At 42.6% G+C, this 72,089-nt stretch overlaps 1 long non-coding RNA gene and 1 pseudogene across 1 annotated transcript; both read left to right on the top strand.

Moving 5' to 3' along the window:
* The first annotated feature begins 30,019 nt into the window (after positions 1 to 30,019).
* On the top strand, positions 30,020 to 31,185 carry LOC117082186 (annotated as a pseudogene).
* A 1,486-nt stretch (positions 31,186 to 32,671) lies between these two features.
* LOC117082597 lies at positions 32,672 to 55,864 on the top strand. The gene is made up of 3 exons (XR_004436702.1): positions 32,672 to 32,874; positions 55,105 to 55,197; positions 55,688 to 55,864. It is a non-coding gene; the product is annotated as an uncharacterized LOC117082597 (long non-coding RNA).
* The last annotated feature ends 16,225 nt before the right edge of the window (positions 55,865 to 72,089 follow it).

Below are 72,089 nucleotides of genomic sequence, written 5' to 3'. Positions count from 1 at the left end.
GAAAGAAGCAGGAGGACACTTGAATTATACATCCAACTCAGCCACCACCTGGCCTTAGGCAGATTACGCAAATTTCCTTGTCAGATATTTCCTGAAATAGAAAAGGGAAGTAGTGGATGGGATAATAGCAATACTTCTGAGAATCTGTGCCCCACTGTGGGTATAAGGTGTCCCTGTTGCTCAGGGACATGGTAAAATACTCTGAAGTGCTGCAGTGCTGTGAAAGGAATGGGGCTCTGTTTCTTATCTCTTTACTCCTTAACTTGCACTCGTGTACTCCCCCTGCTTGCCACTTTCACTGGGTTCCAGGACCACTAGGCTACTTAAAGGACTTAGAAAGAAACTTTATCTGAGGCTGGTCCAAGTGCCGGGGTGTTTACAACCAATTGATCACAACCAGTTCTTTTATTTTCTTTTCTTTTCTCTTTTCTCTTTCTTTTCTTTTCTTTTTTTCTTTTCTTTCTTTTCTTTTCTTTTCTTTCTTTCTTTTTGGTTTCAGACAGGATCTTGCTCTGTTGCCCAGGATGGAGTCCAGTGGCACGATCACAGGTCACTGCGGCCTCAACCTCCTGACCTCAAGCTAGCCTCCTGCGTTAGCCTCCCTAGTAGCTGAGACTACAGGCACTCGCCACCATGCTTGGCTAGTTTTTAAATTTTTGGTAGAGATGAAGTCTCACTGTGTAACCCAAGCTGGTCTTGAACTCCTGAGATTAAGGGATCCTCCCACCGTGGCCTCACCAAGTGCTGGGCTTATAGGCGTGAGCCACCGTGCCCTGCCCGTTACAGGTTTCTTTGTTCCTTCTTTATGCCTGCTATATCACTTGACTAGCCAAAAAACAAAACAAAACAAAAACAAACAACAAAGAAATGAAATTTATTTGAAAAATAATGTATGTGACAGAATAATATTGTGTCCTTATTTAGGAAAAAATATCTTTATTTTATTCCTAAAAGCTTTTCTTTTTTTTTTTCTTTCCATTTTTTTGAGACAGAATCTCATTCTGTTGCCCAGGCTGGAGTACAGTGGCACGATCTCCGCTCACTGCAACCTCTGCCTCACAGGTTCAAGTGATTCTAGTGCCTCAGCTTCCCAAGTAGCTGGGACTACAGGCGTATGCCATCGCACCCAGCTAATTTTTGTGTTTTTTTGTATCGACGAGGTTTCACCATGTTGGCCAGGCTGGTCTCGAACTCCTGACCTCAGATGATTCCCCCCACCCCGTCTCCCAAAGTGCTGGGATTATAGGAGTGAGTCACTGTGCCCAGCTGGAAGCTCTTATTGGCTAATATGCCACCATTATGACAAGTATGCCAGGGTGCTGTGCTTACAAAAGCATTATTATACATAATGTATTGCTGAAGACCCTGTTTTGAATACTCATAGATAACTGTCATTTAAACTGCCGTAGTTAGTAGATAGCTTGAGGAAAAAAGGAAGGAAGACAAACAAATGAAAACAAAGATTCACCCGTGCTTTGGTTTTTTAGAGACTTAAGCTCTGAGCTTTCATCTCTGAGAATAAGCCATTTTGGAGGTTCCCTCTAGCCTTCTTCTCTTCCCTTCCCCAATCTTTTTTTTTTTTCTTCTATTCTATTTCTTCCCTTCATCTTTTTCTCCTCCTGTTATCTTTCTTTTTCCTCTCTTGGGGTAATTGGAGAGGGAGGATGTGGTCAGAATTGATGAGGTGAGAACGATTCCAGTTCCCTTTTTCCTCCACCTCAAACCCTTAGCAGATGTGAAGCTTAATCACATCATCTCAGCCCAGACCACGAATGGAAACTCCAGAAACCTCAGTCTAGGGACATTATGGCCACAACCACACTCTCAGTGGCAGAATCATTCTAGAAAGCATTCTGACCATAAATGTTGGTCACATCGGTTAGAAATTCATCTACAGAGCAGCGAAGAAGGCACCACGAGAATTTGCCGGTGTTCGTTGATCACAACGGCATGGGAATAAACCATCCTGATTCAGTAGGGGAGCAGAGTCCTCAAAGCCGAGAGTCTTAGCGTGCTGTTATTCACTACTGTTTCCGTCCACTCCTTGCCTTTCTAGTTTGAGTGCCGTTGTTTGTGTGGTGACACCAAAAAGGGAAACTGTGTACTCGGGAAGGGACTGGTCTTAGAAATAATGATATTTCTCAGCTCAGTGTAACTTGCATGGTGACTTGGATCCTATAATCTTGAAGAAGATGATCGCTGTGTAATTTTCTAATTGACCAAAAGACAGGAAGATGGTGAGGACAGAAGGCCGTGAGATGTGCCTGTGTAATACACCAGCTGATCATTGAGATTTGGGTTCATTTTCACCACTTTTGTTCATACTAATTTCCAGGCTCGGGGGGCTGATGCTCATTTCCAATAGAGAGCATTGCTTCTGATGTGATCATGTCTAGAACCAAGAAACTCGTCTCATCAGCATCGTCACAGGAGATCAGTGATCTGACAATGTATTTTGGTATCGGTTGATCTGGGCATTGAACATATGTTGGTTTGGATCAGAGAGCTGTAGTGTCATTCATTCTTGGAGAGACCTCGGGGACAGATGGAGAAACAATGTCACCAAAGGATACTCTTTATGATGACTTGCTTTTCATTCCTGAAAGCAAGCTTGAGCTTGACGGTAAGGCTCCTAATTTTATAAAACAAGGAATTTGCAATAGATGAGGTAGTTTCCAACCATGGTTGAGGAATTCAGTTTAACGCAACTAACATTAAAATACTGCAATAGGAAAGAATACAAAAATGCCAAAGTTCCTCAAATGTAAGAACAGTATATAGGCTCTTTCTTAAGATTTTTCACTCCATCACATATATACCCATATGTGTGTATTAAATCAATATTGACTTTCTTATGGTGGAAAAAGGTTGTGGGTTACCATGACAGGTGATTACTTTATTCTCTCTAGATCATTAGAGCCATGATGAAGACAATTTCAGTTAGAGGACCAAGTTTGTCCTTGGTTTATTTAGTACAACATGTTCCTTTCTACAGAAGAAGAGAAACAGCACTTAAAAATAACGTTCTTTTCTTTTACTGAAAGAAATATAAGCTCATCTTAGAAACCGTAGAGAATATAGATAAGCGCAAAGAAAAATAAATTAAAAAGTTCTCTCACAACCTGGAGATAACTATGTATAAGCAGGTTTTGATGTGCATCCTCTCACTTTTTTAGGATGTGTGTGTGTGTGTTTGTGTGTGTTAGATGGGATTATAGTACATATAATTTCGTAAACTGTGCTTTTCAAATAACCATGTATTATGAGCATATTAAGTATATGTTTCTAAAATGCCACTTAAAATGGTGGAATTGGCGGGGCCCTGTGGCTCACGCCTGTAATCTCAGCACTTTGGGAGGCCAAGGCAGGTGAATCACCTGAGGTCAGGAGTTCGAGACCAGCCTGGCCAACATGGTGAAACCCCATCTCTACCAAAAATACAAAAATTAGCCGAGTGTAGTGACAGGTGCCTGTAATCCCAGCTACTCTGGAGGCTGAGGCAGGAGAATAGCTTGAACCTGGGAGGCGGAGGTTGCAGTGAGCCGAGATTGCGTCATTGCACTCCAGCCTGGGGGACAAGAATGAGACTCCGTCTCAAATAAATAAATAAAATAAAAATAAAATGGTGGAATTGCACTCAGTTTAAGTACTTTGTAAACACGATCGACACGTGGAGACGTGAAGTGTGGATTTAGAGGACATCGCCAGCTGTCGTGGCACCCGGTTCTTGTGAATGGAAAATGTCTAGATGGGTCCAAAGACAGAGAGAAGCAGCAACACGAGTGCTCTTAGGGAGAGGGAGGTGTTTTGGGAAAACCAAAATCCGAGATACCTTAACAGGAGTAAAAGAGATAATACTTCCTATTCTCTCAGACTTTGATGTGGAAGACCCCATAGATACCAAGAAGTGCCAAAAAATGTATTTCCTACCTTATTTATCACCCAGGCTGGAATGCGATCACAGCTCCCTGCAGCCTCACAGGGAGCAATTGCTCAAGCAATCCTCCCACCTCAGCCTCCTGAGTAGCTGGGACTGCAGGCATGCACCACCATGCCTGGCTAATATTTTCTATTAGTTGTTTTTTTTTTTTTTTGTAGAGATGGGGTCTCACTATGTTGCCCAGGCTGGTATCAAACTTCTGGGCTCAAGCAATCTTCCTGCCTTGGCCTCCCAAAATGTTGGGATTACAGGCATAAGCCCCTGTGCCCAGTCAAGAAATTAATTTTTCAAAGCTCTCTCTCTATCTCTTTTTTTTTTTTTTTTTTTTTTTTGAGACAGAGTCTCACTCTATTACCCAGGCTGGAGTACAGTGGTGCGATCTCAGTTCACTGCAACCTGTATCTCCCGGGTTCAAGCGAGTCTCCTGCCTGAGCCTCCTGAGTAGCTGGGATCACAGGTGTGCATCACTGTGCCCAGCTATTGTTTTTGTATTTTTAGTAGAGACAGGGTTTCATTCACCATGTTGGCCAGGCTCGTCTCGAACTCCCTACCTCAAATGATCCACCCTCTTCGGCCTCCCAAAGTTCTGGGATTACAGGTGTGAGCCACTGCACCCATTCCAAAGCTCTTCTCAAGAAAGGATCTCATTTGGACTTAATGAGAGCCCTGTACGGAGAAGTAGGGTAGTCATTGTTATCTGTATTTTACAGACAACTGTACTGAGACTGGGTGAGATGAGGTATTGTTCTTCCACCATCATCAAGATGCAGATAAAGTCATTGAATAGAGAGTCCATGGCTTCTGGTTCCTGGTGTGGCTTTCACTGTGTAGCACCAGTCATCAAACCCATTTTCACCATCATCTGTGAAAGCCATTTGGCTCTGCATTGAGATTTTTGGCTCTTCAAGGAAAACAGTAAGACTTAGCTGAATGAGACCTTGACCTCTTATTTCTAGGAGCTTCTAATCTGAGATAAAGAATTGTTGTGATTATCTAGAGAATGACAATGAAGAATTCTTAGACAGCTTTTCAAATGGAGCTGAGGGAGAATAACACACGAGGGAAATGTCTTTATAAAACCGTGGTGTTTGTCTGCTTTGTGGTTGATGTTTCCTTATAACAACAACGTCGAATGCCTCATGCAATCAATGCTCCCCCGATGGAAGGGATTAAGGCTGGACCTATCTAAAGAGTGCCGCTTTCCAAAGAAGAGAGGGCATTTCCACTGGGGTAGTTTCATAGTCCCATGAATAGAATCGTCTTCTTATTTAAGGACCTCCCTAACATATCTGTAGAAATGGACAGAATGTTGAAACCCCACCAGAAGAGTAACCTCTGCTTTTTTCATGCTTTCAGTGTGCTGACTTGCTTTTTTTTGGGGTTCTCAAATGACGCAATCTGATAGTGCAGCAGCTTCCTGTTTGAGGGTTAATTATTTCTTTTTATGTCTATATTTAAGATGCTTAAATTTGTGATTCATTCTTTATAATTAGATCTAATGCTTAGAATATATCCACATACATCACATTAACATTTTTCCTTTAAGGGTGATTATTTTCCCCTCTGAGCCGTTGCCAGTGGATGTAGATCATGAAAACAGGTTGATAAATGTGGCCGTCTCAGCGCAATCTGAAATTTGCAGGTGTGGCCATGAGTCAAGACAGCGCCAGCTGTGTCCACCTGGGAAATTGCCATTCCCCCCAGGTTGGTTCACATCTGTGTCCCTGGACGATGCACACCTTTTGAGTTGAACTAGGGCTCTGTTGTAGTCCGATGGCTCTGTTTTGGGTAATGTTCCAGCTCCCAAAAGTCCCACCTTTTTGGCTTCTTTGCCTCAAGAGGGAAACCAAGAAATGACTTTCAGGGTGGGAAGGAGGGTAGAAAATACAGTCCCTCCCATGGGAGGGAAGGGCGGGGAAGCGTTTGAAGTTCATTTGAGGTGGCGAAAAACCATCTTACCCCTTTCTCCTTCCTTGGCTCTGTTCAAGTAAGCAGAAACTTTACCAAGTTCTCAGAACTGAGCCCATTTCTATTTCGTCAGTGCCTGTTGTTCCGTAATGAGCGCATCCTTGCGACGGAGAAAGTGGCACTTTCTATTCCCCAGCAGCGAGACCGTGATGAGGGAAGGAAGAGAATGAGAAGAAAAGGAGAGAAGCAGGAACCAGGAGGAGAAAAAACGAGGAAGTGACCAGGAGTGGGAAGGAAGGAGGTGAAGAGGCTGAGAGAGGGACGGAGCCGCGGGCCTCGGAGGGAACACCTTGCCTTCTTGGCCTTGCCAGCAGCTTCATGGCTGTCCCTTTCGTGCCTGGGACTTCCTCTTCTCCAGACACTGAGTTGCTGTCTCACTGGTAACAATAAGTTAATTGAACAGCCTGTGGACAGATGAGCACACAGTGGCTCTCAGCTCTGGACTGTTTGTTCCATTTGTACGTGAGAAAGTCTGAAATAGCTCCTATCTCTTAAGAGCACGTGTGCTTGCACACAGATATGCATGGACACACACACGTGCATGCACACACTCATGCATGCAGATACACACGTGCGTGCACACATGCATGCAGACACACATAAGTGCACACACACGTGCACACATGCACCACCACCTTTCTTTCTTTCTTTTTTTTTTTTTTTTTAGATAGAGTCTTGCTCTGTCACCCAGGCTGGAGTACAGTGGTACGATCTTGGCTCACTGCAATCTCTGCCTCCCGGATTCAAGTGATTCTCCTGCCTCAGCCTCCTAAGTAGTTGGGATTATAGGTGTGCACCACCACACCTGGCTAATATTTTGTGTTTTTAGTAGAGATGGGCTTTCCCATGTTGTCCAGGCTGGTCTCGAACTCCTGACCTCCGGTGATCCACCTGCCTCTGCCTCCTGAAGTGCTCGGATTACAGGCGAGAGCCACTGTACCCGGCCTTTGCACCACCTTACACCAGGCCCCTTCTCTGTCCTCTGTGTGATCCCAGGCTTTCACAATTCAGCCTTTCCAATGCTTTCAGAAGTCATGGTGTATTTCTAAGTGAGGAGTATTTCCATTTGAGCTGTTAGGATACTTCATTAGGGATAAAGACTCAGAATTTGTGCCACTGAAGATCTGGTTATAAAGGAGGAATGGATGTACTCTACTGCAATGCCGAAATGAATTAATTACGTCCTGAGGCTCAAATCTCTCTCTTTTCATCTGTTTTTGTATATTTCACCCTCTGTACAGAGCTGAAGTGTAAACCTGTCTCTCCTTGGACGCATGTTGCATCCTTACCACTTTTCATTTGCATCACATAGCACTTCCCAGGCAAGTGCCACTGTTTTGCAGGTGGACAGAGGATGAGGACTTTCAGCTATGAGTGGCAGAGACCACGACGCTCGGTCTTCGTCTCTTTCTTTGTCCTGATGCCCTGTCACAAAGCAGCCTATCCCAGGCTGGGCCTGTGTGCATTACCTGTTTGGCTGATTTGACTGAATAGACGGGTCAACTGCTCTGTGGTTTAATAAAGATAAGACAAAGCAACTGTCCCAGAGAAAACATGACCATCAAATAGATTAAAATGGAACAAACTCTTCTGTGTCCTATAGCCTCCTTTTCCCTCCCCTTATCCTAACATAGAAGACCGGGGCTGGATGGCCCAGTACGCCCCACCCTCCACACACCTGTGGAGCTTGCTTCACCTGGGCAAGGGTTGGGGACTCCACCATTGCCTCACCCAGGCAAACAATGAGTGCAAGATGTGCCAGGAATTTCTGGCCCCCTTGCCCCTGTGTGGTCACCTTAGGAAGGCTGAATTGATGATCAGGGAGGCCCAGAGGTTATGTGCGAAGAGTTCAGGGCAAGGGCATCTCACCTTAGCAGTTAGTAGGAGGCCATTCATGTACACGATGTAGTTGCTAAGGGACTTGTAACCACTTCCGTATTCCTCCTTCAGTCAAAGGTCACCTCCCTCTTACCCAGAAAAGTCTCAAGGCAGTGAAAATAGAGTTGAATTAATGCCTCGGTAAACTCCGATGCACAGGAGACTCATCTCAGAAGCTTGTTAAAGGGTGCAGGTTGGGTGTGGTGGCTGATGCCTGTAATCTCAGCGCTTTGGAAAGCCAAAGCAGGAGGATTGCTTGGGTCCAGGGGTTTGAGACCAGCCTGGGCAACATAGGAAGACTCCATCTCTATAAAGGGGAAAAGAAAAAAAAAAAAAGAAAAATGAACCGGGCATGGTGGGGTGCACCTGTAGTCCCAGCTACTTGGAAGGCTGAAGTGGGAGGATTGCTTGAGCCTAGGAGGTTGAGGTTGCAGTGAGCTATGATTGTACCACTGCACTCCAGCCTGGATAGCAGATCAAGACCGCCTCTCAAAAAAAAAAAAAAAAAAAAAAAAAAAAAAAAAAAAAAAAGAGTGTTAGGATCCGCCTTACCCTGATGTGGTCCGAGCCAGCAGGTCTTGGGTTTGGCTGAAGAATCTGCATTTTGAGTAAGGGCTTTTGGACATTCTGATGCATGTGGACACAAGACCTCATTTTGGGAACCACTGGAAAGAAGTTTTTTGCTCTTGGAGCCAGCATTTCCCAAATGCTTCCCTCAGACAATCAGCAAACCCCAACACAATGAGCCCCAAGGAAGCACTGTACATCGTATTAGGTCCTGATGAGAGAGAGACAGAGAAATGTAAACTCTGCTCTTTGCCCCCTGAGAAGTAGCCCCTTTGAAGTGTCTGTGCAGCCCTCACAGGACAGCGGAAGACAACAACTGGGTTGAAGGAAGCTCCTAAATCAAGGAGGGGAATGGTGGGAGGGAAGGAGCATGCTTCACTGATCCCACGCCATGGAGATCTGGAGTCGAATCCAGTGCCGACTAAGCCCTGACTTCTTGATACCACTCATGCAGTGGAATAATGAGATGGTGGTTTGACTCACCAGCTGTCTAGAAAGCCTTATCACAACCTAAAGTAGAGACACCACTTAGTATGGTAGGTTTCAAACAAAGGGGATCTTCTGGCCTCAGGACACTCCTGGGGAACTGTGGGGTGAGGGAGCAGGGCATGGGACCCCGTGCCCTGAGCCTCCGTACAGGAATTCAGGGAAGGTGAAAGCCTCGTCCTGTGGGAACTGGTGTGGCCTGGGTTTTCTTCCAGTTGCTTCAGAAGGAAATGCTGGAGCCTCGGGGGAAAGGTCACCCAGGCAGTAGGTCAGTGCTCCCACCTGAGGGAAGACAGGAGTTGGGGTGGGGACAGGGAAAGATTTGTCCCCACCCCAGTGGCATTGGAATCTTTGCTTCTTGAGGCCAAGTTCTCCCTTAGGAGCCAGGGATGGGTGGAAAAGCAGTCACCATTGGCAAGGAGGTGTGGGAGGCCTGAGTGTGTCCCAGGAGGACAGGACACTGGGAGAGCTTGTCCTTGGAGGGGCAAGACTGAGGCCACTGCTGCTCTGCAGGCTGACACATGGTGGAGGAAAGCCCCTGGAGGAGAAGAAACAAGGCCAAGGCCAGTGAAAGGCAGGCAGGAGCCAAGACCTGTTCTACCTACTTCAGGAAGCTTCCTGGGGAGGAGACTGGGTGCAAGAAGGGGAGACTGGGTATCAAAGCTTGAGTTCATTTCTGTTTCTTGCAACTTAAAAACAAGCTGTGTTTCTACCCACAGTGGAGTCTGGTGTTGCCTTCCCAGCTCTGTGCCCATGAGAAGGGACAGAGAGACTGAGGGAGAGTGGCCACCACTGGAAGGGTCCTGGGGTGGGGCTGGGCTGAAAGCTGCTTCTGGGGCACAAGTGATCCCAGGCCAGGTGAGAAAGGAATGCAGGTGGCTTCTGGGACTTGTGAGCCAATGTGGCTGGGGAGGTGCCCAGTCTCTCTTTGAGGCTCTGCGAGTCTTTGTAGACCAGTGACTGGCATTTGCCTCATCTCACCAAAAGCTGCCACCAGAGTGACAGAAAGAGTCCTAGCGAGTGTCCAGGCATAGGTTCCCTCTCCTTGTACCTGGACAAGGTGAGGACCATCTTTGGAGCAAGAAGCACATTCTTAAAGAACCAGCCACAAACTAGGTCAGTTTCAGGGGTGGAGTGTCGCAATGCTTCCAGTGAGAGGCACATGGGTGTTGTCACTAGGGAGGGGCGAACAGGTTCTGGAAAAATGCCCCCCACCCCACCCCCATCCCTACCTCCACTCTGCTTAACTTTCTTGTTTCATATTAGAGCTAAGCAATGGTTCTTTTGTTTTTAATGTAGTTTTTTTTTTTTAATGAGCGCTACTGTTTTTCCCCTTGCACCCCTTTTGATTTGGTTCTCAGGAGTAGTTTGAGTTTAGCAACAATGGCCTCTAACTCTTTGGACTCTGATGCCTGTGAGGCCTCTCAGATGGTGATTTAGAGTCAAGGAACATGCAGTGCTAGGGCTGGAAAGGGCCTCGCAGATCACCCTTGACTGACGGCAGAGCTGAGACACTGAGGTTTGCCCACCATCCGGGAACAAAGTTGCTGCCTCTATATTAAGCCGCTTCAGAGAAATGACTATAGACATCTTTCTGAAAACCCTTCAGAGAAGCAGATCCATCATTTTCTGTGACAGGGCGCTTCAGCGTTAACCATTTCTGAAGCTCAGGAAGTGGTTTTTATTTTATTTTATTTTTCAATGAGTGTAGGGGCCTGGGGAAGGGGGTTGTTCCAACTTGTTCCAATATAATTGTAGGAAGATTTGACATTGCCATCTTTTTGGCCAAGGAGCTGGGACCAGAGAAGTGTGGCAAGGCTATGTTTTTCCAGAACTTTCCTGTTCCTTTTGGATTTGAGTCTGGTGAGTTTCAGAGCTGGTTATAAATTAAACTTATAAACAAAATGTATAATCATCTCTAGCCTGTAGACATGTGTACCAGGCAAACTATCATCTCTTCCTGCTTTGAATGCCCATTACATTTTCCGTGTATCACTTTTGTAGTATACATACATACACACACACACACACACACACACATATGTGTGTGTATATATATATATATATTTTTTTTTTTTTTTTGAGATGCGGTCTCACTCTATCACCCCACCTGGAGTACAGTGGTATGATTACAGCTCACTGCAGTCTTGACCTGCTGGGCTCAAGCCATCCTCTTCCCTCAGCCTCCTGAGTATCTGGGATTGCAGGCTCATGCCACCATGCTGGGCTAGTTTTTGTAGAGGTGGGGTTTTGCCATGCTGCCCAGGCTGGTATTGAACTCCTGGGCTCAAGCGATCCTCCCACTTCAGCCTCCCAAATTGTGAGGATTAGAGGCATGAGCCACTGAGCCTCGGTTTTGTGATATTTCTAATACGTGTTACTGTGCTACAGTCATTCATTTAATACATCATCGCTTCTGTACTGAATGTGAAGAGCTCTGAAGGCCTGAACTGTATCCGGTCAATGCCTTGCACTTGGTAGGTCTTTAAAACATGATGTTGGGTCAATGACGTTCCCCACCGTGGCAGAGGCCATCGTTTGTAACCTGGCACCACCAGTGATGGATGAACCTCATTTTGGAGGTCACGATTCTCTATCATTGTTGTTTAGTTTCTTTTATATCTCTTTGCACAGAAAATGCAATTTAAAATACAAATGAATGGGTCACATTTTTAAAAGATTTTTTAATGGAGGGAATATTGCAAAAAACATGTTAATAGGCTGTCAGTGTTGAGGTATCAAGATTCCAGCCTAAAAGGACACAGGGATTGACTTACAGAAAACATGCCCTTACTCCATGGCCCCTGAAGGGGTTCTGAATGTGTGGGGCTGGGGGATGTGGGGGCAGGAAGCCTGTCTGAGGTTCAGAGGGTTAATGATGTCATCCTCTTGGAGGCAAATTTCTGTGGGAGGTACTGCCCTGCATCCAGAGAACCTAGCCATGATAGGTTTGAAATCTATTTGGGCTCGGAGGGAAGTATGACCTGTCAACATCGCCTTTCTATCGTCGTTCATCTGATTTTTTTTTTATTGCAAGCCACGAAAAAGGATGCTTCAGTGTTTCCTTTCAGGAAGAAGAACTGGAATTCGATGGTAGGAAGTGAGCCCTTTGAGCTTGCTGGCAGCCTCTGGCCATGAGCTGCAATCAAAAATGCTTCCCAGGTCTAGGTCTGCATTTTTTAATGACTAAGTGACCTCCGTCTGTTTCCTTCCAAGATGGTGCCCAAAGGCCTGGGGGCTTTGAGTCGGGGAGTCAGCATGCCGACAGACAGGTCCCAGCTGAGCTGAGCTGAGCAGGCACACTGTACTGGCCACCTGGAAGGGACTCGAAGAGGACAAAACGTTCAGATCAGTTTCCAAAGCTGTAGGTGCTTTTGGCTCCTGGGATCTGGGTTGGTGCTTAAGTCCTCGGAAATGCGTGTCACAGGCCACACCTGGCCTTACTGAGCCCATGGCTGGCCCCTCAGTGACATGGACCCCAACAGCGTATCTGTTTGCTCATTTGTTTGGGGAGAGGAGGTTTGGTATGAGGGGCAGTTGGTGGAAAATAAAGAGCAAGAAGACAATTTCCATTCAATTCTTAGTGGAACAATGAATTACTTGGGAGTGAATTGATATAGGGAAAATACCAAATATTTTAAAGCAAAAGGAGTCACCGAAAGATCATTAAATCTACCTTTATTCTGCTACACAGAAAGATTATGAAGAAATGCCTCTTTGTGGCCATTCACGTTTAGAAATTCCTTGAAGTTGCCTGGAGGTTATCACTGCAGCAAGTCACAGCTGCTATGAGTTATTTCCGGGAGGTGTGCCTTTCTGCGGAGGCCCCAGCTCTGTAGTTTGGAAAGTTCTCTGTTTGTAGACAGATGCTCCATTAGTCCTCTATGCTTCTGTTAAAACTCAGGAAAAACAAAGGGACCTAATTCTTTTTGTAACAAAACACAAGTCGTTCTGATTATGATTGCTTCTCTTCCTGCAAAATCACGCTGATTCTTGATAATATGCTGCAATCACACGGTATGGTCATTCTGCTTCTTGAAGGGCTTGCAAACCTTTACGCATGAAAGCCCACCATGCTCTGGCGGGCTGGGTAGATGGGGAAAAGATCAGAAGCAGAAGTCGTTCAGGTTTATTGGCTGAAATGGAAAAGTCTGTGAAGTTGGATTCTCATATGCAAGATTGTGGAATCCCTTTTCCTTCTCATCAGGCGCCCTCATTATGCAAGAGAGCATTTTCTGTAGCAGTGTCAACAAAGGGAACATCAGCAGATAGTGCTGTTCTGAGATGTTTTCTCAATGCTTGAGCTGGATTTGCTCTTAAGCACCGCCAGTTCTCTCTCCTGCCACAAGAACTAGTAAATCCAATAAATGTTTGTCCGGTTCCAGATTGTACACAGCCAGTGCTGTATAAAGGCATGGAGAGAGACAAAGTGGGTTAGATCTAGTCCAAGCTCCCTGGGTGCCTGTTGGGAAGTAAGATGCTCATACAAGAAGACTAAAATGGTCACAGAAAGGACAGAGTCACTATATATACTGAGGACCCAGTGGATGACACAGACAGACTGCTGTCAGAGTTCAGAGAAAACAAAACTGCAGCACTGGAGGACTTGATTGTCCAGAAGCCTTGGTTCCGGAGGAAAGAAGCCCACCCTTTAGCTAGAGGTGTAATCTTTTCTTTCACTTCTTTCTCTTCTCTGGGTTCATAAACATATATGAGGATCTGGATTGTAACTTGCCTTTAACTTGCAGTGCATGCTAGAAAATGGAAGTGCTTACCTTGACCACTCTTGAGTAAATGCTGCCTTAGTTAGAAAACGGACGTTTTCTTAGGGATTGCTAGGAATAGGTCCAAAATTGCACATGGAAAATCAGTGTTCTCTAGCACCAAAGTCAGTCAGGAGGGTTGTCAAGAAAGAGTATGGAGTCTGCAGGCCTCTACTTCTGTCTCTGTCCCAGACTGGCAGTTTCATTTTAAGCAAATGGTCATCTTTGAACAACAACAATGACAATGATGACAATAATGACAAAAGTCTCAATAAAAGAATACCTTGTCGATTGTTGTAATGATGGGAAATACTGTGATCCCATTATCCTCAAAGAACTTCTTGGTTCTTTCCTGTTGGGTTCTCCAACTTTATCCATCTTTTTTTTTTTTTTTTTTCTGTCAATCATTTGTGCTTGTAAAAGGCAGAGGGCTTTGGAATGAGACAGTTTGGGTTTGTAATTTGGCTTTGCCACTTAGTAACTGTGGACTTGGGTGAGTCAGTCGCCATCTGGGACCCTCAGTTTCCCCATCCAGACATGATGGTGATGTGCCTACTTCTTAGGATTGCTGGAAGATTAACTGAGATCGATCCTTGTGAAATGCATAGCAGAGAATTGGCATGTGCTAAGGACTCAGTAATAGCATCTCTTGTGCTTTAAGGATCTGTTTCATGGCTGTGACCAGCTTTAGGGGATCCACACTGGTGGTCTGCTGTCCTGAAGAAAAGTGGGAATGTACTTCCCCACCTCTGCAAGGTTGGGGCAACCCTGGCCTGCAAGAGTGGCTCGAGGGGTGTCAGTCCCATTTGCTTTAGATGCCCTTGTTTTTGGTGATTGGATATTGGTCACACTGATTTCATGCTGCACCTGGGGTGCTTGGTTTATCCCATCTACCAGCTGATGTTTGGCAGCAGAAAGGACACAGCCAAAGCCAGGCACAGCAAAGAGTCAGGGGTGATAAATCTGGACTATTGAAGGTGCTGGAATTGGGCAGTTGGGCCTCATCCCATGACTTCCTACCTCCCTCTTCTTTGAGATGTCTGGCTTAGTACTCCCAAGGGAGAAATGGGGAGTGAAGCCTTGCAACTAGGGGTGGAGGTGAAATGCCTAAGTGTACACAGGCAATGTGGCTGGAACCTCTGTGCCCCTCCTGGCTCTATCACTTCCCAGTTAGGCCATCCTGAGCCCGTTATCTCACCTCTTTGTGCCCCGGTTTGCTCATCTCTAAAATGAGGAGAAGAATCATACCTACTTCATTAGGTTGCTATTGGATTAAAGGACTTAATATACACAAAGCAATAAACAGTTTCCAGCACATAATAAATGTTAACGCACTGATGCTTAATAAATGTTAACTATTTTAATTCATTATCCAACTCACTTACATTCGAGTGGAATTACAGTCAGTTCCCCGAGGAAGGCAGGTGGTGTTCTGTCCCTGTGAACCTTGGCTATTACAAATTTTAATAAAGATACTATTCCCTCCCCTTGTACTAGATTTTCCTCCGTCATTACAGCTTCCCGCCACTGACACATCATTGCTGTGAATAGTAGGTGTAGGAAAAACGTTGTGGTCTGGTCTATGTCGTGAAAGTATTTGCGGGAGGTCCCTTTGATTAGCTTTGTTATTGCTTTTAATGCACTACACATGGGCAGTAACACGTGTTTGGAAAGAGGCCATATTGCTTTTCAAGACAGATGATCAAAAACTAGCTTTCATTCATTTGTGGAGTCAAGGAATTCCAGCAAACGTTCCTAAGAACAGCCACCAGATATTCGCTGGTGTTCTCCCTGTGACCACCAATGTTCCTTATAATCTTTCCCCGCTCTATACATTCTGCCCTGGGTCTCTCAATGATGCAGATATAAAATAACATCTGAATTTTAGTATTTTTGATTTTATTTTTATCAAAGTTGCACATGTACATAGTTTAGAGAGTCAGATTACCAAGCTTATTATGAAAAATGGTGATCCTTGCCCAAAACCTTCCTACACTTTCCTAATCTCCAGAGAATATCACCTTTTTTTTTTCTTTTTTTCTGATGAAGTCTCACTATGTTGTCCAGGCTGGTCTTGAACTCCAGGGCTCAAGGGATGCTCCTGCCTCAGCCTCCTAAGTAGCTGGGACAGCAGGCATGCTATTCAACAATTTTAATTGTTCCTTTGGTATTAACCTCCGTTATCTCTAAGTAACATGTTTTGAGTGCTATTTCTTGAATTTCACCATTAGGCATTTTCTATTTTCTTTCCACTGCTGGAGATGAAACTTACTTTCTCTTTCACCAAATCTGCCCCTCAGCTACCTCTGATTACCTCTCAACATTCACTCCCTGCTCCCCATTCTCCCACTACAGTTATGTAGTAAATGTGGTCATGCTATTTTATGTTAGTGTTAATCACAACCAAGGCTTTAAAAATACTATGATTACCCTGTTTTCTTACAAAGTTTTCACTTTCTTGGAGTTAATAATTGTCTTATATTTATTTAGTTTTTAAAAATAATGATCAGGGCCAGGCGCAGTGGCTCAAGCTTGTAATCCCAGCACTTTGGGAGGCTGAGGTGGGTGGATTCCCTGAGGTCAGGAGTTTGAGACCAGCCTGGCCAACATGGTGAAACCCTGTCTCTGCTAAAAATACAAAAATTAGCCAGGCGTGGTGGTGCGCACCTGTAATCCCAGCTACTCAGGAGGCTGAGGCAGGACAATAGCTTGAACCTGGGAGATGGAGGTTGAAGTGAGCTGAGATAGCACCATTGCTCTCCAGCCTGGGTGACAGAGGGAAACTCTGTCTCAAATATAAATAAAACACAATCAAGATAAATATGCCCTAAACGTCTGCTTGTTTTAGTCTCTGCTCCATGTGTTCAGATTCATCTGATGTGCAATACATTTATGTTTTGGAAAGTTCCTTGCTTGTGATTGACAACCTGGTGATTGCTCTCTGGCCTTGAAATCTCCCTTCCCCTCATTCTAAAGATACTCCTTGGCCCTTTAAGGGGTTGGAGCCCTGTTTCCTGGTTCCTGTGTCTTCATGTCTTCCCCTCCTTTCCTCACTTCACTTGCTGGAGAACCTCCCCTGGTTTTCTGTTTTCTCCCCTCAGTATTTTAGTATCTTGTCTTTGTCTCCAGTGATTAAAGCTTCACAAAGCTCTATCTTGGTGTATGCCTCTTTTCATTCATTCTCTGGGGGCATTCAAGCTTTTATAATCTGGAAACCCACGTGCTTAAATTCTGGGAAAATTTCTTGAATAATGTATTTGATAATCTCCCTCCACCTTTCTTTTTTCTTTGTTTTGGAATTCTAAAACAGATCTCTATTTTTTTTTTTTTTTCCTGCCCAGGCTGGATTACGGTGGTGCAATCATAGCTTACTGCAGACTCGACCTCCTGGACTCAAGGGATACTTGCATGACCCTTGAGTGCTAAGTGTAGTTACTATCTAAACAATCTCTGCAAGTTGACTGGTCTTCACGAGATGAACATTCCATGCAGTAGAAAGGTAGAAATGGTCCCTCTTCTCTTAACCTTTTTGCCTAATCTATCAATTCAAGCTTCTGCTAATTCAACAAGCAGTTGGAGATGATGGGAGACCCTAGACAATGTTTCTCTTTATAATACCCATATTGCTCAAGTCTCTTAAACTTTCCAAAGATAGTACTTACTCAAAGCCAGTTTTCACCTTAGATCTGGAAGTGTTTCACCTTAGATCTGGAAGTTCTTTTCCCAATGTGGTTGGGAAAAGAGACTGAGTTGGATGGACTTGCTCAATTCATAAAACTGGTTCGAGCCTGTGGGGGCTTGTTTATAAAAATGGTTTAGTTCACGTTTATAGATGAATATACAAAGGCCAAAATTGTGAACTGGCTTGCCCAAGGTCACACAGGCAGTACGAGGGACAAGACCTTAATTCCAGCCACAAATGGAAAAGAAGCAGTTTTATCTATTTTTTAAGGACAGTTTGGCCAATTATAGAGTATTTGGAACCTTTGTAAGTGCATAGGTCCTTCTGTTTCTTTCTATGGCTAGGGAAGCGGAGAGCTGTTTATTTTTAGTTTGGAACAGTGACGATGTAGGCTGGGCACAGTGTCTCATGCCTGTAATTCCAACACTTTGGGAGGCCAAGGTGCCAAGGTGGGAGGATTACTGGAGCCCAGGAGTTCGAGACCAGTCTGGGCAACATAGCGAGACTCTGTCTCTACTAAAAATCAAAAAAATGAGCGTGTTGTGGTGACACATGGCTGTGGTCCCAGCTACTTGGGAGGTTGAAGCAAGAAGATCACTTGAGCCCAGGAGTTCGGGGCTACAGTGAGCTATGATCTTGCCTCTGCACTGGGTGACAGAGCAAGACCTTGTCTCAAAAAAGTGGAAATAAAAATAAGAAAAGGAAAGATGTGAATAGGATATACAATCATACATAAAAGTTGAATCCCAGGCCAGGTGCAGTGGCTCATGCCTGTAATCTCAGCATTTGGAAGGCTGAGATGGGATGATTGCGTGAGCCTGAGAGTTTGAGACCAGCCTAGGCAACAGAGCGAGGCCTCATTTCAATTTTTTTTAAAAATGAAAAAATAAAAAAAATTGAAATTTTGTAACAAAGAAAAAATATATAGAAAATAATGAGAAGTAAATGAGAGAGAGAGAGAGAGAGAGAGAGAGAGGGAGAGAGAGAGAGAGAAAGGATTTTCTAGCTGACTTTCAGCTTACATCCTTATGAGCAAGGTACATCTCTCTGGGAGCCAGGTTCAGAGGACAGCAGTTGTACTTAGTATCACGAGTAGCAGTTACTCAAATGTGGAAAACATAAAGAAGATTCTTAGTTGGAAAACTCTGATTTTCAGATGAAAACCATCGCTGCCTTCCTCCTGTTTCAGCTAGGTGCCTTAGCGGGCCCGCTGATGTTGAGGAGGGGACAAAAGCCCTCCCTGGTCACCTTCTTAGGCAGAAGACGCGCCTGCAAGATGGTAGCTTTCCTCTTAGGGTTTATGGTCCTCCTTCCTCCTACCTGGGGCCAGTGAGCAGGCTAAAGAACGAAAATGAGCAGAACAGTCAGACCCACGTTGATCTGGGGTCTGAAGCAATCTGCAGCCTCAGAGTTACGGCAAAATGCACAACGTTTGACTGAAGTATTTAGTGCAGTTAGTTGACCAAACCACCAATGTGGTTGGGAAAAGAGGCTGAGTTGGATGGACTTGCTCAATTCATAAAACTGGTTCGAGCCTGTGGGGGCGCAGCCCTCACCTCGCTGTTTCTGGCATCTCTAACTGCACTTATCAGCAGGGATGACTTTGATTTGTATAATATAAGAAAAAAGCAGCTCAATAAAAATGCACTTGGTTCTGTGTCTTTACATGAGCGGCTAACAAATTAGCACAAGGGAAGCTTTCGCAAACGAGAGATTAAATTTCCTTGTTTATGTTGGAAATCTCCCTCGGTCTCTGTCAGCAAATGCGCTATAACATTCTTTCCGTGCTGGGCAGCTTTCAGTTCGTTTGTTATTTTTATTTCTTTTGTTCTTGCTATTAGGCTTCAGAGTGACCATCTCTGTGGGGTGGATAGAAACTCTTGTCTGGGCTTAGGGAAGGCTTCCTGGGAGGTGGGGGGGTGGGGGTGGGGGTGGGAGTGGAAGGTCGAGAGGATTGGCAGACAACCGACAGGATGCTCGGTGCCAGGAGTGGAGTTGGAGTGGAGTTTATTTTTTCTAAGCATAAGTATGCCCCAAACATTGCATGGGATGTACTTATACTAAAAAAAAGTACCCTTGTTTATCTGAAATTCAAATGGGACTGAGGGCCTGTGTGTTTATTTGTTTAATTCAGGGAGCCACAGAGCCCCTTTGGTAAGCGGAGGAAGGACCTGTGGGGCTGAGACATTCCCAGGGCTGCAGGGAGGGAGCTGCTCTTCCCATTGTCTTTTTCTTTCCCTAGACAGAAAGAAGACTAGGGTTTTTTTTTTTTTAATTTAAATTATTTTTTGTATTTTTTTTTTTGTGGGGACAGGGTCTTGCTGTTGCTCAGGCTGCTCCCAAACTCTTAGCTTCAAGAAATCCTCTCACCTTGGCCTCCCAAAGTTTTAGGATTACAGGCATGAACCACTGCACCTGGCCTTAGACTAGGTTTTAACTCAAAGCTGCCACTTACTTGTTTTAGGGACCAGGTGAGAACAGTGGGTCATTGCCTTGGGCACAAACCCAGTAACAAAGATAAATAATATTTGAATGCAACATAAGAAAAATTGGAAAACGAACACTTCCATCTTTATTTAAAAATGTCATAATTTGTTCATCATTAATCTTTGGTGCGGTGGCATGCACCTGTAATCCTAGTTATTTGTAAGTCTGAGGCAGGAAGATTGCTTGACCCCGGGAGTGCAAGGTTGTAGTGAGCTGTGATTGTGCCACTGCACTCCAGACTGGGCGACAGAGTAAGACCCCAACTAAAAAAACAAAAAAGCTCCAGTGTTATATTAGTCGATTGTTGTATGTGGACGAGGTAAACATTTTTTAGCAATACAAATACTTGGAATCTTTAGTGTGATAGTTTTGTTTGTATTTGTGTTCTGTGATATTTAGAAATCCTGGATAGCTATGGTTTATGCATTCAACTCGTGATTGGTGCATGCAAACCCAGTGTTTTAGACTTGCCACATGGAATAAATGGAGCCAAATGTCAGTCAGTTATATCACCCATCTGGCTGAGAAAGACATGCGCTGTTCACATAATAATCAGTGTACACAACACACATGCATGTGCACACACACACATACATTCTCTCTCTCTCTGCCTCCAATACATAAAGATTTAAAAGCAGAGATTAGGCTACTCTGGGCACTTATCCTAAAAAGTATAAGTACCACCCTATGGGGTAGTCCTGCTCTGCGAGGACTAAAAATAACTTTATTTTTATAAAAATAAAAAAGCAACCAATATACATAAATACAAAATAAAAGTAGAGATTAGAAGAATAAAAGTACGGGAGGGGAGCTGAAGAAAGTGGGTGAGGGATGCTTAAAAAATACAGAAGAAAGAAAACTTGGGACAGCACTGGCATTAGTTGAATGAATGAATGGAATGAATGAATGCAATGAATGAATGAGGGAGGGAGGGAAGAAACAAAGACAGCCCTGGGCTCCATGAAGCACATGGCAAGGAATACGATGTGGGGGTAGATCCCGGTGGAGCCAGGCGGTGATCGCTGGATAGCCTCTCCTCTGCTGGGTGGTGGCTGAAGCTCTCCCAACCCCTAGCCCAGTGCTCTGGTAGTGGTGAAAAACTCGCATTCTAGTTACTGCCTTTATTTTTGCATCATTTAATACCTCATGGTATTCTGAAGAAAAGGGACCAACTGCCCCATTTAGAAATTAGAGCTATCTCAAAAATAAATCCGATATACAGCAGTTTAGCAGATTATGTGGGTTGAATTTAGAAGTTTGTAAATGAACAAGAGTAGGAGTCTCTTAATGAACAATGTCACCTACATGAGTTTATCCTGAGAAAATCTTGAATTTGAGCAGAGAGTAACTGACATGGATGTTTTCTGTAGAGTTGTTTCCAGCAGCAAAGACTGCACACTACCTAAACACAATAATTGAATTGTCAACTAAATTATGAAACAATTTTACAATGAAATTGTGTATAGTAATTAAACAGTCACATTGTAAAACAATATTTAACAATGTGGGGAAATGTCCATTTCATAGATTGTTAGATGAAGATATTACATAAGAATGAATGAAGTATGATCATTAAAAAACATTATCATGTATCTATGCATATCATCTATCTAATTATATATAATCTTTATATACATCTAGTCTACATAGAATTGTGTGAAAAGTGATACAGAGGAAAGAAAAACCTAGGTTCTACGAAAACATGTTGACAGCAGCAGTTTCATTGGATGGTGGGATTTTAGATGATTTCATTTTCCTCCTTCACAGTTTTCACTGTTTTTGTTTTTTGTAATGAACTTGTTACTTTCACAGTTATAGATAAATTAAAAGCATTCACTTTTGAAGGAAAAAATCCAGATTATAAAATAATTATGTGGAAAATGGTCTTACCACATGTGTAGCTATGTATGTCTGTCATGCCTAAAAAAATGGATCATAAATAAATCTAACAAAATGTATACAGTTTCCACAAGTGATAAAATTGCAGGTGATAAATACTTTTTGTGTATTTTACAATTGTTTTGGCCAAAAACACGTAATACTTTGGAAAGCAGAAAGAAAATACAATAAAAAGAATTGGCCAGGCACAGTGACTCATGCTATAATCCCAGCACTTTGGGAGACCAAGGTGGGTGGATCACCTGAGGTCAGGAGTTCGAGACCAGCCTGGCCAACATGGTGAAACTCCGTCTCTACTAAAAATACAAAAATTAACCAGGTGTGGTAGTGGGCGCCTATAATCCCAGCTACTCAGGAAGCAGGAGAATCGCTTGAACCTGGGAGGCAGAGGTTGCAGTAAGCTGAGATTGCGCCATTGCACTCTAGCCTGGGTGACAGGAGTGAAACTCTGTCTCAAAAAAAAAAAAAAAAAAAAAAGAAAGAAAAAAGAGAAAGTACAATAAAAGGAATTTATGAGTAGCCTCTGGAAAAAGGAAGGTATTTAAATTACATGTAATAATATTCTTTCAGTATCTTTTCGTGAAAGATGCTTAAGATGCATTTTCTTTCTTTTTTGAATAGAGTCTCACTCTGTCGCCCAAGCTGGAGTGCAGTGGTGTGATCACAACTCCCAACAGTCTCAACCTCCTGGGCTCAAATGACTTTCCCGCCTCAGTCTCTCAAGTATCTGGGACTACAGCTGTGTGCCACTACGCCCAGTTATTTTTTTTTGCATTTTTTGTAGAGAAGGAATTTCTACATGTTGCCCAGGCTGGTCTTGAGCTCTTGGGCTCAAGTGATCCACCCGCCTGGGCCTCCCAAAGTGCTAGGATTACAGGCATGAGCCACTGTGCCCTGCCTTAAGACGCAATTTCAAATGAAAGTTACTTACAAGAGATAATGCAAACTCTTGGAGTTATTCTTACGCATGGATCACTGCAGACACTTCTGCTTACTGCCTTTCTGCCAGGTGTTTCTCCGTCTCATAGATAGCGTCGAGATAAATTTTCTGAAGCACACAGATACAATCATGCCACATCCCTGTTCAAAAACCTATCAATTCCTGCTACGATCAGAATAAACTCCAGCCTTTTTTTGCCCATCGTGAAGTTCCTTCACTGTCCCGTGGCAATCTGTTTTCCTGTCTATCCTTCCAGACTCCACAATATTCATGGATTCATCAACCCATATTTAATGAATTCTTTTTTTTTTTTTTTTTGAGACGGAGTCTCGCTCTGTCGCCCAGGCTGGAGTGCAGTGGCCGGATCTCAGCTCACTGCAAGCTCCGCCTCCCGGGTTTACGCCATTCTCCTGCCTCAGCCTCCCAAGTAGCTGGGACTACAGGCGCCGCCACGTCGCCCGGCTAGTTTTTTGTAGTTTTTAGTAGAGACGGGGTTTCACCGTGTTAGCCAGGATGGTCTCGATCTCCTGACCTCGTGATCCGCCCGTCTCGGCCTCCCAAAGTGCTGGGATTACAGGCTTGAGCCACCGCGCCCGGCCAATGAATTCTTACTACGTGTAGGACACCATGTGAGGCGCTGACATACATAGTTTGTTCTCGTCGAACTAGACAACTCAGCTTTCTCATCTGTGATTTGTGGTTAGTCATCTCTGTGTTTTCTCTTAGGCTGTTTTCTTTTTACTAATGTTCTTTCTTCCACTTCAGCTTTTCAAATTCCACCCTTTCTGTGAGTCCCAGCCCAGGGGCAACCTACTAGTTCCAGGTGGTGATGGCTATATTTTTCTGAAGAATTCCTTCTTTGTACATTTCTTACAGCTCTCCTCACACACTGTATTTTACTCCAGCAGGCAGAGATTTTGAGTCACACAGGGACTAACCTGCTTGGGCCAGGACAGGGCTGGGGGATGGCCGGGTGGAGATGGGGAGCGAATATCAGAATTGTGGTGGGCAGGACCTATGGTGGTTTGAAACAGACTATTAAAAATAACTATTACCAGGCCGGGCACGACGGCTCAGGCCTGTAATCCCAGCACTTTAGGAGGCCAAGGTGGGTGGATTGCCTGAGGTCAGGAGTTCAAGACCAGCCTGGCCAACATGGTGAAACCCCGTCTCTACTAAAAATACAAAAATTAGCCGGTCATGGTGACGGGTGCCTATAATCCCAGCTACTTGGGAGGCTGAGGCAGGAGAATTGCTTGAACCCTGGAGTGGAGGTTGCAGTGAGCTGAGATTATGCCACTGCACTCCAGCCTGGGTGGCAGAACAAGACTCTGTCTCAAAAAAAAAAAAAAAAAAAAGTAAAAGAGAAAAAATTACCTCCTGTTTATTTTTTAGGTTAGTATGACATTTATTTGGACCTTTAAAATGACAGTATCAAAAGGGGCATGGATTAAAAATGGTGAGCCACAGTGCTTGACGGGATTGTGTGAGTGTCTCTATAGCTGCTGATTGAATGAATGAATATAAAAGAATACCTGAAAATTACTTTCTCCACCAGTTGCAGTGGCTCACGCCTGTAATCCCACCACTTTGGGAAGCTGAGGCCAGTGGATAACAAGGTCAAGGGTTCGAGGCCAGCCTGGCCAACATGGTGAAACCCTGTCTCTACTAAAAATACAAAAAGTAGCCGGGCATTGTGGCGCACGCCTGTAATCCCAGCTACTTGGAAGGCTGAGGTGGAGAACTGCTTGAACCCGGGAGGCAGAGGTTGCAGTGAGCGAAGATCATACCACTGCATTCTAGCCTGGGTGACAGAGTGAGACTCTGTCTCAAAAACAAACAACAACGACAACAAAAAATCCCCCCACTTTTTCCAGAGTTAACAAGAGGCCTCCCTCTTGCTGTTGTACGTTCTATGGGGTTTTCACAAATGCATAATGACATGCATGCATCCACCATTGTAGCATCATACAGAATGGTTTCATTGGTCTAAAAATCCTTTGTGCGTAGACTATTTATCCCTCCCTCTCCCCAAACCCCTGGCAACCACTGATTTTTTTTTTTTTTTTTCCGAGACAGGGTCTCACTCTGTCGCCCAGGCTGGAATGCAATGGTGTGACCATAGTTCACTGCAGTCTTGAACTCCTGGGCTCAAGCAATCCTCCTGCCTCCTCCTGTAGCTTTTTTGATTTTCAGTAGAGACGGGGTCTTGCTATGTTGTGCGGGCTGTTCTCAAACTTCTGCACTCTAGCGGTCCTCCTGCCTCGGCCTCCCAAAGTGCGGGGATTACAGGCATGAGCCACTGTGCCTGACCTACCACTAATCTTTTCACTATCTCTATAGCTTTGTTTTTTCCAGAATGTCATATAATTGGAATCATATAATATAGTAGCCTTTTAAAGACTGGTGTCCTTCACTAAGTAATATGTATTTAAGTTTCCTCCACAACTTTTGGGGTTTGATAGCTCGTTTCTTTTTCAAGCTGAATAGCATTCCTTTGTTTGGATGTACCAGAGTATATTTATCCACTCACCTACTGCAGGACATCTTGGCTGCTTACAGATTTTGTCAATCGTGAATAAAGCTGCTGTAAACATCCATCGGCAGGTTTCTGGGTAGACGCCAGTTTTCAACTCCTTTGGACAATTACCGAGGAGCACAATTGCTGGATCATGTGGGAAGAGTAGGTTTAGCTTTGTAAGAGATCACCAAACTGTCTCCCAAAGAGGCTGCACCATGTTGCGTTCCCCCAAGCCATGGATGGAGAGATCCTGTTGCTTCACATCTCGTCCTGCATTTCGAGTTTTCAGTGTGCTGGATTTTGGCCATCCTTGTAGGTGTAATAGGTGTGGAGTGGGAACTCACTGCTGTTTAATTTGTGTGTGCCTGATGTTGTATGATGAGAAGTATCTTTTCATATGCTTATTTGACGTCCGTAGCTCTTCTTCAGTGACATGTCTATCCAGAGTTTTTGCCCATTTAAAAATTGGACTTTTTGTTTTCTTATTGAAAAAGTATTTTTGACCACAGTTTGCCTGTGTGTAATGGGAAGTGAGTTCCAACCAATGCTCCAGCGATCTAAAGATGACACTGTCCAACACCAACTCAGGTAGAGGTGGCACTATCCAACGCCAGCTCAGCAATCTAAAGGTGACACTGTCCAACACCAACTCAGGGTAGAGGTGACACTGTCCAACAGTGACCCAGGTAGAAGTGGCACTGTCCAACATTGACTCAGGTAGAGGTGACACTATTTAACACAAACTCAGGTCGAGGTTACACTGTACAATACTGACCCCAGTCCAGGTGACACTGTCCTACACCAACTCAGGCAGAGGTGACACTGTCCAACACTTACCCAAGTAGAAGTGATACTGTCCAACACCAATGCAGAGAGAGGTGATACTGTCCAGTGCTGAACCAGTAGAGGTGACGCTGTCCATCGCATTACTGAGCCAGGTAGAAGTGACACTGACACTGACCCCGTAGAGGTGATACTGTCTGTGACTGATTTGCTGACAATGACAACTTCTTCCAAAGCAGCATTTTGAGAAGTTACTAATAATGATAATTTTTGATTTCCACCACAACTTGGCTCTTTTTTCACTCCCTGTCCATGGTGAGACCGTGTAGCTGGGTGGAAATTCAAAGGCTGAATGCAGCTTCCTCAGAGGTGGGGGTTGAATGATGCCCACACTGAATGACTGTGGTCCCAGACTCTCTCTCTCACTGCTCCATTTGCCTGGGCTCCCCTGTACCCTTCTGTCTACCTCACTGGGAAGACCTTGCAGACACTCTCTTCCCAATACCAGAATAGGGACCTTCTTCTGAACTTTCCATCCTGTCCTTCTGCTGTCAAAGTGCCTCTCACAGGGTCTTCATGACTATTATCCTTCCTGTGAGACCCAGGTTCAGTAGCCACCAAAAGCAGGTTAGATTCTGGGACTCTGTCTTGTTTACTTTTGTATCCTCAATGTCTAGTAGACATGAAATCAATCTAAATTAAATCTAAATTAAAAGAATATCTGCAACAGATATTTATGGCACATCTGTGTGCTTGGAATTGTGCTATTAGCTTTGGAAAGCTTCATAAAAAGACTCCGAAGATTCCTACCCACTAGGATTTTACATTCTTATAGGAAATAATGACTATTTGAACAGATGAGTGTGAATTAAAATTGCAGAGGGAGAAGATGGATGCTTATGTTAATTTATTCACAATATTACCGTGAATTTGCAAGATTGAAATGTACCTACATCTGTATATCTTTTTGTGGCTTGAGAGCTCATTTCCTTTTAGCACAGATATATGTTATATATCTGTCTAATATCTATATCTATCTGTTTATCATATCTATCGTCTATCTATCTATCTATCTATCTATCCATCTATCTTCTATAACTGTCTGTCTATCATGTCTGTCTGTTTAATTTTTTGTACTTTCCCACACCATGATCTCTGCCTCGAGGTGGACAGGTGGAAAGAAGTCAGAAGGTGCCCTCTCAGCTCCCTTTCCAGCTAGGATTTTATCAGCTGGATATGGCCACATGTGAGGCTTGGATTTAGATGTGAGTCTCAGAGACTGGAGATGGGCACAGATTCTGTTTTGCTGGGGAGGGTGGTGGAGGCACTGAGCCTCTCTAGAAAGTGCTGTGGCAGACCCAGTGTTCTGCAACTGTATCTGCAAGCAGTATGCAGAGGGAGGACAATTTGCAGACTGCTCTTGGCTGGATAGTTTTCAAGCCTAATTCTTTGGCTCTCCAGGACCTTCTGTGAGTTTCCTAATAGTCTTTAATAAATTTTCTGCTTAGGCTAGTTAGAGGGTGTGCAACACAGAGCCCTGGTGAATGCAGACCTCTCTCCTGGGTGTACCCTCAGCCTCGTTCTTTCTCCCAATTCCATGCTGTATTTAGTCAGGAATGACCGGGCAGAGATGACCTCAGTCAGTTGTGAATACTGCCAGGGCTGTCTCTCTAGTGGGAATTAGAGGTCTCCCAGCCTTGGAAGGCAGCAACTCCCATCAGAAGGGCAACTTATTGAGTTTGGGATGAAATCCAACTTTTCATATAGGTAATTATGCCAGAATTCAGGTCAACCTCTAGGCTGGGTTGACTCATATTCCGTGATATATAGGAAGTAAAACACTGTTTGAGCTGCCACTGTAGCATTTCCCGTGGAGCTTTAAAATGTCTTTTAATTATTTGTACATTTCTATTGAACTGCGAATGATTCTGCTTTTCTGAGTACCACGCTTTGCCTGCTTGAAAAATAAATACACCAAACAACTACGGATGAAGGACTGTAGTTAAAGGATGGAATGTTGTCATGAACACTTTGAGAATGGTGACAGTTGGTATTTTCCCAAAGTAAACTCAAAGGTTCAAACTATTAAAAAGGCTGAGGTGGCCACACTTGTCTACTGTACTCCAAGATCATCTAACAAGATCATGACTAAATCCTGGCCAGGAAAACATTGACTTTAGTAATTTTGTTGGTTCTGGGTTTTCAGTGTTGAAATCTTCCTTGCCCTGTTCATTCTCTTTTCCCAATACCCCTAGAACTATCTGAGATATGGGTGGGGTGTGATGAGCACAATTCTTTTGTTAGCCTTTGTCAGAAACATGAGGGGAAGAAAATGTACATAAAATTAACATAAAGTCAAGCAGAGGCACCCGTGATCCAAAATCCCCTCTATCATCAAATTCCTCCTTTTTGTTGGTGACCTTGCTCATGGGGAACGAAGCTGCAGGAAACTTCTTGGTTTAGCTCTTCTACTCTGGTTTCTTTCACAGGCAATTAAACTTCCGGGTCTCAGTTTCCTGAGAGTTCACCTCTGCTGTTCTTACTTTCATTATTTCCAAATCTGAAAGTCAGTCATCCTATCTCTGGTACACCCTCAGTTACATCTAGGAATCCCTAGGTTGCTTTGAAAGCTTGAACACACACTTTATAACTTAATAGCGGGGAGAAAGGGGAAACATCACAGTCAATATTTTACCTTTTCCATGACACCATCTTGTACTCCCTTGTCTTCTTTCCACCAATCCTTCTGCCCCCATCAATCAAGGGTACTTCCTGTGTCATCCAGATGGCACTTCCTGTGCCATACATAAGCTCTTGCCAGGGATAAGTTTTGGCTGAATTGTCAGCTTGTTGATTATAGCACAGCTTAATTATAGCTGTATGACATTAGTCATAAATGACTCCAGGGCCAGAGAGTGGGCTTGTGTAACCTTTGAGAGTGCACTTTACAAGTAGGTTTTGAGGAATAAATACAAAGTAGAGTAGGTTTTGAAGAGTAAATATCGGATACCTCAGCTTTAAGAAGAAGTACCCTAGACATGCTTCTGGCCCACTCAGAAACCCTTACCTTGTAAAGGGCCATGGCGAGGCATAGAAGTTTGATATAAAATATAAAACTTTGGTGTATTAGTCCATCCATTCTCCCATTGCTATAAAGAAATACCTGAGACTACGTAATTTATAAAGAAAAAGGTTTTATTGGCTCCTGGCTCCACGGGCTCTACAGGAAGCATGATGGCTTCTGCCTCAGGAAAATTCCAATCATGGTGGAAGGTGAAGGGAGAGCAGGCACTTCCCATGGCCAGAACAGCAAGAGAGAGAGGGATGAGGTGCCACACACTTCTAAAAAACCAGATCCCATGAGAATTCACTAACACGAGAACAGCACCAGTGAGATAGTTCTAAACCATTCCTGACATATCCCACCCCATGATCCAATTACCTCCCACCAGGCTCCATCTCCAACACCTCCAACACTGGGGATCACAATTTGAGATGAAATTTGGGTGGGGACACAGATTCAAACCATTGGATTTGGTAACTTCTTCTGTGAGAACAGCCACTCTAATCTATACTCTTATCTCTGGACATCTGTAACTTCAGACCAATCAAACCATAAGCACATCCAACCAATCAGAACCCAGGAGATCCCTGATGCCCACGACGGGGTCACTCAGAAGGTTGTTTATGCAACCATCAGAGTGCAGTAAGCAGATTGTAGAGCACTGATGTGGCCCTGTGTCAACAACACATCTTAGTGCTTATCAGCACTTTCAAGCATCTCCGGCTTTCTTCTGCTGTGTTATTAGTAGTCCATCTTGTCCCCATCTTTGTTAGTGTTCCATTGCCTTGATTTTTTTCCTACCATCTAAACTTCAGGACAATGTGTCTAAGCCACAGGAGCTATCCACATGGTAAAAGCGATTGATCATTAATTAATCGTAATAAAAATATTGTGCCTGCTTAAAAAAAAAGATAAGTGGAATTTATTTAAGAATTTGAGCGCTGCAGTGTTTCCAGTTTCAAGATGGCTGCCTGAGCTGTTTAGTGAAACTTCTTCCACCTTTCTCCATCCCTCTAGGTGTTTTTTTTTTTTTTTTTTCTGAACCTGGATGTGACGTATGAAAGGACTCGACGGAAATAGAATCAGAGGCATTCTAAAATGGCTGACCTTACACTGAAGGATGCGCACAGCATCGGCTGCACCAACCCTCAATATCTGGTGGAGAAGATCATTCAAATGCGAATGTATGAGTCCAAGTACTGGACAGAGGAGTGCTTTGGACTTATGGCTGAATTTATAGTCGATAAAGCTATGGAGTTAATGTTTGTGGGTGGCGTCTATGGTGGCAACATAAAACCAACACCCTTTCTGTGTTTAATCTTGAAGATGCTTCAAGTTCAATCCAAGAAAGGTATCATTGTAGAGTTTATCAAAAATGAAGATTTCAAGTATGTTTGTGTGTTGGGGGCACTTTACATGAGGCTGACGGGCACTGCCATTGATTGCTATAAGTACTTGGAGCCTTTGTACAATGACTATGGAAGAGTCAAGAGCCAGAACCAAAATGAGGGTTTGAATTGATGCATGTAGGTGAGTTTATGGATGAACTAGTGCTCAGTGAGAGAGTCTGTGATATCATTCTGCCCTGGCTACAGAAACGCTAGGTATTAGAGGAAGCTGAGCAACTGGAGCCTCGAGTTAGTGCTCTGGAAGAGGACATGGACAGCGTGGGGTCCAGTGAAAAGGAAGAAGAGGAGGATGAGAAGTCGGAAAGAGTGCCATCACCTGATCACCGCCGGAGAAGCTATGGAGACTTGGACAAGCCCCATCGCTCTCCCACACTGTGCTACAGAAGGAGCAGAAGTCTGTCTCCCAGAAGGCGGAATCAATCTCCCAAAAGGAGAAGCCTCTTCCCCCACCGAGAAAGGCATCGGAGCAAGAGTCTCAGATGTCACCGCAGCAGATTCTGAGATAGGCGGCACAGAGCCTGTTCCAAGTCCCCAGGTTCTCACAGTAGTCACAGATACAGGAGTCACTCAAAGTCTCCCGAAAGGTCTAAGAAGAGTCACAAGAAGAGTTGGAGAGGGAATGAGTAATGGACTCAGTTTGGTTTTAGTCCACATAGGCTCCTGTGGGTATGAGGATATCTGTCTATGTGGAATGATTAGGATCTCCCCAGGCAGCTATATTTTAGTTTTTTCTTATCACGTTTCTCAACCTTTATTTTCAATGAAGGAGGTGCTGACTTTTGTATCTCTCTTTAATCATAATCAACAACAGTTTCTGACCCAACTAATTTTGACTGTATTCAAACTTATGAGGGTAGAAAGGATCTGAAGGTTGGGGATATGAATGACAAGGATAGGATGTGGCCACCTGATAACCCTTTCCCTTTTTATTAAACCGGACACACCTGTAAAAAAAAAAAAAAAAATGGAGAAGAGCAAAAACCTAATTAGGTCATGCACAAAGGGTAAAGACAGGCGACTTGAAGAATGCAGTTTCTCTCCTGTAGGCTCTTGCCTGGAGCCTTGCCACCTCTTGATCTGCTTGTGTGGTGTTTTCTTTTCTCCTTAATTTCCAAAGGATGCATCTTTATGCTCTGGACAGGAAAGAGGCCAGCAATAGCGTGAATGCTGGAGAAAGCCAGAAAGGGGAAGGGGAGTTCTTTCAAGTCAACACAGGATGGGCTTACACACAATGGAAATGAAGCTCCCCACTGCCACTAACAAGATTATTTCTCACTGTGTTTAACCACCAAAGGGGTCTATGCAAAAGCTGGTATTGATGCAGTTCTGAGTGGGTTCTGCTTTTATTGACATGACTTCCATGCTTTTCCAAATACTGCATCTTTCTTTTTCTTCCTGGATCCAGGGTTAGCCATCAGGATGCGACTGTGTGGGCAACCTTAATATTTCTGAAAGTGACAAGTATTTGTTTTCTTTCTTTCCTTCCTTCCTTCCTTCCTTCCTTCCTTCCTTCCTTCCTTCCTTCCTTCTTTCTTTTTTCTTTCTTTCTTTCTTTCTTTCTTTCTTTCTTTCTCTCTCTCTCTCTCTCTCTCTCTTTCTTTCTTTCTTTCTCCTTCCTTCCTTCCTTCCTTCCTCCTTCCTTCCTTCTTTTCTCTCTCTCTCTTCTTCTTCTCTTGTCTTTCTTTCTCTCTCTTTTTTTTTCTTTCTCTTTTTTTTGAGAGATGGAGTCTTGCTCTGTTGCTAGGTTAGAGTGCAGTGGCGCAATGTCAGTTCACTGCAACCTCTGCCTCCCGGGTTCTGCCTCAGTTTCCCAAGTAGCTGGGACTACAGGTGGATGCCACCATGCCCAGCTAATTTTTGTATTTTTAGTAGAGACGGGGTTTCACCATGTTGGCCAGATGGTCTCGATCTCTTGACCTCGTGATCTGCCTGCCTCGGCCTCCCAAAAAGCTGGGATTACAGGCATAAGCCACCATGCCCGGTCTCTGTTTTTGACGTAGAAGCAGTGGAGTTGCTGGTGAGGAGAACACAAAGGTAGATCAAAAACTTTGACACTTGCCTATTGGTTTTTCAATATTACCCACCTTTTCTTTTTTGAAAAATAATGAACTTAGATGTTTTCTTGGGGGTCTCTATATGAGTTTTTCTCTTTACAGATTCACCAATGAGAGCTTATGAACACACTCAAGTGTGTCCAGTTTTCTCCTACCATGTTATTAACAGTCCATCTCTTTCTCACCTTTGTTACTGTTTCATTGCCTTGATTTTTTTGGTCCAACTTAAACTCCAGGACAAGCCAAAGGGGTTATCCAAAGGTCTCTGTTTTACTACCCTTTTTGTTTCTTTGTTTTTTAAAGGATTATCCTCGCAATCAACCAACAAACCAATTGCCTGAACCAATGGGAGGTAAGTGCCAAGTGGCACAAAGAGAGCAGAATATTCCAAAGGCTCCCGTGCACCTGCAAGTCTGGTGGCCGGCTATGGTAAGTAAGTGCTTCTTTGTTTGTGAGCCTACTAGAGAGAACTGTCCCCACAGCAGTCATTGGGAGTGTACTTGAGAGGATTTTAAGTAAATATCACCATGAGGCCAATGTGTGCGAACTGTCAATTTGTATTTCTATGATGTGTGATTGTGCTGAAGCAGGCATCATGAATCATTCAGGATTACCCTTATGGAGAGCCTCTAATTCTGCCTGAAGGATTAGGGAAACAAGGTTCAAATGCCATTCATCAGCCCTGTCTTTCAGGGAGCGCTAGTAAAGTCATCCTGTGCCTGACCTACAGTTGAAGCACTCCATTTCCAAGTCTCAGAGAAAGGTCACTTAAAGGTAATGGAATATTTTTGTCAAGGTAGCGCAGTCCTGCTCCCTAAGCTGGCTTGAGAAAATACTCTCTGGGACAGAAGATGGGGAGGAGGGGAGACTCTTAGGGAGAAGAGAGACAATGGTTCATTGCTCTGGGCATTTCTGAAAAAGGTCTTCCTCAATCATAGGTATTTTTTTTTTTTTTTTGAGACGGAGTCTTGCTCTGCCGCCCAGGCTGGAGTGCAGTGGCCGGATCTCAGCTCACTGCAAGCTCCGCCTCCCAGGTTCACGCCATTCTCCTGCCTCAGCCTCCCGAGTAGCTGGGACTACAGGCGCCCGCCTTGTTGCCCGGCTAGTTTTTTGTATTTTTTAGTAGAGACGGGGTTTCACTGTATTAGCCAGGATGGTCTCGATCTCCTGACCTCGTGATCCTCCCGTCTGGGCCTCCCAAAGTGCTGGAATTACAGGCTTGAGCCACCGCGCCCGGCCAATCATAGATATTAATGCTGCTTTAAAGAGTATTCCTACTGAAATGCAATGTTAAAATCTTCTCAAAGGAGAGTACATTCACCATCAAGTGGATGCTAAACAGACGAATAGGAGACGTTTTTTCAACAAGTAGTTTGCAATTCCCTTCCTTTTGTGTCCTCTCGGTTCAGGCCTTTGGACAGTATCTGTATCTTTTTGGTGCTTGGCAACCTTAATTGTTCTCTGTTAATCACTCTGGGTGTTTGATTGATTTGATTTATATTTAAATACTGAACCAACTTTTACAGAGCAGTGGACATTATGGAATCATTAAGAATGAGAATAAGAAGTTCAATGTAAAGAATGTATATACCCAAAGGAATATAAATCATTCTATTATAAAGACACATGCACACATGTGTTCATTGCAGCATTATTCACAATAGCAAACTAAATGCTAATCGATAGACTGGATAAAAAATGTAGTACATATATATCATGGAATACTATGCAGCCATAAAAAAGAATGAGATTATGTCCTCTGCAGAAACATGGATGAAACTAGAGGCCATTATTCTTAGCAAACTAACACAGAAACAGAAAACCCAATATTGCATGTTTTCCCTTATAAGTGGGAGCTAAATGATGAGAACACATGGGCACACAGAGGGGAACAACACACACGGGCCTGTTGGAGAGTAGAAGGTGGGAGGAAGGAGAGGATCAGGAAAAATAACTAATGGGTACTAGGCTTAATACCTGTGTGATGAAATAATCTGTACAACAAACCTCCATGATAAAAGTTTACCTAACAAACCTGTACTTGTACCCCTGAACTTAAACTAAAACTTAAAAAAATGAATGAAATAAGGTCAGGAGATCGAGACCATCCTGGCTAACACGGTGAAACCCCGTCTCTACTAAAAAATACAAAAAACTAGCCGGGTGAGGTGGCGGGCACCTGTAGTCCCAGCTACTCGGGAGGGTGAGGCAGGAGAATGGTGTAAACCCGGGAGACGGGGCTTGCAGTGAGCTGGGATCCGGCCACTGCACTCCAGGCTGGGCGACAGAGCAAGACTCCGTCTCAAAAAAAAAAAAAAAAAATGAATGAAATAGCGTAGGTTTGGGATTTTAATATTTGCTGTTGGCTTCAGTGACTTGCACCAACTATTTTGTAATTGTTGTGAAGATATTTTCGTCATGGCAGACAGCTTTTGGCACAGTGGATCACTCCTGGACATGCTTTTACTCTTGGCCTCTCGCATGGCGTCCTGCTCTGGCTCTCCCCCTATCCCACCTCCCTGGCTGCTTCATGTTGGAATGCCCTAAGCCTCTTCTCTTCGGCCCCTTCTGTTCTCTCTCTCCCTTTTTTTTTTTTTTTTTTTTGAGGCGGAGTCTTGCTTTGTCACCCAGGCTAGGGTGCAACAGTGTGATCTCGGCTCACTGAAACCTCCACTTCCCAAGTTCAAGTGATTCTCATGCCTCCGCCTCCTGAGTAGCTGGGATTATAGGCACCCACCACCATACCTGGCTAATTTTTGTATTTTTAGTAGAGACAGGGTTTCAGCATGTTGGCCAGGGTCTCAAACTCCTGACCTCAAGTGATCCGTCCACCTCAGCCTCCCAAAGTGCTGGGATTACAGGTGTGAGCCACTGCACCCAGCCCCTTATGTTCTCTATCCATACTTGTGTGTTAGTGATTCATCTTGCCTTATGCACTTAAGCATCATCTAGACACTGGTGACTCCAAAATTTACGATTCCAGACTGGACCTTTCTTTTGAACTCTAAACTCATATTTTGACCTGCTTCCTCAAGATTCCCACTTGGGTTTTCAAATTTAACCTGTCTAAAACTGACATCCAAATGATCACCTCTCCAAACCTACTCCCACTACAGCCTTCCCAGTCTCAGTTCACGGAAATGCTACTATTTTCATTTCCTGGGCCAAAAGTCATTTATACCCCTAGCACAGATCTGTCTCACGAACTCCACACTCATACATTCAGTTGCCAGCTCGACTTCTCTACTTGAGTGTCTCACAATAGTCACAAACTTCTATCCAAGGCTAACTCCTCCAAGCACACCCCAGCTGTGGCCCCCTTCATGGCTCCTTGATGGATGCTAATTTTACCTTTGCCTAAGTCAAAAATCATGGAGTTATCCTTGACTTTTTTCTTTCTTCCACATCCACATTCAAACTGTCAGCAGATCCTGTTGACTAAGACTTCAGAGCTTATCTACACCTTTATTGCTTCTCACTCCTCCTCCCTGTTTCTAACCATATCACCTTTCTCATGGTAGTGCCTATCGTGTTTTTTTTTTTTTTTTTTTTTGAGAATATTTCAGGACACATGGAAATTATGTAAAATTTATTTTATTTGCTGAGACAGGGTCTCGCTCTGTTGCCCAGGCTGGAGTGCAGTGGCATGATCTTGGTTCACTGCAACCTCTGCCTCCCAGGCACAAATTATTTTCAAATTATTCTCCTGAGTAGCTGGGACTACAGGTGTGTGCCACCATGCCTGACTGATTTTTGTATTTTTTGTAGAGATGGGGTTTCGTCATGTTGCCCAGACTGGTCTCAAACTCTGGGCTCAAGCGATCTGCCAGCCTCAGCCTCCCAAAGTATTGGGATTACAGGCATGAGCCACTGTGCCTAGCTGATATTTCAAAGATCTTTATTTTTAGTCTTTTCACTCTTTATAGTGTCTTCTGATGAAGTTCTTCACTGCAGTGTGGTTGAATTTAACAACTGTATTTTTTATGGTTTGTTTTTATATGTTGTGTTTTAAAAAGTATTATTTACCTTGAGGTCATTAAGATATTTGCCTATTTCTCCTTTTATGAGTTGTGTTGTTTTGCCTTATAAATTTAGGTATTTTAATCAACCTGGAATTGGCATTTGTGTATAGTATATTTCTTAATTTCCAAATACCCAAGAGTTTTCTGGTTAACTTTTCATTTTTGACTTGTAGCTTAATTACATTGTGGTGAGATAATGCAAATCTCTATGATAATCTTTGAAACTTGTTGAAACTTGCTTTATAGTTCAGCATGTGGTCAATCTGTGCACAAGTTTGCAAAGAACATGTGTTCCGTGGTAACTGGGTAAAGCATCCTACATGTGTCTATTAGGTAAGACTTGTTGATTATGTTGTTCAAAACTTTCTTATTCATTCTTATTTTTATGTGCTAGATATGTCAGTTATTGAATGAGTTATTGAATGAGTTGTGTGAAAAATCTTTCACTATGATTCTGGATTGTTTTTTCTTATAATTTTACCAGTTTTTGCATTATGTATTTTAAGACTGTGCTATGAGGTACAAACAGATATGCAATTGTTATATCTTCTTTGTGACTTTATTTTCTCATATTTATGAAGAGATCTTTTAAAAATTACATAGTTGAGATTAATATATCTTATACCATATACTTTGCTTTTGGCCAATACTTAAATGCATTTTCTTTTCCATCCCTTTATTTTTCACCTCTCTATATCTTGTTTTAGATGTGCTGTTTGCAAATGGCTTATTGTCAAATTTAATTTCATTTTATCTGCTTTTATTAGTCTGTTCTCATGTGCTAATAAAGACATATAAGAGACAGGGTAATTTATAAAGGAAAGAGGTTTAATGGACTCACAGTTCCACATGGCTGGGAGGCCTCACAATCATGGTGGAAGGCAAAGGGGAAGCAAGACATGTCTTACATGGCAGCAGGCAAGACAGCTTGTGTAGGTGAACTCCCATTTATAAACCCATCAGATCTCATGAGACTTATTCAGTGCCACGGGAACAGTATGGGGGAAATTGTTGCCATGATTCAATTATCTCCACCTGGCCCTGCCCTTGACACATGGGGGTTATTACAATTCAAGGTAAGATTTGACTGGGGACACAGAGCCAAATCATATCACTGGTATACCAATCTTTGCCTTTTAATGAGAAGCATTCAGTCTATGAATTATAAATGTAATTGCCCATGTATATGTATTTAAATCTTTTATAGTATTTTTTATTTTCTATTTGTCCCTTCTTTCTCTTATTTCTTGCCTTTTTCTCATTCTATTTTTTTCCTCTACTTGGAATTTGTATATGTTATTTCCATTTTGTCACTAGCCTAGAAATTAAAATGTGCTTATTAGTTTAACAATGTGTAAGTTAAATGATATCTTCATTTTCCTCTCAGAGTTACAAGAACCTTAGAACACAGCAACTGCAATTATATTTCTCCTAATTTATCTGATATCATTGTCTTGCATTTTAATTCTATTTTTTATACCTCTCAGGACATTTTAATTGCCTGGTGTCATCTTAGTTTTGATTTCCCACATTATAATATATTCTATCTTGAAGCTTAGAGATTCTTTCTTGTAGTCTGGAATTACTTTTCTTTTTCCTGAAGTACAACCTTTAGAATTTTTTTTGTGGGTCTGTTGGTGGCAAACTCTCTGGTTTTGCATGTCTGAAAATGTGTTTGTTTTGTCCTCATTCTTGGATGATATTTTTGCTGGGTATAGAATTCTAATTTAATAGTCTTTTTCTTTTTCCCCAGCACATCAAGGATGTAATTTCAATGTCTTCTCTTGCTGCAGTTGAGAAGCTAGCTGTTGCTTTGTCACTCCTTTGAGGATTATCTATCATTTCTTTTTGGCTACCTTAAAAATCTTTTTTCTTTGATATTTTGCGTATTCACTATGATATGTGTAGCTGTGGAATTATTTTTATGTATCTTGCTTTAGATTCACTTGTCTTCTTCAATTGGAGTGATGTCTTTTATCAGTTCTGCAAAGTTCTTCTCAATTGTCTCTTTTAAATATTGTGTCTTCTACATTACTTTTCTTTCTTCCTCTAGGACTCTGATTAGACCCTAAAAATTGGGAACATTATTAGTCCTCTATCTTATCCTCATCTTTCTTATTCTCTCTTTCTTGTCTCTGTAACTTTATCTCTCTTGCTTCAGTCTGAATAATTTCTTCAGAATCATCTTTCAGTTCATTAATTCTTTCTTCACCTGTGTCTACTCCGTTCTTATACCTGTCTTTTGATTTAATCTTAATTATTCTTATTTTTATTTCTAACAGGTTTATTTAATTATTCAAATCTGTGTAATAATTCTTTATACATTTTTAGGCCCTCCAAATATTTTCAATTTTGTCCTTTCTTAATTAGACATAGTAAACTTAATTATTTAATATTCTGCTTCTGATAATTGCAGTATCTGAAAACTTCCATGGTCTTTGTCTTCTGACTGCTGTGCCTTCTGTTTCTCCATCAAGTGTTTAGTGACTGTTTCCCTCTGAGCTGCTCATGATCCATGGAATCTTATTTTTGGTAATTCTTTGATGTGGGGAGTGAAAGAGAGTCTCTTCAGAGAGTATTTATATATGCTTACTGTGCTTTATTGATCTTGGGATTACTTTAAATACATTCTCAATATGAGATATTTAAAAAAATTTATTCCTCTCTCTCTGTCTCAATATTTAGATACAATAAATTCAAACTACAAATCCACATTGGGGCTAGCCTGTCATGAGAACTCAGGATCTGGTATTCCCATTCTCCCTAGCCTCTGCTCTGGGGAAAAGGTTGTTATCCCCTCTTGTAGACCTTTAGGGGGAATTTATTTCTGGCTCATTGTTGCAATGAGAGTATAACCCTCTGAGTTTTAATCTGTAGATAAGAAAGTGCCCACCTTGGGCAGGTCCTGGCCTTCATCTCCCATATCTTTTACCCCATACAGATTTGCCAGCTCATTGATTCTTTTAAGGAGATGACATTTCTTTTCATGCAGAATTTTAGTTGTTTTCAGCAAGGGGGTCATTTGAGGAGACCAGTACACCATGTTTCCAGCGTGTACCCATTTCATTTTTAAATAGTGAAAATTATAGGACATAATACCTCTCCCAGAGCTTTTACTCTCTTATTTCAAAAATACTTATTAGCATATCTGTCCCACTCTATACGTATATGTATACATATATATATATAAAACTTTATATATGTGTGTATATATATAGAGGTAACTTTATATATGTAGGTACTATATGTGTGTGTGTGTGTGTGTGTAATTTTTGCCCTGGATACATTGAGATATGATTCATAGATTTCAACACCTAGTAAGTACTGATGAAGAGTTCAGTTCTGAAAATATTTATCGATACTTAGCCCTTGCAAGTAACGTGCTATACTTGTGACTGGGGTGTGCTGAAGAGATGAATGGCATCGTTCCTGCCCTCTGGAAGCTCCAAATCTAGTATTGGAGATAGGCATTACAACTTTTTAAAAAGTTTTATTTTTACAGACAGGGTCTTACTCTATTGACCAGGCTGGGGTGCTGTGGTGTGACCACAGCTCACTGCAACCTTGAACTCTAAGGCTCAAGTAATCCTCCTGCCTCAGCCTCCCAAGTAGCTGGGACTACACTCATGGGCCACCACACCCAGCTAATTAAGAATTTTTTTTTAGAGATTGGGTCTTGCTATGTTGCCCAGATTGGTCTCAAACTCCTGGGTTCAAGCAATCCTCCTGTCCCAGCCTCCCAAAGTGCCGAGATTACAGGCACAAGCCACTGTGCCCAGCCAACATTAACTTTTATACTGAAGAACCCAGTGATAAATGCTGTAGTGGAGGATGTATGACAAAGAGCAGCAAGATTATAGGTGTGGAACAGACTGGGTGGGGGCAAGAGTGAGGGCATTTATGAGAGAGGTTGTAGCTGTTTGAGCAAAGATATGGAAATGGGAAGATGCAGGACATGCTGGGAAAACGCTGAGTGTCCTGAGTGGGTGAACCAGAGTGTAGGTGTGTATGCTTGTGGCCATGTGTGTGAGCATGTGGGCAGCAACTGTGATGCTGAGGAGATGGTGATGGGCATCATGGTAAAAAGAAAGGCTAGAAAGGAGTGTATTAGCCACAGTTCTCGGAGAAGCAGAACTTGGAGAACATGTGTGTGAGTGTGAGTTTGTGTGTGTGTGTCAGTGTGTGTGTTGGCTCAAGTGATTGTGGATGTCTTGTGAGTCCAAAATCTGATGAGGGAGGTCTGCACACTGGAGACTCAGGGAAGAGCTGTCATTTGAGCATGAAGGCTGTCTGCTAGAAAACCAGGGAGAGCTCCTGCTGCAGATGCAGTCTGAAGGTGTCTGTGGAGAAGCTCCTCTTGCTTGAGCAAGTTCAGTCTTTTTGTTCTATTCTGGACTTCAACTGATAAGATGAGGCCCACCCACATTAGGGAAGGTGATCTGCTTTAATCAAAGTCCACTGATTTAACTATTAATCTCCCTCCAAAACACCGTCCCAGAAACATCCAGAATATTATTTGACTGAATATCCGGGCACCATGGCCAGGTGAAGTGGACACATAAGATGAATTGTCATTGGTAGGTTGTAGCAAAACTGTAGAAGAGTTTAAATGCCATTATGAAGAGATGGGATCCTCTCCTCTATTCAGTTGAAAGATGGAACTATTTTGAGTAGGACGATAACCCAGATAAATGTACCAAGGGTGGGCAGGAGGGCAGAGAAAAATACTCCAAAGAGTGAGACATTGTCCTTGGGAAAGGATGGAATGGATTCTGTCTACTGTTAGTTTTGGGTCTGTGGATGAATGATTTCATTCCTAGAGTTCGTTTTCGTTTTCTCATTTGAAAAATGAGAACAAAAACAAGCTGAATGTGGTAGTGCACGTCTATAGTCCCAGCTACTTGGGAGGCTGAGGCAGGAGGATTGTTTGAGTCTGGGAAATCGAGGCTGTAGTCAGCTATGATCATGCTACTATACTCCAGCCTGGGTGACAGAGCGAGACCCCATCTCTAAAACAAGCAACAAACAAACAAAACAAAATGAGAACAAAACCGGAATTTGCTTCGCAGTGTTGTGAACACCTTATTGAAGAATGTGTGCTCACTGCCTGTCTGTGCCTTCCCGCTCTGGTGAGCTAGCAGATGTGGATTGAGAATGACTCTGTAGTAGACGGCCTTCAAGGTGGCTCCCAGGGGCCCCTGCTGCCTGTTGTATCAGGCCTGGTCTGCAAGACCAACAGTGTTTGGCAGAAGTAATGTGCCACTTCTGAGATTAGGTTATAAAAGACTTGGGCTTCTACCTTGAGCATTCTCCACTCGTTGCCTCTCCATCCCTGTTGGATCCCCAGCTTCTGGGGAAGCAGCTGCCACTCTAGGGATAGGCCTTGGTGGGAAGACACTAAGGCCTCAAACCAATAGCCAGTGAGGAACTTAGAGCCAATGCCATGTGGGGGAGCTTGGAAGACACTGTTGAATTGTCATGTAACTGTGTCCTGGTTGACTGCTTGATTTCACCCTCATGAGTGACCCAGCTTAGCCACTTCTGGATTCTAGACCCACAGAGAAAACGTTCCTTGAGAGAAAAATGTTTGCTGTTTTAAGCTGCTAAGTTTTGGTAATTCATTATGCATCAGTGGATTGCTAGTAGAATGCCACTGGCATTCAGCAAATGCCTGCAATTTTGGAATATGCGAGGTGCAAGGAGGGAACAGGGTCTTAGCACTTTATACTTTTCCAGGTAGAGTTGGTGCCTCTCGGGGCACGGGGGAAAAGCGACTTCAGATGGGGTGGAGCTTATGAGAAGAGAAATCTGGAAAGAAAAAGAGGAGAGTTAAGGCATGAATATTCTCTGATGACCTTGAGAACATGTGTGTGTGATACCCAAGACAAGGCTGAGAAAGTAAGGCTGTGCCCTTGACACAGTACAAAGGAATTAAGCGGCAGGCTCACGTGCACAGTGACCCTGGGCAGCACCCCCACCGTGACATACATGCACACACACACGTGCACACACATGCACGCACACACGCATGCACATGCATGTACACACATGCACACACACACACACATACACTTTTTTTTTTTGATGGAGTCTCACTCTGTCACCCAGGCTGGAGTGCAGTGCTGTGATGTCAGTTCACTGCAACAGCCGCCTCCCAGGTTCAAGCGATTCTCCTGCCTCAGCCTCCCAAGTAGCTGGGATTACAGGCATCCATCATCATGCCCAGCTAATTTTTTTGTAGTTTTATTAGAGACAAGGTTTCACCATGTTGGTAAGGCTGTTTTTGAACTCTGGAACTTGAGTGATCTGCCCACCTCGGCCTCCCAAAATGTTAAGATTACAGGCGTGAGCCACCGTGCCTGGCCACATGCACACACTTTGAATGATCATCCTAGGCTTCTGCTTGCCTGTACTGAACTTGTGTGTGAACTAGAGCAAGGTTCTCTTCTGGACGGACAGTCAATTTAGAACAAGGAGCCACCCCTAGGCATCCTTGGGCCTCCAGGCACATGACTTGGCAAGGAGACTACACCCTTGTGTGGGGAAAAAGCATCCCTTCTTCCACGTGGACACATGCCAGTGCCAAGGCTCAGGGCTTGGGAAACAAAACACAGGCTGGATCTCAGACTGCACTTTCCCCTGTGTCAGCTGCCTTGTGCAATGCACAAACCGGACAACTGTGCTAGAGCTTGCAGCCACCTGAATGCTTCTGTAAAAAGCTGCTAGACATTTGTATGATTTTGGTTCAGGGGAGGCAGGAGGGCTAGGGGTTTTTAGCATCAGAATCAGTAAAGAGTAATTCTGTTTTGTGGAGTTGTGGCTCGTTATGGACTCTGGACAGTGAGGAGTGTCCATGCCCTGATGATTACCTGTGTGGGACAACAGTGATGCTTCTTGTGTTTTCCTGTCCCCTGAGGATGGATGGCATGCAGAGACGCTGCGGGGCTGCAGGAGGCCGGCCATCCAGGTACATGTGAATAGCAGCCAAGTGTTCACCCCAAGCTGCTCTCTGCCTTGAAGAAATCCAAGGTGCCTTCCATTTTTTAAAATCAAAATGCCAACTTTCTGTTCTTGCCTTTCCTGCAGATTCCTTGGTTATATATAAAGCTTAGACAAAGAAGCTCTTAGCGTCTTTACGGTTTTGAACCAAACAAACAAACCCATAAATATAAGGGCCAAAGATCATTGTAGGATGCCACCGACTTGCTTAAAGGTCAGGCATCTGGTTCATGGCTGGTCACATAACATTCAGTGGTGAGACTGCAGGGAATGTCATTCAAGACTCACATGTTCATTCATCCACCATGGACTAAGGCCAATCATGTGTCATGCGTAGTGTAGAAATAGAGATCTAAATAGATATTTCTAATACAAAACCCTCTTATTGAGAAACTTTCTCATGTGTCTTGGCCACTAGAAAAACATGGTGGGTCTAGAGAAAGAAAAATACTTTTCTTCTTTCAAAGAGAACACATTAACCTGTTTTATATTTGTAATCATCTGGCAGCTGGTATCTAGGTTGAAGGCAGCTGGCTTACGTAAGATGAGCGATAAAGAAAATGCATTAAAAGGAATTTGTGCAGATTTCCACTTTGTAGTGAGTGGCAAGAAACCAAAACAAAACACAACAAAACAAAAACTCCACAAGTATAACTAGCAGCGAAAAGCTTGGGATTCCAGTGGTATTTGTAGTCTTTTGAATTAATCTACAGGTAAAGGACTTGAACCAGTAGGTCAAAAGTGACTGGGCATAGTGGAATACAGAAATGGGCGCCAAGGACAAAGACGGCCCAAGGTCTTACACAGATCAGGAGCACCAGCAAACTTTGAGTCACTTTGAGAATTTTGAAAGGAAATGTAAAGTAGTGGCCCTGAGGATAGGATTAAATGTAATCATCATATGTTTTATGGAAGGGTAAATGGCAAAAACATAGTGTAAGCAAGAAAGGCTGATTTCATGTATAATGCACATTCTCTGAAGTAATATTTAGAAGCCAGAAAAAATGGATACGTCTTGGGAAGGGGAATGTAATAAAACCCCACATCAGCAGCAAATTATTTTGTCACATGGAGTTGATGCACCATGAAAAATGGATGAGAAGTGCGGTACCTCCTGTTGCAATTGTGTAGAACATGTGGGCAGCTACAAAGCAGAGCTGTCTCCCATGAGAATGTGCAGCATTAGGTTACAGCCATGGCTGGACCAATGTGGGGACAGCTCCTGCAGGCTCGACACAGTGGAAGGTGGGGGGTGGGCCATGGGTGGGGGAAGTGGGAGTGCATAGGGAGAGGCCTCTGGCAAGGAGCTTTCTGAGACTGCCTGGTGGAGAGTTTATACCTGGTTATACCAGGAAATGCCCTATCTGTCTTCTGCTGATTCACTATTTGAACTTTAAAATTTGGTAATTACAAGGGCAACAACTTCACATTCATTTTGGTCACTTTTATAAATTTAGGTAAATTTACTATTTGGTGGGCTATTGCCCAGGACAAATAAAGTGGGTTAACAGAATGTGGGAGATGCTTTTGAGCACGTGCTCCTGCTTTGTATAGATTCTCCTGTTTGGCCAGGCACGATGGCTCGAACTTGTAATCCCAGCACTTTGGGAGGCTGGAACAGGAGGATTGCTTACTTCCAGGAGTTTGAGACCATCTTGGGCAACACAGTGAGACCCTGTCTCTACAAAAAATAAAAAAATTAGCCAGATGTGATATGCATGCCTGTGGTCCTGGTTACTCAGGAGGCTGAGGTGGGAGGATGACTTGAGCCCAGGAGGTGGAGGCTGCAGTGAGCTGTGATTGTGCCACTGAAGTCAGCCTGGGTGACAGGGAGATCATGTCTTGAAAAATCAAAAAGAAGATTCTCCTGGTAGATCTAGGTCTGGGATAGTCTACATTTATTGCCACAATTTCTGTTCCTTCTTTTTCTTTTTATTTGTTTTTTGAGTCGGAGTCTCACTTTATCACCCAGGCTGGAGCGCAGGGGCACGATCTCAGTTCACTGCAACCTCCGCCTTCCAGGTTCCCAGGTTCAAGCAATTCTCCTGCCTCAGCCTCCCAAGTAGCTGGGACTACAGGCATGCACTGCCATACCCAGCTAAATTTTTTGGTACTTTTTAGTAGAGATGGGCTTTCACCAGGTTGCCCAGGCTGGTCTCAAACTCCTGACCTCAAGTGATCTGCCCACCTCAGCCTCCCAAAGTGCTGGGATTACAGGCCTGAGCCACCACACCCAGCCTGTTCCTTTTTTTTTTTTTTTAAGCACACACGCACACACACATACACACACACACGAACAATGCATAATAATTATGCAAAATAAACTTAAACTCAAAATGTCTAATTTTGTCATCAACTATTAAGTGCTGTTAGTCATGATTTAATCTAATCTTACGTTCAGACTTGACAAAAACAACTCTGTCTTTCTCAGCTCTAAATTCTTATTCTGGAAGTGGACCACAAATCTGAGACAGTAGCAAACCTGGTGTCCAAAGCCACATTGGGATTTGTCTTCTCTTTCTAGTCATTCATCTGTCTTGTTCTCACATAGACTCTCCTTTGCTTTGGCTGTTCTATCTAGTTAAGAGACAAGCTTTAGTCGACTTGACTGTCAAGTGTCTTCACCCAGGACAAAAATCTATCTTCTTTTGATCTTTTAGTATCTTGTCTGAAGATGCATGTCAGGTAACAGGGCTCCTTTATAAAGCAAGTGCTATATAAAGCCTATTTTGTACTCCTTCCTTCCTGCAGCATTTTTCTGAATATATATTTTTTCAATCAGAAAACTTGTAGCCAGATTTATTCTATACCATTTCACCTTTCTTTCCATGACAATCAATAGATTATAGAGAGAAAGATGTTGATTTAAAAATGGTGAAAATGGCCAGACACAGTGGCTCACACTTGTGGTCACAGCATTTTGGGAGGCCAAGGCAGGTGGATCACTTGAGGTCAAGAGTTTAAGACCAGCCTGGCCAACATGACAAAACTCCGTCTCTACTAAAAATACAAAAATTAGCCAGGTGTGGTGGTGCACACCTGTAATTCCAGCGACTCAGGAGGCTGAGATATGAGAATTGCTTGACCCGGGAGGCAGAAGCTGCAGTGAGTTGAGATTGTACCACTGCATTCCAGCCTGGGCAACAGAGAGAGACTCCATCTCAAAAAAAAAAGTTGTGGAATGGTGGCATGGAGATGATAACTGAGATTTTTAACTTGTTTTCTGACTCCTATTAGGGGCATTTTAAGAAGAAAGAGGCTACAACTTGCTCCCTTTTATGTTCCCTAGAAAACATAACACATTAAACAAACTGTGCATACTTTTAAAATATGGCGTTCCCCAGACCAGTGTTTCTCAGCACCGACTGTACAGAAGTATTTGTCTAGGAAGCTTTAAAATACATTGATGCTCAAATCTTACCTCATAGCAATTAATTCGGGTGTGATTTTCTTTGTATTTATCCTGCTTGGAATTTGTTGAGCTGTTTGACTCTATAGATTGACATCTTTCCTCAGTTTTAGAAAATTTTCAGTTGTGATTCTTTCAAATACTGTTTTTTACCCATTTTCTTCTGTTTCTGAGGTTGCAGTTATACAGTTGTTAGATCATTTGACTATATCTCATGTGTCCTTTGTTTTCTGTTATTTTTTTTTCTCTGTGTACTTTTTAAAAAAATATTTTTAAGTTCACCTGTTTTTGAGTTTGCCAATCCTGGGTTCTAACTTGCCAGTTTGATGTTAAACCTAACCAATGAATTCTTACTTCCAGATATTTTAATTTTTAATTGTAGAGCATCCTTTGATTCTTTTTTATATAGAATAAAATATTATTTTATTTAACATATTAACAGCATTTATTTAAAATGCTAGTTCCAACATGTGGATCATCTCTGTTGCTTCAAATGGCTGTTTATTTTCTTCCTCTGATAATTAGCCATTTTTCTGCTTCTTCTCATGTCATGTAACTTTTTACTTTATGCTGGACACTGTGCATAAAAGGACAGTAGAGAATAAAGTTTGTATTTCTTTGGCCCAGAAGGAATTTATTCTTTGAGGATTTAGTCAGGGATAAGGCATTAGCCAAACAGTTTATCTCTGGTTTAAAATGCTTTAGGCCAGGTGCTGTGGCTCACACCTGTAATCCCAGCATTTTGGGATGCCGAGGCAGTAGGATCCCTTGAGTACATGAGTTTGAGACCAGCCTGGGAAACATAATAAAACCCCACCTCTACAAATAATAAAAACATTAGCTGGGCATGGTGTTACGTACCTGTAGTTTCCATTACTCAGGAGGCTGAAGTGGGAGGATTGCTTGAGCATGGGAGGTTGAGGCTGCAGTGAGCTGTAATCGTGCCATTGTACTCCATCTTGGATGGTGGAGTGAGACCCTGTCTCAAAATAAATAAATGAATAAAATTAAAAAATATAATTTTAGGGTGGAGAAGACACTGTATAGTTTTGTGTTGCTAGCCTGGCAGATCCCTGCCTTCCCCGTTTCTGCCTGGGTGGAGAAGACACTGTATAGTTTTGTGTTGCTAGCCTGGCAGATCCCTGCCTTCCCCATTTCTGCCTGGGTGGAGGAGACACTGTATAGTTTTGTGTTGCTAGCCTGGCAGATCCCTGCCTTCCCCATTTCTGCCTGCCAGGACTACAGGGTAACTTGTCTTCCTTTCAGCAGTTTTGAATTTTGCTGTCTAGTCTGTAGCCCCCTGCTTCTCCCAGCTTTGACAAATACCTATGAAAGAGACTGGCTGTGTTTTTGCAGCAGATGCTCTTCCTTGATGGCAACTTTGTGTTTCCATTACTGTGACACTACACTTTGAAGGGACTTCAAGTAGTTGATGGAAACATTGAATGAAAAGGTAAAAATAAAAGCTGTAAACTTCATTTCTCAACATAAGCTCCATCAGATTCAGACACTTTTGTAAGTAATGATATCAGCCATTCGTCCTCCCCTAAAGGACCAAAGGTACTGGGAATTTGACCAAGTCAATGCACTCTTTTTTTCACTTATTAGTTGAAGAAAAATGAGTTCCATTAAAGTGTTTTTTTAAGACTAACAAACAAACAAACACACAAAAGTCACAAGGAGCCAAATCAGGACTGTAAGTTGGATGCCTGATGCTTTTCATTGAAATTCTCACAAAATTCCCCTTGTTTGATGAGATAAATGAGCAAGAGCATTGTTGTGGTGGAGGACTCTCTGGTGGAGGTTTCCTGGGCATTTTTCTGGTTAAGCTTTGGCTAACTTTCTCAAAACACTCTCATAATAAGCAGGTGTTACAATTTTGGCTCTCCGGAAAGTTAACAAGCGAAATACCTTGAGCATCCCAAAAAACTGTTGCCATGATCTTTGCTCTTGGCTGGGCTGCTTTTGCTTTGACTCAGCCACTTCTACTTCTCAGTAGCGATAGCTTTGGTTGTGCTTTGTCTTCAGGATGGTACTGGGAAAGCCATGTTTCACCTCTTGTTACAAATCTTCAAAATGCTTTAGGATCTTGATCCCACTTGTTTAAAATTTCCATTGAAAGCTCCTGCTCCTGTATGCAGGTGAGCTGGATGTAACAATTCTGGCACCCACTAAGTGGAAGTTTGCTCAACTTTAATTTTTCAGTCAGAATTGTGTAAGCAGAACCAGTTAAGATGTCTGTGGTGTTGGCTATTGTTTCTGCTTTTAATTATCTGTCCTCTTCAATTAGAGCACAAAGAAGATGCATTCTTTTCCCTTGCAAATTGATGTGGATGATCTGATGCTGCTGGTTTCATCTTCAACATTGCTTTCTCCCTTCTTAAAACAAGTTATCCGTTTGTAAACTGAAAATTTATTTGGGACACTGTATTCACAAACTGCTTTTAAAGCTGCAGTGATTTCACCATTCTTTTTCCCAAACTTTGCCATCAGTTTGATGTTTGTTCTCGCTTTAATTTTTGCAGAATTCATGTGATAGGGGGTCTTTTCAAACTGATGTCTCATCCTTCTTAGGCCCTGAATCTAGATCCTGTTAGATATGGTATAACAAGTTACTATGAGTATATTTTGTTGCAAAATGTTTTTGAAATTCATGCACGGATTTTTCATAATACACAGCTTGCATGAACTTTTTGAGGGCCTCTCATGTATTTCTGTCTCTTATTTTAAGGATTTCAAATATTCTATGTGCCCCTCTACCAGCAAGTGAACCACAGGGGAAAGGAGTATTGTGCACTTAGGACTTGTGAGGTTTCCAAATTGTCATTTCAGCCTCACACAACCTCCAACAGCTTTCCAGTTTTTCTTTCTCACAGTAATGTCCTTGTATTTAGGCCAGGTTGAGCCTCATCTTGCACTCAGAATAGGCAACCATTCCCAGGGTAGAAAACAGCCAGTGACTGCCCCCTGAACTTGGAAGGGCTCTTCTGTCTTGGGTTGGGGTCAGTTAGTCCCCTTTGCTTTCATAGCTTTCTGATGTCTTGGACAATATGGTTTTAGTGATTTATCTGGCTTCTGAAAGTTGTTGCAGCTGGAACAGTGTTCTTTTGTTTCCTACTGCATCTTACCTGGAAGCACAGTCTAATTAAACCAGACTCTCTCATTGCAAACATTAACTTTGTTAGGTAAATCTTATAAAAGTAGGAAGGGATAGCATAGGAAATAAATAAAAGATGTTATGATTTGGGAAATATGATACTTGAAAGAGTAAGCTCTTTTATTGTACAGTCTTACCCTCTAAAGAAAGGTCTTACTCAGCTATATCCTTACTCTCTGTGGCTATTCATTAGTCCAGTGAAGGTGATGTCTTCATTGCAAAGTAACTAATTGCGCAGCTTAAAGAACTTAGAATACATAGCTGAGAAGTCATTACTGAAAAGACTACAAGTGAGAACTGTGAAAACATACAACTATTAAATATACAATAAAAAGTTTCCATGGGATGAACACACATCATGAGATCTCTTTTCACATGCACTTATTCTTTTTCCCTTCTAAACTCTTGCACTGTGTCATAGGTGCATATCATTATGAGTAGAATATGTATAATTTATAAAGTATTTTAGTCCTATGTCTTCAAATATATAATAAACCTGCTTGCATATGGACCAAATATGATAGTGCCCAGAGCAGCACTGCCAAGATACTTTTTTGATTAATTGATTGGTTGAAATTTTCCACTGGCATTTGGTTGATGCATTTAGGCAAAGAGAAAATCCATATTTGATTTACAGAGCCTAAATACATGTTGTGAATTTAGAGCAATCACATACACAAAAATTACAGTTATCTGCCATTCATGGGCAATAATTGTATAAAAGACTCAAATTTGGCCAGGTGAGGTGGCTTACACTTGTGATCCAAGGACTTTGAGAGGCCAAGTGGGGAGGATTGCTTGAGCCCAGGAGTTTAAGACCAGCGTGGGCAATATATTGAGACCCTGTCTCTATAAAAAGTAAAAATAATTTAGTCAGGTATGGTTGTGTGAGCCTGCAGTCCCAACTGCTTTGGAGGCTGAAGTGGGAGGCTCCCTTAAGCCAAAGAATTCGAGGCTGTAGTGAGCTATGATGGTGCCACTGTACTCCAGTCTGGGCAACAGAGCAAGACCCTATTTCTTTTTTTTTTTTTTTTTTTTTTTTTGAGGCGGAGTCTCGCTCTGCCGCCCAGGCTGGAGTGCAGTGGCCGGATCTCAGCTCACTGCAAGCTCCGCCTCCCGGGTTCACGCCATTCTCCTGCCTCAGCCTCCCAAGTAGCTGGGACTACAGGCGCCCGCCATCTCGCCCGGCTAGTTTTTTGTATTTTTTAGTAGAGACGGGGTTTCACCATGTTAGCCAGGATGGTCTCGATCTGCTGACCTCGTGATCCACCCGTCTCGGCCTCCCAAAGTGCTGGGATTACAGGCTTGATTACCGCGCCCGGCCAAGACCCTATTTCTAATAACAACAAAGACTCAAATTTGCTACTTTGTTTTATATTATCAAAATTGTTTAAAATTGCAGTAGGTAATAGAATATCTTTTTGAGGAGGTGTTTGGATAGTGTCTTAAATTATTTACTGGTTCTGTTGGAAGGCTGTACTATTGACTGATTTCTTTTTTTTTTCTTTTTGAGATGGAGTCTCGCTCTTGTCATCCAGGCTGGAGTGCAGTGGCACGATCTCAGCTCACTGCAGCCTCCACCTCCCGGGTTCAAGTGATTTTCCTGCCTCAGCCACCTGAGTAGCTGTGATTACAGGCGCCTGGCACCACACCTGGCTAATTTTTGTACTTTTAGTAGAGATGGGGTTTCGCCATGTTGGCCATGCTAGTCTCGAACTCCTGACCTCTGGTGATCCACCCGCCTCGGCCTCCCAAAGTGCTGGGATTACAGGCATGGGCCACCTCGCCCAGCCCAACTGATTCATTTTAGAAAGATTTCTCTCTATCTCACGCCCCTTACTTCGTCTTCATTTAATGAGTTAAACCAAGGCTTTTTTCCCCTGCAGGCTGGAGTGCAGTGGTGCAATCATGGCTCACTGCAGCCTCGACCTCCTGGACTCAAGTGATCCTCCCATCTCAGCCTCCTGAGTAGCTAGGACTACAGATGTGCACCATGATGCCCGGCTAGTTTGTCTTCATTTTGTAGAGACAGAGTCTCATTGTGTTACCCAGGCTGGTCTCGAACTCCTGGGCTCAAGCAGTCCACCCACTTTTGTCTCCTGAAGTGCTGGGATGATAGGTGTGAGCCACAGTGCCTGGCCAACAAAGGCTAATGAGAGCTAAAAACACAGCCACACAGAAAATGGGCATGCGCATGGTTTACCCAGCCTTTGCATCAAATTCAGACACTCATAGACCAACATGAAGGAAAAATGATGGACAGAACTCCAGATCTGGGAAGACTAATAATCCATAGATTAAGGTTCCCTTTGGATCATTTACATTAAATGTGTGTATTATTACACAGAACATGCCTAAGATTTTGATTAATTCAAACTTAGTCTAAGCCTAAAGAGCATAATCTCTCTTGGGATTTTACATCTGAGTAGCGGATCACTTTTGTGTTGAACTCACAAAATACATCATTATCCTTTGAATAAAAGGATGACATTTTTATTCGGGGTGAATGTATATGAAGATACGAAGATATGGGAAAGACCTACTGAGTAATTTGAGACTACCTAATTAATTTTTGATTTACTGGATAATCCATCATTTTTGGCTGGTATACTGCAAGGGGAGTTTTCTACTAAACACGTGGTACATTTCTTGGATTCTCACTTGCTTCCTATAATCTTAAGTAGCTATGTAATGTAGACAGACCAAAGTGGGGAGTCTACATAAGACTAGAGGTAACTTGAGTGAAGTTATGTACCTTGTTACAAATTATGTAATACAAATTTCGTATTATGTACAGTGTACATAAATGAAAAAATTTACCCAGGGACAGAATATATTGATTCCCAGCATATCCGATTACACCATGTAAATTAACACGTTAAAAGTGCAATTCCTTTTGCTTTAACATTCCGTTTCATCTTTTGACCACATTTTCCTGGACCCTATGATGCCATTAATTAAAAAAAAAGCAACTCCAGCCAGGTGCGGTGGCTCACGCCTGTAATCCCAGCCCTTTGGGAGGCCGAGGCAGGTGGATCACGAGGTCAGGAGATTGAGACCATCCTGGCCAACATGGTGAAAACCCGTTTCTACTGAAAATACAAAGATCAGCTGGGTGTGGTGGCATGTGCCAGTAATCCCAGCTACTTGGGAGGCTGAGGTGGCAGAATCACTTGAACTGGGGAGTTGGAGGTTGCAGTAAACTGAGATCATGCCACTACACCCCAGAGCTGGGCCACAGAGTGAAACTCCGTCAAAAAAAAAAAAGCAACTCCATCTCAGGTGGGATGTCTTTGTGGATATCCCACCACTAAGTTATGTCTTTGTGGATACTCTAGGCTTATGTCATTGCTTGAAGCTGTCCTCTTGCTGATTCTTCTGCTGGAGAGAAGGGAGTGCTTCATTTCGGACTGTAACTGGCAGTTGGTAGGTGCCGTGCTGCCATCCAATAGTGTTAATGAATGTTACAGACACGGTCCTGGTGTTGATTTAATGGAGGTACCCTTTTCACAGATGGTAACACAGATACAGAGAAGCAAAGCCGCCTCCTCCGTGTTCCACAGCTCACTGGTGCCCAAGTCAAGCCTAGAATTAGGGTGTTGGTGTCCTGGCAATGCTATGTTTCTGTCATTTTTCCCCTTCAGCATCACAATTTTGGCTTACTCTTGTTTTGTCATGTTGAAGCAATTCTTTTTTAAACCGAAAGATATTCTGTTTATTACTTAAAGTGATATTTGGGTCCCCAGTCTTTTAAAACATTTTTATTTTAAGTCCTAGGGTACATGTGTAGGATGTGCAGATTTGTTACATGGGTAAACGTGTGCCATGGTGGTTTGCTGTACCTATCAACCCATCACCTAGGTGTTAAGCCCGGCATGCATTAGTTATTTTTCCTAATGCTCTCCCTTCCCACCCCACCCCCAGACAGGACCCAATGTGTGTTGTTCCCCTCCTTGTGCCCACGTGTTCTCATTGTTCAGCTGCCACTTATAGGTGAGAACATGCAGTGTTTGGTTTTCTGTTCTTGTGTTAGTTTGCTGAGGATACTGGCTTCCAGCTTCATCCATGTCCCTACAAAGGATATGATCTTATTCCTTTTTATGACTGCATAGTATTCCATGGTGTATATGTACCCCATTTTCTTTATCCAGTCTATTGTTGATGGGCATTTGGATTGATTCCATGTCTTTCCTATTGTGGATATCTGCATAAAGATACACATGCATGCATGTATCTTTGTAATAGAATGATTTATATTCCTTTGGGTATATATCCAGTAATGGGATTGCTGGGTCAAATGGTATTTCTGGTTCTAGATCTTTGAGGAATCACCACATCGTCTTCCACAATGGTTCAACTAATTTACGTTCCTACCAACAGTATAAAAGTGAAGCAATTATTAATGCCATTACATCAGAAAATTTTGCGCATGTACATCATAAAAATAAGCACCCTCCTTAAATAAAAAGGTCACTTTTTACGCAGAATCAGAACAGTTGGGACAGCAAGGCCTTCAGTGATTCCCTTCTGTAAACCTTCCATAGGTAAATGACGCTCTCCTCATTTTACTTGCTTTGAATTGTTCGGCTGAAATCTTGACCTACAAACATATTATATGTCAAGTGGCTAGAAAAACAGCAGGGGGAAATCAGCTTTATTGCATTTTCTGTTAGGGGAATATCCTTAAATTATATCGAATTCTTGCCTTGTAAAGCACCATATGGCTCTTTTGCGTTCGTGGTGGCTGCTTTACCATACAGGCTCCTTGGAAAGTAATTAAATTGAACAGACACTGCCCTTGATTTAAAGTCAGAAGGGGAAGCAGTTAATTGAATAGAAATGACAGTTCTTTTTTTTTTTTTAAAGGCTAGGCCAAGCTTAGAGAAAACAAAAATATCAAAAGGGAATTGCCCTAAACAGTCAAGCTGAATGATTTGCTTGGTGAATACGATTTATTCTCTTTCACTTGAACCCTTTCTCTCCAGGCAGGCAACAGTGGGACTTTGCGATTCCTTGTCACCTTGGTACAGAGGCTCTCAAACCTTTCCTCACTGGATTTTTCTGGTCCGTTTTCAGGTTGGAGGGTGAGGGTGACAGAAGCTGGGAAATGAAAGATGGGATTGTTTTCTTGTCATCCTGTATCCCTGCCACCTGGCGATGGTGTTTCTGGTGAGTGGAGATACATAATGGCCATCTCAATGCAACATGCTCCTTATTTCCTGGGGGTCAGGCACCAGGAGGACCAGGAGGGTAGAAGATCTGTTGAAATGTGACCCTACGTGGAATAGGGATGAGAGTCCCTGAGCTTGTAGAGGGGTCTGAGGAAATGACTTCAAGGGAAAGTTCACAGAACTCTGAAATCAATAGCTAAAAGTAAAAATGCTCATTTTCAAGAACAAAGTATCATTTAAATGCTCCCAGAGGGGTGAATGAAGAGAAGGAGCTAATCCTTGTCAAGTGATGGATATACAATAAAAACCCAAAGTGGAAAAAAAATCAAATTTCAGTGCTAAAATCTACCGCCACGTACAGAGAGAGCTGGAAGCTCCTAGGACATTTGTACTGAATTCTTCATAGCTTGCCCTATTCAGTTAGCTTTTGCTTTTAAATGACATCCTTTTCATCTCTAGCTAAATCCTTAACCTTATGCACATCGCAGGAGAGTTACCTGGAACTTGATGCATCTGTACAGGGAAGACTGAGTTGGGGCACTGGTGAAGACAATGTTTCTCCACGCTCCCATTATTCTTCCAGAACTGTTAGGAGTGGAAATCATTTCACCTTTGCACTTAGAAGAAAGCAACTCAGCATTCACAGTAAATTGCCTTCTGCATACTCTTAGGTAAGCAAGGGCTTCTGCCGCCGAGTCCAGTTTTCTAGTCTGCAGGTCAGGGAGCAGGTTTGCGTAACCCTGGGGAAGGTGAATGCAGAGGAGCAGGGAGAGGCAGTCAGGAGAGATTCAGGTAAGTCTTGGCTTGGCTTTGAATGAACTGTCTTTTAGGGGATACTAACTTCCCTCTTGAGGCCACAGTTCCCTTACTGCTGTAAAGTGAAGCCATCAGGGCTGATGATCTCTCAGCTCCTTTTAGCCTTGACATGGCTGTGTGCCAGGCCTCTTCACACCTACCCAGTGTATGTAAATGGTGGAATCACACACAAGCTTACACAACCAGGCACTGGCTGATTGAAGGGGGTGATCTGAGATGGGCCTAGGTTTCAGCTGGGATCACAGGCTTCCAGTGTAGGTGAAGTATTTTTAAGCAGCTCCTGTGTTTTAGGGACAAGTGCACAAAATGAGAGACTTCTTCCCTGCAAAAGGGAATTGACCTGCGATTTCAAAGCACACAAAAAGGTGGTATTTTTGTTCAGGAGGGGTTGATAACTTTTCCATACAAAACGTTTGCAAGTTACAGTCTTTCTAAATTCCTTAATCATAAAATAAAGACACTGGCTTGGGGATTTAAGCACCATCTCCCAATGTGCATTTTGCAGTGAAATTTCAAGAACTAAGAACAAGTGTCTGGGGATGGGGGTGGGGAAAGGACCCTGCTTATAAACAAGGCTACGTGGGTATCATTACTACTGGACTTCTGAAAAATTTTCATATGCTAAGAGTACATTTCAAACTTTTAAGGTGGGAATATAGTATTTACTTAACTCATTTAATTATAGTTCATTTAATTATAGTTAATCCTTCCCCCCACAGGTTCATTATGATTATTATTTTTTGAGGGGGGATTCAAGGCAAAGGTTTATTAAATAGAATGCAAGGACATCAACCAAAAAAGAAAATAACATTTTACTAAAATCAAATATTTTTCCCCAAAAGACGTCTTTGAGAAAATGAAAAGATAAGCTACTGACTGGGAAAAAATATTTTATATAAATAGCATATTTTACTCTCTTCCTATCTTCACCTATCCCACCGATCCCTCTACTTTCTTTTTTTTTTCTTTCCAAGTTTTATTTTGGGTTCAAGGGAATTCATCGTTATTATTATTATCTTAAGTCGCTGGTGTTCTGAGGAGGGTAGTTAGAGGAGCATTGCTTCAGGGAGTCCCTGCTTTCAATCTTCACTTACTCTCTTAAAGAGCTGTCCCCGTCATGTCTCAGCAAGGGAGTTTCAACTTAGACATACTGAAGAACTTTCCGTTGTGAAATTGTGTCGCAGTTGAATGAGGAAGACTCTAGGATTTTTCCTTTCCCAGAATTTTTGTTCCATCGTCCACAAACCGTGGTTTCTGTTCTCATTCAATCCACTTTCCTAAGATTCTTGTTAAACACTCTGATCTGTGAATGAAAAAAAAAGTGCTCTTTCAAACAAAGACCAATTAGAAAAACTATCATCAACACTCAAGTCAAACCAAGCATGGTTTTCTGCAACAATTGGGAGTAATATTTGGAGGTTTTGTTCTTTCCTTTTATTTCACATTGTGGCCAAGAAGTCGGTATTAGCATTTTCATGCAATCTGCGGGCGGTGTTGCTTATCTCTGCTGTTACGTAACCCTCATTACTCATTAGGATGTGGTATTCTTACTGTGTGGCCTCAAACATTTCTCAGACAACAGGATTGGATGTAATATTTGGTAGTAGAGTATTCAAGTTTACCAAAAACTTTTCGCATTTGTGGATTTTTTTTTTTAAAAAGGTGTATGCTACTTTCACTGGGTTTTGTTAAAATGTTTCTTCTGTTTTGGCAGGTTTCGGTTTGAAGACAATCTAGTTGTTTGAAAAATATAGGTTAGCATACCACCTAGGAAAGTCCCTCCCCAAAGCACAGTAGACAGAACAGGAAGTCACAAGTGGCTGGCAGAGATTGCTGCTCCTAGCTTCTCAGTGTTCTCCCAGCATCTGCATCTTTTCTGATTGGTATGAAATCCACAGTGGGTAATGAATAGGGAGAGGCAGCACTGATTTGTTCTCCTTGGGTTTCTAGATTGGGGTAATTTTCACTGAGGCCATTGCTTGCTATTGTACATTTCTGGTAAGCAGAGTTTTGTATATTACCCCATGATTATGACTCTCGGCACTGGGGTGGTGGCCGTTATTTATTTTTGAATGAATGAATAAATGGATTGTACAGAGCTTGGTATCCTGAAAAGATGTGCACGTGAACTCCAGCTCCATCAATAACTAGCTGCCTGTCCCTGGAAAGCACAGCTTTTCTTGGCTGTAGTTTCTCCGCTAGCTTAGATTACGGATACTCTCCCAGTAAAGTTAGTAAAGTTGACTCTATTTCTCATAGAATATAGCAGAGTCTTATAGCAGAGTTATGACTCAGTTTCTGTACCATTCTTTTCCCTGGATTTGTCAGAATTCCCAGCAGAAAAAGGAACAGAACTCGATCTGGCATTTTCTTTCTGTACCAGTCTTTACTCCGGACTCCAATCTTTCTCTCTTTGGCTACCATGTAACTCACCCCACTCTCTCCCGGCTGTAAAAATATCCCAGAAAACAAAAATATTTCAAAAACATCTAAATACTTAAAAGGAATATGTCATTTACTATTAGCTTACTACATTCCAAATTTTCATGCTCTGTTTTACTGAATCCACACAATTGTGTTGTAGTCGTGATTATTCCCATTAAATGACATAATGAGGCTAAAGGGGTTGTCCTGGACACAAAGCCACACAACTAGAAAGTGTGGGAGCTAGGATTAGAACCCAAGGCTCTACTTTGGGAGGCCAAGGTGGGCGGATCACCTGAGTTCAGGAGTTCAAGACCAGCCTGGCCAACATGGTGAAGCCTCGTCTTTACTAAAAACACAAAAATGAGCCAGACGTGGTGGCGCATGCCTGTAATCTCAGCTACTCGGGAGGCTGAGGCAGGAGAATCACTTGAACCCGGGAGGCGGAGGCTGCAGTGAGCCGAAACTGTGCCATTGTACTCCAGCCTAGGCAATAGAGCTAGACTCTGTCTCCAAAAAAAAAAAAAAAAAAAAAACCAAAGCTTTTTGTCTTCAAAGTCTGTGCTGTCTCCTTACAAGAAAAGTGAAAAGTGAGAGAGCCTTGGACCAGCCGTGAGGTTCCTTTTGGCTCTCTAATTCTCTGTGCCTAAAAATGTTGCCACTGTCTTCCCTACTTTGTATCTTACTTTGTATTTCACCGCCTCTGATTTTTTTTTAGCACCCCTAATTTTATAGCCCCAAAGCCATAGCAGTCAAGTGTTCTGATGTGGCAAATATTGAGAAGTTTATTTGTTAAGTCTGGGTTTGAGCCAGATGTCACCATGGTGTTTCTGCAGCCTTCTGCAAGCTGGGGGCTGTGTTTTATCTTTTCATATCTAGAATAACCTGTGAGGTCAGTTTTATTGTTATTACTACTGTGTAGGCAAAGAAAATGAGGCAAAGAGAGGCCACACAGCTACTAAATAACAAAGCCAGTCTTAAATCTAGGTCTTCTGTCTGGAAGTCAAGTGTTATTTTCATTCAGTGCTGGCACAGAGTAGGCATTTAACAAATATCCACTGAATGAATAAATGAATGACAGGATCATGTCTTAATTTTTATTTATTTGTTTATTTATTTTTTCTGAGATCGAGTCTCTCTCTGCTGCCCAGGCTGGAGTGCAGTGGTGCCATCTCAGCTCACTGCTACCTCCGTCTCGGCTTCAAGCGATTCTCCTGCCTCAGCCTTCTGAGTAAGTGGGACTACAAGTGTGCACAACCATGCCCTGCTAATTTTTGTATTTTTGGTAGAGATGGGGTTTCACCATGTTCACCAGGCTGATCTTGAACTCCTGACCTTAGGTGACCTGATGCCTTAGCCTCCCAAAGTGCTGGGATTACAGGCATGAAACACTGTGTTTGGCATGATGTCTTAATTTGTTTTCTGTGCTCTTAAAACACAAAATGTAATTCCTAGACAAGGTGTAATCTCTTCATCCCTGTAATTTCAGTACTGTGGGAGGCTGAGATGGGAGAATTGCTTGAGGTCAGGAGTTCAAGACCAGCCTGGACAACGTAGAGAGACCCCCATCTCTACTAAAATTAAAAAACATTAGCTAGGCATGGTGGTGTGTGCCTGTAATCTCAGCTACTCGGGACGCTGAGGTGGGAGAATTGCTCCAACCCAGGAGGTCAAGGCTCCCGTGAGCTGTGATTGTGCCACTGCACTCCAGCCTAGGTGACAGAGCGAGATGCTGTCTCACAAACAAACAAACACAAAATAAAGAAAGAAAGATTTGTTGAATCACAATAATGATACACTTCCTTTCATGTGCTTCTCCCAAAGTGGAACTTATTTCCCCTGATTATTTATTTGCTGATTTTTAAATAAGATGTCTACTTAGTGATGGTTTTTCTTTTCCTACTGGTCTGTACCAATATGAAAACATTGCTTTCTCTTCCTTCTTCAGGGCCTCTATAGAATGATGAGAAAGCTGCCTAATTCTTCTTTGCCTCAATATTCTTCCCCAGGAAACAGAGAAAATCAGAGTGGCTTTCATGTGAGATAATGTGTATAAACTGTAAAGCAAGCACAATGTTTGTTATTATTTTTTATCCATTGTGCTTTCATAAGAAATGCCTTGAGCAACAGGATGTGCATTTGGAGCAGTTTTTTTTTTTTTTTTTTCCAGCAGAGGATGAAGGGGACATTTCCTTGGTTCATCTCTTGTCGTCGTCGGCATTATCATTACTATTATCAACTAACATTTATTGAGTACTTATCATCAGTAGGGCAGGGTATAGGATCTGCTGAGAAGCATAAGATGTCATCTTTGTAGCAGAGAGATTTATAATTTAATTAGGAAGACCACATATGCTAATGGATTAAATAACAGTGCAGAGTATCCTAAGATAAATGCCCAGTGAATACTTTGTTGTATTTTGTTTTGTCTTTTGAGACAGGGTCTGTTGCCCAGACTGAAGTGCAGTGGTGCAATCATGACTCACTATAGCCTCGACCTCCCGGGCTCAAGTGATCCTCCCATTTCAGCCTTTCAGGTAGCTGGGACTACAGGTGTGCACCACCATGCTTGGCTAATTGATTTTATTTTGTTTTGTAGAGACACAGTCTCGCTTTGTGGGCCCCATCTGTTGTCAGATTCCTGGCTTCAAGGGATCCTTCCTCCTTGGCCTCTCAAATTGCTGGGATTACAGGCATGAGCCACTGTGCCCGGCCACCAAGTGAATACTATGGCTACTAAAACCTACAAGAAGTCAGAAGGGAGACCACAGTGAAGACAGTATAATGAGATGCTGATCTTGAAGGATGATCGAGTAGCATTCGGTAGTCAGTGACCCAGTGGTGTGTCTGTTGGCCAACGATTAGGGAGCAGTTAGCTGTGGAAAAGAGGCACATTGCAAGGCCCAGGTACTCTAGCCATCTGAACTAGCCAGTGATAGCACCTTATCATGATGGGTTTTCAATCCATCTGCTTTTTTTTTTTTTTTTTTTTTGGATCCGGGAGACATTGATAGTATAAGGCCTAAGGAAAATTTGTTAAGTTGTTGTTTGTCATAATATTTATTGTAGTTACTGAGATAAGGCTAGATACTTGAGATACGTACATCTTTGTATCAACAAAGGCTGAAGGAGAAAATTAGTTTGGGGTTTTGTAATCTTGAAAATGACAGCCAGTAAAATAAGATTCACATATCATCTCCAGAATTGTTTATATCTGACTTTTATTTCACAATGTGTTCCACACCCTGTATCTCAACCTACTGGCTCTTCTTCGCAATGAACAACTCACTCATTTTACACTTCTGGCCAGCAGCCCTGCTGGCAGCTCTTCTCCAGGTTGCAAGCTGACCATTTTGCACAGATTCTCTGGAATGCGACCCTGACCTTGCAATTAATTAGCTTTGGGTCTTGGTGCGAGTCACTTTCTGTTTGCAGGACTCAACCTCCCAGTTTAGACTGTGAAATAGCCGGGTTAGACTGATGTATTTCAAATCCCTTTTAGTAGCTAAACCATTTCCTCCTGCAGAATATTCTATGGAATCACAATTTATAATAGTAGAGTTTTCTTTTTCCTTTTTTTTTTTTTTTTAAATTGGGCAGCTCCTGAGCCAGAATAGGTACAGAGAGGCTCTCTATAACAGTAGTTTCCTGCTGAAGACAGAGGTGAAACAGGGGTGAAGGAATGCAAAGTCCTGCCGATGGGCCTTTTCCTTAGTTGCTTTAATCACCAGAGCACTGTGGAAGCCAGGTGGGGTGCCGTTGAATTGAAGGAACTTAAAGTCTGTTTCAGGGATAATTTTTGGTTATTCGAACTCTGTTCATAGAAACAACATAATGGAATTACGTTATTATTCTGGCATGTCATTTCACGGAATCCCATGAAAGTTTCATTTCTTTGGAAAAGCTCCATGTCACAGAGACTATGGGACGTGATTTAATCTGGGATATTACATCGTAAAAGCCCTCCCTGAGGAGATATTTGAGCTGTTTTTTGATCTAATGTATTTTGTTTATTATCTGAAGGTCGCTGGTTGTTAGGAAAGGTCTTTAGGAGGAAGAACAGCATAGGTCGAGTCCTGAGGGGAAGGGTGCACTTCACAGTTAAGAACCTGGGGGAAGGTCAGAGGATGGAAGACAGAAGTTCAAGACGAGAGTGCAAGGGAATGACATTGCAGGCGGATATAGAGGCCAAATCCTGCAAACCTAATGGGCCATGCTGAAGATTTAGGTCTTTATTCTCAAAGCAAGAGGCAGACACTGGAGGGATTTTAAGGGAGGCATGTGTTACAAGGTCAGTGTAGTGTTTTCTACCTACTCTGTGGAGTGTGGATTGGAGTGGGGAGAGGGCTGGGCAAGAGTGTCGAAATCCCATCTCTATGGTGGGCGGATCACCTAAGGTCAGGAGTTCCAGACCAGCCTGGCCAATATGGTGAAACCCCATCTTTACTAAAAATACAAAAGTTAGGTGGGGCGTGGAGGCAGGTACCTGCAGTCCCAGCTACTTGGGAGGCTGAGACATGAGACCACTTGAACCCAAGAGGCAGAGGTCGTAGTCAGCTGAGATCATGCCATTGTACTCCAGCCTGGGAGACAGAGCAAGATTCTGTCTCAAAAACAAAAACAAAAACAAAAACAAAAACAAAAAAAAAAAGAAAGAGAGAGAGAAAGAAAGAGTGAATCTGGAGAGAAAGAAGAATTAGGGTCTGAGGGAGGGGCGGAAAGGGATGTGGGCACACCGGAAGATTTTCAGGAAGTGATATTGTTGGGGCTTGGTGAATGGCTTGAAATGCGTGGGCGCGGAGAGAGGGAACAAAAGTGATCCCTAGGTTTCTGGCTTCTGCAACGGGACAGATTGTCTTTCTGTTTCCTGAAACAGAGGGGAAGGCCATGTCCAGAGAGGAGAATCCGGCATTTTGGGGGAGGTCTCAGAAACAGGAAGGTTGAAGGGTACAGTCATTGGATGGGTACTTTGATGGATGGTTCCAGAACGCCGAGAAGAGGTCTGGGCTGGAGATGTCATTTGGGAAGTCGCTGATCTATCGATATTCATCTGGCAAACAGACCACGGGCATGGCTGAGATTGCAGAGGGAAAGAAAGAGTATAGGAGGAGAAGAGAAGAGAGTCTTTTCAGAATCTCTACCATTTAATCACCCAGTCAAGCAGAATAAACTGGCAAGGGGGATGGGTCGGGTGGCAGCAGAGAGGAGGATGACTGGAGAGGATGGGGTCACTGTGTGGAAGGTTTGAGCATTAAAGCAACTACCAGGGGATTTTGTAACGTGAGATCCATGTAGCTCTGGTGGCTGTTGAGAACCTCTGTAGTTGGAAGGTGGGAATGGAAGCTGGGCTGGGCTGGAAAGGAGGCGGAAGGTCCGGAAGGGGTAAAGGGAAAAGTGGCAATCTCTGGAGGATGTGTGTAATTGAAGCTCAGTTTCTTTAAACTCTCCAAATCCATGTGATCTGTAGAGATGATGAAGAGGCTTGAGCATGTTAATGGTAATGGAAGGATCTGGAAAAAGAGGAACCGTGGACTTAAAAAGAGAGAAACGAACTAATCAAGAATAGGTACTTCCTAAGAAGGCAGGAGAGAGTGGGATCCAAGCCACAAATGGAGAATGGGCTGATGGGAGTGCCTTTGACTCCCGGAAGGTATTAGCAGAGCATCTTGTTGTGTACCTCACTGGGGCAGTCAGTTCAGTGGGCACCATATCTCAATTATTCAACCATGGTCGGGTGCAAGGGCCTACGCCTGTAATCACAGCACTTTGGGAGGATTGCTTGAGCCCAGGAGTTCAAGATCAGCCAGGGCAACCTGGAGAGACCCCATCTCTACAAAAAAAAAAAAAAAAAGCCAGGTGTGGTGGTATGTACCTGCAGTTCCAGCTACTCAGAAGGCTGAGGTGGAAGGATGGCTTGAGCCCAGGAGGTCAAGGCTGCAATGAGCCCAGATCATGCCACTGCACTCCAGCCTGGGTGACAGAGTAAGATTCTGTCTGAAAGAAAGAAAGGAAGAAAGAAAGAAGAAAGGAGAAAAGCAAGGAGCCCAAACAAATCAAAATCTGTGATCTTCCTACAGATACATAACTTTGGGTATGTCCATTTTCTGTGTGTGTGTACTGTATAACTCCTGGAATATTCCCCAGAGAACTAGTATTTGAAATACTAGTCAATTTATGTACAGCTCCAGGCACATCACGTAGCACATGACAGATTCTCAACAAACGTCTTTCAAGGTAGGGGGATCCCTTGAGCCCAAGAGTTTTAGGTTGCAGTGAGCTATGATCGCTCTACTGCACTCCAGCCTGAGTGACGGAGCCAGACACTATTCTAAAACTAATTTAAAATAATTAATTATTCAACCACTGATTAAGCACCTACTGTGTGGCCAGTATGTGTTAGCAACAGGGGCTGCAAAAATGAACTACAGTGGAAGTACAACCAAGCTAGTGGGAGAGGTGTGCCCCAGAGACGACCGTGACACGGGGGTGTCGGAGTACCACTGTGTTTAATGGCCTCGTGTGTTCAGCGCTTAGCTTGGTGAGATCTGCTGAAACTCAGAAGTTCTAGGCTCCTCTATGCAGTGACTCATCTCCTTACCTGACACAAATTATTTAAATTTTCTGTGCCTCAGTTTCTTTGTTTACCAAGTTAGGATAATAACAGTGGCTTACCTTAGAGGAGTGCATTGAGAAAAGTCTAACTGACAAGGTTTGGCTTTCTGTCCCCACCTAAATCTTATCTCGAAATGTAATTCCCCCATGTTGACCAAGGGAGGTGATTGGATCATGGAGATAGTTTCCCCCATGCTATTCTCTTGATAGTGAGTGCATTCTCACAAGACCGGATGGTTTTATAAGACAGTTTTTCTCTGCTCTTGCTCCTTTCTCTCTCCTGTTGCCATGGAAGACATGACTGTTTCTCCTTCTGCCATGATTGTAAGGCTCCTGAGGTCTCCCCAGCCATGCAGAACTGTAAGTCAATTAAACCTCTTTCCTTTATAAATTACCCAGTCTTGGGCAGTATCTTTATAGCAGTGTGGAAATGGACTAATATACTAATAAAGCAATGAACAGTAAACGGTAAAGGGTTTATTAGCAATTAGCGCTACATGAATGCTGAATTATGAACTGAGATTACATCTTCATCAAAGGTAAAAGCCAGTTGGGCAATGTTCTAGTATTAAATCTCAGAACAATAGCTTGCTTTCACGAGTCACCTAGGATAAAAACTTCTCCCCTTAATAATAGGACCATGTATTGAAAAAGTGCACAGTAAAAAGTCCAAAAGGAAACGTCATTTAAGCCTTTTTAATTGTTCTGTGTGGATAAGGATTTTTTTTTTCTTGAAGATACTGAGGAAAAGGAGGAGATTTCCTCATTCACTCGTTCACTCATTAATTCATCAAATGTTATTTGTTGGACCTGACAGTATTTAACAAATCTCTGATCATTCTTGGACCTCTCTGGCCATTGACACGCTGGCTTTCAGTTTTCATAAGTGACAAATGGACCAGATGCAGTGACTCGTGCTGGTAATCCTAGCACTGTGGGAAGCTGAGGTAGAAGGATTGATTGGGGCCAGGAGTTTGAAACCAGCCTGGGCAACACAGTGAGACCCCATCTCTGAAATAAAATATGAAAATCAGCCAAATGTGGTGGCATGCACCTGTAATCTTAGCGTCTCAGGAGGCTGAGATATGAGGATTGCTTGAACCTGAGAGGTTGAGGCTTACAGCAAGCTATGATGGTTCCGCTGTACTCCAGACTGGGTGACAGAGCAAGACCCTGTCTCTAAAAAATAAGTTAAAAGCAAACAAACAAAAAACATAAGTGAGAATAGACCTTTTAGTTATTTTAAAGCATTGTCTGTACAACTCAGAGAACAATGAGCCTTAAAACACATATCCAATTAGTTAATTAAAGCTAATAAATCTGGTTGAACAAATATTAGTAACTCAATCTTTCAAACATCTCTGAGAGAAAAAGAGCAGCTATTTTTTTGAGTGTTGGCTTGTGCTGGGCTCTGTAACCTTATGTATCTAATTTCATGTAGCCCTCCTAGTAGCTCTGCTAATAGGCGTCACTATCTCCATTTTACAGATGATAAGCAAAGTGAGGCTTTGAGAGATTGAGAAATTTGCTTGTGTTCACACATTCAGTAAGGACTGAGACTGAGCTATTAACTCAACTGTGCCTCATTCCAGAATTCTTTCTCCTTCCGTTCTCTAGTCTCTTTCAAGAAGTGAGAATCTAGGTCTCCTCCCCAGCCTTCCATGCAAATAAAACATGTGTGGGTGTTTTTATAGATGCTCACTAAGTATTTGCTTTGCTTTTTTTTTTTTTTTTTTTTGAGATAGGGCCCCATTCTATAACCCAGGCTGGAGTGCAGTGGTATAGTCACGGCCCACTGCAGCCTCGACCTCCCCTGGCTCAGGCCATTCTCCCACCTCAGCCTCCCAAGTAGTTGGGACTACAGGTGCATGCCACCACGCCTGGTTAATTTTTGTATTTTTTGTAGAGACAGGGTTTCACTATATTGCTCAGGCTGGTCTCAAACTCCTGAGCTCAGGTAATCCACTGGCCTTGACCTCCCAAAGTGCTGGGATTATAGGCCTGAACCACCATGCCTGGCCACTATTTGTTGAATGAACAAATCAGTGGAGCAGCATTTATCAAATTTTAGTAGTATGTCACAATTCTAAGGTCAAGGATAATTTATGTAAATTAAAAAAATCTATTTAAATTAAGGAGTTATTGTTAAAGTTTTAAGAGTGATAATGGTATTATGGTTTTGTGTAATAAAAAGAATCCTTATCCTTTGGAGAAACACTCTGAAATGTTTATAGATGAAATGACAAGAAAGTCTGATATCTATTTCAAAAATAATGAGATGGAAGCGGAGAGTTTAGATTAAACAAGATTGGTAGTGGTTTGATAAGTGATGACCCTTGACGTGTACCCAAGAGCTCACTTGACCATTTTCTGTGACTGTATACATTTAAGATTTTTCATAAGAAAACGTTTAAAAATTAAGTTGCAGTGGGACAATAAATAAATAAAGGGAGTAAACATTCACTGTGGGGAAGTCTCCCAGTTTTTTGTTTTTAAATAATTGCTTTATTTTCACTAGATTATTAAACATAACTCTCTATGAAACCAGTTTGGGGGAGGGTATTTTCTATATATCATTTATCTTTTACAAGTTCACTCTCTTGATGCAGAGAGAAGGATTGATTTTCCTAATGTATTGTGTGAATTTGAGTCAGTCATAGCCTTTGTGGGCAGGTTTCTCACCTGGAAATGAGAGAATCAGTTTAGATAAATATCTGGAATTCTTTCCGTTTCTAAAATTCTATAACTCCGACTAACTAGGAAAATGCTATGCGTGTCATTCCTTTGCTGTTTAGTCCTTAGCCCTTAGCACCCATGTTCATGGACAAACAGCATAAGAATCACGGCACACCTTGAATTCAGGGGATTAGCCCACCTACATCACACCTTGAATTCAGGGGGTAAGCCCACCTACATTTAAAACTGCCTTTAGGGCAGAGCGCATTGCTAGTAGTTTTCCCTAATTCTAGCTGACCCAGTAGGGTTTGTGCACAGAGAGCAGGAGATTTAGGACGCAAACAATATTGGTTATCTTGAAGAAGATTCCTTATTTCTTGAGAGATAGAATTAAACCAGAATACGACTGAAATGAAAAGTCTTTTAGAGCACTCCAAGTAAATGTTGAGTAGATACATCTTTTATTAGATACAATCCAATTAAAGCCAAACTGGTTTAAGAAAGACGCAAGGGTACAGGTTTGAGCAGTGATGTGCTTGTGTGAATTTAACAGGTAACAGACCCACCTAGGAGCTGATGTGATTTGACAAGCTTTGTCCTCAGGTGTACTGTATTTGCACATGTAGCAACTATGTATCCACCCACAGAGCAGTGCCAAGGGCCTGAAAAGACTCATCTAAGAAAATGGTAACAAATCAGAAACATGCTTAAGATACAGTCCTGTAGCACTGAAAAAATTTGTACCCAGAACTTGTATTTGTAGAAGCAGGATTTCCTATTTTTCTGTACTTCAAATATATTTGAGGGAGTGCACTTTTACCATTATTATAATTTACCATATATTTAATAGTAAAAAATGTATTATTAATGTGTGGGTCACACCTCTAATCCCAGCACTTTGGGAAGTCAAGGCAGGCAGACTGCTTGAGCCCAGGAGTTTGAGACCATCCTGGGTAACATAGCAAGACCCCATCTCTAAAAAAAAAAAAATAGCTAGGCATGGTGGTGCACATCTGTAGTTCCAGCTACTCAGGAGGCTGAGGCAGGATAGCCTGAGCCCAGGAGGTTGAGGCTGCAGTGAGCTGAGATCGCGACACTGCACTCCAGCCTGAGAGAGTGAGCCTCTGTCTCAAAAAATAAAATAAAACAAAACAAAAACCAAAAGCAATTTGGAACCCTCCTATGGAGACATAACCCTTGGGCATGTATTTTGTGTGTGTGTACTGTACAACTCAAGTAATATTCCCTGAAGAACCAGCATTTGAAATACTAGTCAATTTATGTAAAACCCCATATCCATTACATAGCACAGATTTTCAAGACACTTCTTTTCTTTTTTACTTTTCAGATGTTCTCTCTCAGTCTTCCCTTCACTGAGTCTTCTTACTCATCACCTCTAACTTCTGAGTCCACTGCTATGCCACATGTGAGGGCTAATTTATTTCAAGAAAACTAATTGCTCACTTTTTTTGTGGCCCTATTTAAAAACTTACAAATAGAGAATGTTTCTATTGGATGTATGGTCAACCTCTGCTTCTTTTCTTTTCTTTTCTTTCTTTTCTTTCTTTTTCTTTCTTTCTTTCTTTCATTCGTTCGTTCGTTCGTTCGTTCGTTCGTTCTTTCTTTCTTTCTTTTTTTTTTTTTTTTTGAGGCAGGGTCTCGCTTTGTGGCCCAGGCTTGAGTGCAGTGTCGCTATCTTGGCTCACTGCATCCTCTGCCTCCTGGGCTCAAGCAATCCTCCCATCTTAGTCTCTTGAGTAGTTGGGACTACAGTTGTGTATCACCATGCCTGGCTAATTTTTTTTTTTTTTTTTTTTCTGAGACAGCGTCTTGCTCTGTCACCCAGGCTGGAGTGCAGTGGCATGATCTCAGCACACTGCAACATCTGCCTCCCAGGTTCAAGCGATTCTCCACCTGAGCCTCCAGAGTAGCTGGGATTACATGTGTGCACCACTATGCTCAGCTAATTTTTGTATTTTTAGTAGAGACAGGGTTTTACCATGTTGGCCAGGCTGGTCTCAAACTCCTGACCTCAGGTGATCCATTTGTCTGGGTCTCCCAAAGTGCTGGGATTATAGGCATTCAACTTCTGTTTTTTTATACTTATAAGCCAAAAAATGAAAAGAAAGGCATTAGTAAATCCTCAGTCAAATGGCCATGGGGGACCCTCTTCCTCCTAGTGAACATACGGAGCTTCTTGGGATTAACTTGGATCGCATTGACAAGATACAAAGCTCTCATTTTTGAATTAGGGTGGTAAAGTGCAGAAGAGAAGCAGAATGCAGGTTTTAAGAAATGCAGCATAAATCATGAAGATTCTTCTTCTTCTTCTTCTTTTTATTTTGAGATGAAGTCTCACTCTGTTGCCCAGCAGGCTGGAGTGCAGTGGCACGATCTCGGCTCACTGTAACCTCCTCCTCCCAGGTTCAAGCGATTCTCTTGCCTTAGTCTCCTGAGTAACTGGGATTACAGGCATGTGCCACCCGGCCCAGCTAATTTTATATTTTATTTTTTAATTTTTAAATTAGAGATGGGTTTTCACCATGTTGGCCATGGTGAAATGAACTCCTGACCTCGAGTGATCCGCCTGCCTTGGCCTCCCAAAGTGCTGTGATTACAGGCTTGAGCTGCCACGCTCGGCCAAAGATTCAAGTTTTAAATTTTCTCCCTTCCTCTTTCCCTTCCTCTCTCCCTTCCTCCTTCTCTCTCTCTCTTTCTTTCTTCTTTCTTCCTTTCTTCCTTCTTCCTTTCTTCCTTTCTTCCTCTCTTCCTCCCTCCCTCCCTCCCTCCCTCCCTCCTCCCTCCCTCCCTCCCTTCTTCTTTCTTTCTTTCTTTCTTCTTCTTCTTTCTTTCTTTCTTCTTTCTTTCTTTCTTTCTTTCTTTTCTTCTCTTTCTTTCTCTTCTTTCTTTCTTTCTTTCTTTCTTTCTTTCTTCTTCTTTCTTTCTTTTCTTCCTTTCTTTCTTCTTTCTTCTCTTTCTCTCTCTGTCTCTCTCTTTCTTTCTTTCTTTTCTTTTTGTAGAGACAGGGTCTCACTATGTTACCCAGGCTGGTTTTGAACTCCTGGACTCAAGTGATCCTCCCACCTTGGCTTCCAAAGTGCTGTGATTACAGGTGTGAGCCACTGCACCCTGCAGGATTCAATTTTTAGCTGCATGTAAAATGTAATCCTCCTGGAAAAGAATTGAACAAATTGTAGTGATGCAAATTAGAGCCATCATTGTAATGACAGTGGTTTGAAGGCAAGGTTGCCATTATTGTTTATGATTAAATTCTTGAATCTGCAGTTTTGCTCCTCTGATATTAGTATCCATCAGGGGTGTGTGTGAGACTAGCATGAAGATACCTGTTAAAACACCAGCATAGACCTAATAAAATGGCCTTTAACTGAACTATAAAAGATCCTAAGGATAAAGTTGCATTTGATGCAGATCTCTATCTATATAATCTATATTCATGTTTACATACATATCCATAACATGAATTTAATTATTTATAGTCTGTAGTTATACTATCTAAATTATTTCTCACTCTGTCCCTCAGACTGGAGTGCAGTGGCACAATCACAGTTCACTGTAGCCTCAACCTCCTGGGCTCAAGCAATCCTCCCACCTCAGCCTTCTAAGTAGTTGGGACTACAGGTGCATGCCAACAAGTCCAGCTATTTTTTATTTTTTTATTTTTTTGTAGAGACTATGTTTTTCCATGTTTTCCAGGCTGGCCTCTAACTCCTGGACTCATGTGATCAGCCTGCCTTGACCTCCCAATGTGTTGGGATTACAGGTGTGAGCCACAGCACCTGGCTCTGATTCTTTTAAAATTTATTTGTATTTATTACTTATTATTATTTTTTGTAGAGATGGAGTCTTTCTATGTTGCCCAGGCTGGTCTCAACATCCTGGGCTCAAGTGATCCTCTTACCTTAGCTTCCCAAAATGCTGGATTATAGGAGTGAGCCACTGCAGCCAGCTTTTCTGATCATAATGATACCTGTAATGAACATTATTTATATGCTTCTTTCTGATAAATGAAATGTTGGTTTTCTTATTTTAAGCTTTACATAGTCTCCTTTGAAGTTCATTAACTCTAAAATACTCTCAACAATTTACCTATATCAACTTCTACTGTAATCAAATGAATGTAAATAGAAATAAAAATATGATAGCATTGCACCCCTACAGAATTGGCAAAGCCCAAAGGAATGATCACACTATATTGGGCAGCAATGTGAGAAATCAAGGAGTTTCATTTCCCGCTGGCAAGAGTGTAGATTTATGCAACTTTCTGGTACAGCAGGTCAGCTCTAAGATTTCAAAGCCTTAAAAGTGTTCATAACACAAACCTAACAATTCTGCTTCTCTTCT

The sequence above is a fragment of the Trachypithecus francoisi genome, unplaced genomic scaffold, assembly GCF_009764315.1.
Source record: "Trachypithecus francoisi isolate TF-2019V2 unplaced genomic scaffold, Tfra_2.0 Lachesis_group9, whole genome shotgun sequence".
Classification (NCBI taxonomy): Eukaryota; Metazoa; Chordata; class Mammalia; order Primates; family Cercopithecidae; genus Trachypithecus; species Trachypithecus francoisi.
The sequence above is the reverse complement of the archived record's forward strand: the minus strand, read 5'-3'. Positions and strand labels throughout refer to the sequence as shown.